The sequence below is a fragment of the Gorilla gorilla genome, chromosome 20 (assembly GCF_029281585.2).
Source record: "Gorilla gorilla gorilla isolate KB3781 chromosome 20, NHGRI_mGorGor1-v2.1_pri, whole genome shotgun sequence".
Lineage (NCBI taxonomy): Eukaryota > Metazoa > Chordata > Mammalia > Primates > Hominidae > Gorilla > Gorilla gorilla.
Window position 1 is genome coordinate 47,931,170 of NC_073244.2, and position 66,118 is coordinate 47,997,287.

A 66,118-nucleotide genomic window follows, 5' to 3' on the forward strand; every position below is an offset into this window, starting at 1 on the left:
GCTTGAGCCCGGGAGGCAGAGGTTGCAGTGAGCCAAGATCATGCCACTGCACTTCAGAGCCTGGGTGACAGAGTAACACTCCCCCCACTACCACCCCCCAAAAAAGAACATAATACATAAAGAATACATGTATATTATAGACATTAGAGCAAATCCTAAAAAATATAAAAACAAAGAGGTATAACTAATAAACCATAGTAGAGATAAAATGGAATCATAAAAAACAATTGTAAAGAAGAAAGGAAAAGGCCAGGCATGGTGGCTCACACCTGTAATCCCGGCACTTTGAGAGGCTGAGGCAGGCAGATCATGAGGTCAGGAGATCGAGACCATCCTGGCCAACATGGTGAAACCCCATCCCTACTAAAAATACAAAAAATTAGCTGGCCATGGTGGCGTGCACCTGTAATCCCATCTTGGGAGGCTGAGGCAGGAGAATCGCTTGAACCCAGGAGTTGGAGGTTGAAGTGAGGCGAGATCACCCCACTGCACTCCAGCCTGGTGACAAAGCAAGATTCCACCTCAAAAAAAAAAAAAAAAAAAGAAGGAACAAACAACAGTTAGGACAAAACAAATGGCAAGCTAGTGGAACTAAATCTAACCATACTGATACTTACTTGAGATGTTAATAATCTAAACCCCAGGGATCAGAAAACTTTATCAATAAAGGGCCAGAGTGTAAATACAGGTTTTCTGGACCCACAGAGTCTCTGTCAAGTCATTCAACCCCTTAGTTGTAGCAGAAAAGCAATTTAAAACATGTAAACAAATGAGCTTTTGTTGTATTCCAACAAAGCTTTATATATAAAACAGGTGACAGGCTGGATTTATCCTGGGAACCATAGTTTGCCATTCCCTGACCTAAACACTCCAACTAAAGACAGAGATTGTCAGATTGTATAAAAATGTAAGAACACAGCCAGGCCTCATGGCACGTGCCGTAGTGCTAGCTACTGGGGAGGCTGAGGCACAAGGATTGCTTGAGCCCAGGAGGTTGAGGCAGCAGTGAGTTGTGACTGCACCACTGCTGTCCAGCCTTGGTGACAGAGCAAAACTGTGTCTCAAAACAACAACAATAACAGCAAAAGACCAAACTAAAACCATACATTGTCTACAAGACACCCACTTTAAATTTAAACACCTAGATAGTTTAAAAGTAAAAAAAATGATGGGAAGAGCTATACCATGCAACCACCAATCATGGCTATATTAATATCAGACAAAGTAGACTTCAGAATAAGGACTGTTACAAGGAACAAAGAGGGAATTTTATAATGATAAATGGGAAAAACAATCCTGAATGTGTAAGTACATAATAACAGAGCTCCAAAATGCACAGATTAAAAACAGATAAAACTGAAAAAGATATAGAGAAATACACAATTATAGTTAGATATTTCAACACTCCCCTATCACTGATAGAACAAGTAGACACAAAACTAATTTTAAAAGGAGAAATATTCTGTGATTCCACTTTTGTGAGGTACTTACAGCATTCACATTTATACATACAGGAAATAGAACAGTAGTCACCAGAGGTTAGGAGATTGGGGAAATGGGAAGTGTTGTTAGAAAGGTTTACAGTTTCACTTTTACAAAATGAAAAGGGTTCTGGAGATGGACGTTGGTTGTACATTATGAATGTACTTAGTACTGACTGTACACTTAAAAATAGTTAAGATGGTTAATTTTATATGTATTTTACAATAAAAAATTTGAACAAAATATTAATTGGTTTTTTGAAAAGATCAATAAAATTGATAAACCGCTAAGCAGACTGATCGAAAGAGAGAGAGAACACACAAATTGCCAATGTCAGAAGTGAAAGTGTGGACATCAAACCTACAGGCTGGGTGCAGTGGCTCATGCCTGTAATCCTAGCACTTTGGAGGGCCGAGGCGGGTGGATCACCTGAGGTCAGGAGTTCGAGACCAGCCTGGCCAACATGGTGAAACCCCGTCTCTAAAGTACAAAATTAGCTGGGCATGGTGGCACTTACTTGTAATCCCAGCTACTTGGGAGGCTGAGGCAGGAGAATCGCTTGAAACCAGGAGGCAGAGGTTGCAGTAAGCCGAGATTGCGCCATTGCACTCCAGCCTGGAAAACAAGAGTGAAACTCCGCCTCAAAAACAAAAACAAAACCTACAGTTATAAAAAGCAGATCTGGCTGGGCGTGGCGGCTCACGCTTGTAATCCCAGCACTTTCAGAGGCCAAAGCAGGCAGATCACCTGAGGTTGGGAGTTCCAGACCAGCCTGACCAACATGGAGAAAACCCATCTCTGTTAAAAATACAAAATTAGCCAGGTGTGGTGGCGCATGCCTGTAATCCCAGCTACTTGGGAGGCTGAGGCAGGAGAATCACTTGAACCTGGGAGGCGGAGGTTGCGGTAAGCCAAGTTCGCGCCATTGCACTCCAGCCTGGGCAACAAGACCAAAACTCCATCTCAAAAAAAAACAAAAAAAAAAGAAGCAGATCTGCAGTTGAAGCAAGCTGTGAATAAGCAGGGAGGGAAGGACCGACTGCAAAGGGACATGAGGGGACTTTTTGGGATGATGGAAACATCTATGATTGTGATGGTAGCTAAACAAATACTGATATCAACATTAATCAAGTTGTTCATTTCAAAGTATGAATTGTAATCTATGTAAATTATACCTCAACCAACTTAATAAAAATATAACAAGTCTTGAGGTCTTGTCTTTGAATAGTGGAAGATACAATCTCTGGCTAAATATAGGCCCAAGTGGTTTTATTTATAGCTTGACATAGTTCCTTTATTAAAATTTTTGTTGTTTGAGACAGTCTTGCTCTGTCACCCAGGCTGGAGTGCAGTGGCGAGATCTTGGTTCACTGCAACCTCCACCTCCCGGGTTCAAGCAATTCTCCTGCCTCAGCATCCCAAGTAGCTGGGATTACAGGCGCCCACCACCATGTCTGGCTAATTTTTGTATTTTTAGTAGAGGTGGGGTTTCACCATGGTGGCCAGACTGTTCTTGAACTCCTGATCTCAAATGATCCACCCAGCTCGGCTTCCCAAAGTGCTGGGATTACAGGTGTGAGCCACCATGTCCAGCTAAAAATTGTTTTAATTTACAAAACCATAAACCTACAGCAATCATCCTTAATGGCGAACATTAAAAATATTTCCTTGGCCAGGAACGATGGCTCACACCTGTAATCCCAGCACTTCGGGAGGCCAAGGAGGGCAGATGGCTTGAGCCCAGAAGTTCGATAGTGGCCTCGACAACACGGCAAAACCCCATCTCTGCAAATACAAAAATGAGCCGGGCATGGTGGTGCACACCTGTAGTCCCAGGTACTTGGGAGGCTGAGGTGGAAGGACTGATTGAGCCTGGGAGGTTGGGGCTACAGTGAGCAGTGATCATGCCACTGCCCTCAAGCCTGATGACAGAGTGAGACCCTGTCTCAAAAAAAAAAAAAAAAAAAAAACACCAAAAAAAAAAAACCTCACTTAAAGAAAGGGTCAAGTGAGGAAACTAGTTAGTGCTGTAGACATTCATATTATACATATGATCCAAGCTACAAGTATAAATTAAGAAATAAGGCATATAGAAAGGAATAGGCAAATACTTTTATTTACAAATAATACCAACATCTCTTTAGACAATTCAATCTCATGAAGAAACCATTTCATCTACTAAAGTAGTTCATCAATGTTACAATCCTTAGACAAAAACCAACAGTTTAGTACATAGTAATAGTAATCAATTACATAACAGAAAAAATATCCCAATCATATTATAAACAAAAACCATTAAGTATCTAGAAATAAGTAAAACAAGAAATGTGTACACTTTTATGCTAAAAATATAAAGACTTACTAAAGCACATAAAAGAATACCTACTGAAATAAAGACATACACCAGGTACAAGAGAAAAACTCAGTGTCGTAAAGATGTCAATAATGATTCTTTTCTTTCTAATAATACTATGGCAGAGTAGAAATATTGAAACTCCTCTATTAAAAGGATTTACCGGCCGGGCACGTGGCTCCTGCCTGTAATCCCAGCACTTTGGGAGGCCGAGGCGGGCAGATCACCTGAGGTCTGGAGTTCGAGCCCAGCCTCAACATGGAGAAACCCTGTCTCTATTAAAAATACAAAATTAGCCAGGCGTGGTGGTGCATGCCTGTAATCCCAGCTACTCGGGAGGCTGAGGCAGGAGAATTGTTTAAATCTGGGAGGCAGAGGTTGCAGTAAGCCGAGATCGTGCCATTGCACTCCAGCCTGGGCAACAATAGCAAAACTCCGTCTCAAAAAAAAAAAAAAAAAGAATTTACCCCGAATAGATCATCTTTGGTCAATAAGAATATACAGGTGATCTTTCTGTCTTCATTGTGCTTTTCTCTGCTCTTTAAAAAATTCTACTTTTTTCATAAAAAGAGTTAATTTTTAAAAGTGAAAAGTAAAAATGATAAGAGTATTGGCTGAACACAGCGGCTCACACCTGTAATCCCAGCACTTAGGAGGCTGAGGTGCTAGGACTAATTGAGCCCAAGAGTTCAAGACCAGCCTGGACAACATGGTGAAACCCTGTCTCTACAAAAGATACAAAAATTAGCTAGGTGTGGTGGTGTGCGCCTGTAGTCCTTGCTACTCGGGAGGCTGAGGTGGGGGATCGATTGAGCCTGGGAAGTTGAGGCTGCAGTGAGCCAAGATTGTGGCATTGCACTCCAGCCTGGGCAACACAGCAAAAACCTGTCACACATGAAAAAGACAACTGTGAACTGTAAAAAGCACTCCTCCATCTTCACCCTCTCTGTATATATTTATGTTTAAATATCTCCAAGGAAGCAGTTACAAAAATATGGAGAATAATAAATGACAGAGTAAGAATTTGAGAACAAACATTTGATTTGTTTCCATAAATTGAGACAAACCTCAACTGACTACAAATTGAGACAAAAGAATCAATTGAGCCGGGCGGGGTGGCTCACGCCTGTAATCCCAGCACTTTGGGAGGCCGAGGTGGGCGGATCATGAGGTCAGGAGATCGAGACCATCCTGGCTAACATGGTGAAATTCCGTCTCCACTACAAATACAAAAAATTAGCCGGGCGTGGTAGCGGGCACCTGTAGTCCCAGCTACTAGGGAGGCTGAGGCAGGAGAATGGCGTGAACCTGGGAGGTGGAGCTTGCAGTGAGTCGACTGCACTACATGCCACTGCACTCCAGCCTGGGCGACAGAACGAGACTGTCTCAAAAAAAATCAATTGAGACAAAGCCTCAATTGATTAACCTTAAAATAACCTTCTTAAAAGATATGTGTGTGTGTGTGTATATATATAAATCATCCATAAGCATATTAGTAAAAGTACAAATCAACAGATATGTTTTAGAGAAGTGTTAAATTTTTAAAACGCAAGTGTAATTTAAATAGAATGAAATACAACAATCCGAAGTGCATAGACGATGAGGTAAGATTTTTTTCATCAACTTTATTGAAGTGTAATTTACATATAATAAAATGCAACCATATGTCTACATTCATGCAAATACCACCTTGTAAGAAATGCCTTTCCTGACTACCTTATCTAAATTAGCCCTGCCCAGAGTTCAGAGACCAGCCTGACCAACATGGAGAAACCCCGTCTCTACTAAATAATACAAAAATTAGCTGGGCATGGTGAAGCATGCCTGTAATCCCAGTTACTCAGGAGGCTGAGGCAAGAGAATCGCTTGAACCCGGGAGGCGGAGGTTGCAGTGAGCCGAGATCGTGCCATTGCACTCCAGCCTGGGCAACAAGAGCAAAACTCCATCTCAAAAAAAAAAAAGAAAAAGAAAAAAGAAAAAGAAAGTGCCAGGTGCAGTGGCTCATGATTGTAATCCCAGCACTTTGAGAGGCCAAGGTGGGCCATTCTTTATATTCATAAGGTGGGAAGATTGCTTGAAGACAGGAATTCAAGACCAGCCTGGGTAACAAAGCAAGACTCCAACTCTACTGAAATAAAAAATAAAAACCTAGCTGGGTGTCATGGTGCTGCTGGGAGTATAGCAGTGAGGACGACCAGAGGTCACTCTTTTCACCATCTTGGATTTGGCCGACTTCTTTACTGCAAGATGTTTTCTCAGCAAGGTCTTTATGACCTGTATCTTATGCTGACCTCATATCTCATCTTGTGACTTAGAATGCCTTAACTGTCTAGGAATGCAGTCCAGTAGGTTTCAATGTTACTTTACACAGCTCCTATTCAAGAAGAAGTTGCTCTGGTTTACACGCCTCTGACATAACCATGCAGTGAACAAGTCTATTGGCTCCATTTATTCACCAGCATGTGCTCACTTTGTATCTGTGTCATATTTGGATGATCCCAACAATATTTCAACTTTCTCATTGTCATTATATCTGTTATGGTGGCCTATGATTATCTTTGGCACCACTACTTGTTTTAGGGCATCACAAACTGTGTCCATATAAGACAGCAAACTTAATTGATAAACATGGTGTGTGTTCTGACTACAAACTTAATTGATAAACACTGTGTGTGTTCTGACTGCTCCACTGACTGGCTCACTGCAACATCCGCCTCCCAGGTTCAAGCGATTCTCCAGCCTTGCCTCCTGAATAGCTGGGATTACAGGCATACGCCACCACGTCTGGCTAATTTTGTATTTTTAGTAGAGATGGGGTTTCAACATGTTGGCCAGGCTGGTCTTGAACTCTTAACCTCAGGTGATCCACCCACCTCAGCCTCCGAAAGTGCTGGCATTTACAGGCGTGAGCCACCATGCCTGGCTTGGAATTTCTAATATAAATTGCCCACTGGATCCAAAGGAGAAGGTGCGCACAGACTTTAGTTTTGCTTGCTTTCTTTCCAGCAAGGACTTTCTTAGCCACCTTTGCAGTTATGGGCTAAAGTAGACAGGGAAATAGACAGGGAAGGTGAAGCTTAAAACAAAGTCAGTAGTCAAACATGAAAAATATAGTCACACTTATTTATTATAAAAAAACTATTACTAGCCAGGCGCAGTGGCTCACACCTGTAATCCCAGCACTTTGGGAGGCCGAGGTAGGGGGATCACGAGGTCAAGAGTTTGAGACCACCCTGACCAACACAGTGAAACCCCGTCTCTACTAAAAATACAAAAATTAGCCAAGGATGGTGGTGCATGCCTGTAATCTCAGCTACTCAGGAGGCAGAGGCAGGAGAATCACTTGAACCCGGGAGGCAGAGGTTGCAGTGAGCCAAGATAGCACCACTGCACTCCAGCCTGGGCAACAGAGCAAGACTCTGTCTCAAAACAAAACAAACAAACAAAAAATATACAAAAACAACTATTGCCATCAACATTTTATCAATTAGTAATTTTGGCACAGAGAATTTACATAACTAGCCTAATGTCACGTAGGTAGTAAATGGTTGTCTTTTGTCATTGACCACATTCTCTAATATGAATTTGTATAACTTCAATAAGCTTTGAATCATGATAGAAAACTCATCTACATTCATTATCAATTTCTTTCAGTATTAAATGTCCTAATTTTGGTGGGTGGATCACCAGGTCAGGAGATCGAGACCATCCTGGCTAACACAGTGAAACCCTGTCTCTACTAAAAATACAAAAAACAAAAAAATTAGCCAGGCGTGGTGGCAGGTACCTGTAGTCCCAGCTACTAGGGAGGCTGAGGCAGGAGAATGGCATGAACCCAGGAGGCAGAGCTTGCAGTGAGCCGAGATAGCACCACTGCACTCCAGCCTGGGCGACAGAGCAAGACTCCGTCTCAAAAAAAAAAAAAAAAAAAAAAGTCTTAATTCTGGAAAAAGTGAATATGAAGTAATACACATCCATTGTATTTGACCCACATATGGAATCTGCTGATGATCCATGACAAATGGCATGAGAACAGTTTCCTACATTAATTATGTTAGGTCATGAATTCTCTGATGTCGAGTAAGCTGTGTAAGCTGTTTAAAGGCCTTCCCACATGTCTTACATTCATAGGGTTTCTCGCCAGTGTGAACACTCTGATGTCGGCTGAGTCCTGAGGCATAGAAAAAGGCTTTCCCACATTCCGGACATTGATAAGTTTTCTCACCAGTATGGATTCGTTTATGTTGACTAAGTTGTGAAGGACATCTAAAGGCCTTCCCACATTCCTTACAATCATAAGGTTTCTCACCAGTGTGAGTTCGCTGATGTCGAATTAGTTCTGAGCCGCAAGTAAAAGATTTCCCACATTCTTTACATTCATAAGGTCTGTCACCGGTATGAATTCTCTGATGTAGAGTAAGGTGTGTACGCTGTCTGAAGGACTTCCCACATGTCTTACATTCATAGGGTTTCTCGCCAGTGTGAATACTGTGATGTTTGGTGAGTCCTGAGAAACGGACAAAGGCTTTTCCACATTCATGACATCGATAAGGTTTCTCACCAGTATGGATTCGTTGATGTTGAGTAAGTTTTGAACGACGTCTAAAGGCCTTGCCACATTCCTTACAATCATAGGGTTTCTCACCAGTGTGAATTCGCCGATGTTGGATTATTGCTGAGCGAAAAGCAAAAGATTTTCCACATTCCTTACAATGATAGGGTTTCTCACCAGTGTGAATTCGCTGATGTTCAATTAGTGTTGAGCGAGAAGTAAAAGATTTCCCACATTCTTTACAACTGTAGCGTTTCTCACCAGTGTGAACTGGCCGATGTTGAATTAGTGCTGAGCGAAGAGTAAAAGATTTCCCACATTCCTTGCAATGATAAGGTTTCTCACCAGTGTGAATTGGCTGATGTTGAATTAGTGTTGAATGAGAAGTAAAAGATTTCCCACATTCCTTACAATCATAGAGCTTCTCACCAGTGTGTATTTGCTGATGTTGAATTAGTGTTGAGTGAGAAGTAAAAGATTTCCCACATTCCTTACAATCATAGGGTTTCTCACCAGTGTGAATTTGCTGATGTTGAATTAGTGTTGAGTGAGAAGTAAAAGATTTCCCACATTCCTTACCATCATAGGGTTTCTCACCGGTGTGATTTTGCTGATGTTGAATTAGTCCTGAGCAGAAAGTAAAAGATTTCCCACATTCTTTACATTCATAAGGTTTCTCACCAGTATGAATTCTCCGATGTTGATTAAGGTATGTACGCTGTCTAAAGGCCTTCCCACAGTCCGGACATTCATAGGGTTTCTCACCAGTGTGAATTCTGTGATGTTGGGTGAGTCCTGAGACACTGACAAAGGCTTTCCCACATTCCTGACATTGATAAGGTTTCTCACCAGTATGGATTTGTTGATGTTGAGTAAGTCGTAAACGAAGTCTAAAGGCCTTCCCACATTCCTTACAATCATAAGGTTTCTCACCAGTGTGAATTTGCTGATGTTGAAGTAGTGTTGAGCCAACAGTAAAAGATTTTCCACATTCCTTACAGTGATAGGGTTTCTCACCAGTGTGAATTCGCTGATGTTGAATTAGTGCTGAGCGAGAAGTAAAAGATTTTCCACATTCTTTACAATCATAGGGTTTCTCACCAGTGTGAACTGCCTGATGTCCAATTAGCCCTGAGCGAAAAGTAAAAGATTTTCCACATTCCTTACAATGATAGGGTTTCTCACCAGTGTGAATTCGCTGATGCTGAAGTAGTGCTGAGCCAGAAGCAAAAGATTTTCCACATTCTTTACAATTATAGGGTTTCTCACCAGTGTGAATTCGCTGGTGTCGATTGCGTGTTGAGCGAAAAGTAAAAGATTTTCCACATTCCTTACAACAATAGGGTTTCTCACCAGTGTGAATTCGCTGATGTTGAAGTAGTGCTGAGCCCGAAGCAAAAGATTTCCCACATTCCTTACAATCATAGGGTTTCTCACCAGTGTGAATTCGCTGATGTTGAATTAGTGTTGAGCCAGTAGTAAAAGATTTTCCACATTCTTTACAATCATAGGGTTTCTCACCAGTGTGAATTGCCTGGTGTCCAATTAACCCTGAGCGAAAAGTAAAAGATTTCCCACATTCCTTACAATCATAGGGTTTCTCACCAGTGTGAATTCGCTGATGTCGAATTAGTGCTGAGTGAAAAGTAAAAGATTTTCCACATTCCTTACAGTCATAGGGTTTCTCACCAGTGTGAATTCGCTGATGTCGAATTAGTGCTGAGCCTGAAGCAAAAGATTTTCCACATTCCTTACAATCATACGGTTTCTCACCAGTGTGAATTTGCTGGTGTCGAATTAGTGTTGAGCCAACAGTAAAAGATTTTCCACATTGCTTACAATGATAGGGTTTCTCACCAGTGTGAATTTGCTGATGTTGATTTAGTGTTGAGCCAGAAGTAAAAGATTTCCCACATTCTTTACATTCATAAGGTTTGTCACCAGTATGAATTCTCCGATGTTGAATAAGGTGTGCAGACGGTCTAAAGGCCTTCACGGATTCCTGACACTCATGAGGTTTCTCATCTGTATACATTTTCTGGTGTTGAATAAGATGTGAGCCAGAAATAAAAGCTTTTCCATATTCTTTACATGCACAGGGCTTTTCCCCAGTATGAATTCTCTGATGTTTAACAAGATAGGAAAAGTGATGAAAGGCCTTCCCACACTCCTTACATTTATAGAGTTTTTCACCAGTATGGGTTTCTTGCTGTTGTGTAAGTTCTGAGCCATACTTAAAAGCCATACATTCTGCGGATTTATACAGTTTCTCTCCAGGATGAATCCAATGATGCAGAGTGAGAGATGTCTGTAGGCAGAAAGTTGGTGTTTTTTCATAAGTCATTATTGCTTTTTCCAAATATCGCTCCTGATTTATATCTTGGTGCTGAAACTGGCCTTTGCATTCCCAGTCATCTCTGACACTGGAGCCCACAAGGCTATGACATTTTTCCATTCTCACCCACTGAGGTGATGTTACTTCATAGATTTCTTTTGGCAAACATGAATCTTTGGTCTTACATCTAAACTCCGAGTCTGAAAAATAACCAGAAAGCAAAAACATAGCATTTCCTTGTTGAGTAGAAATAAAAACATCTATGGTAGAAAGGGGAGACAAACTGAAAATAATGTCCTTAAGAATTAAAGATGTGTTGGGCATGGTGGCTCATGCCTGTAATCCCAGCACTTTGGGAGTCTGAGACAGGAGGATTGCTTGAGCCCAGGAGTTCAAGGCTGCAGTGAGCTGTGATTGTGCCACTACACTCCAGCCTGGGCCACAGAGCAAGACCCTGTCTTAAAAAAAAAAAAAAAAAAAAGATGGTGTACATACATGGTATACGTGGTGATAGTATGTACCCTTATATGATGTGATGAGAACAGTATTTTATCTCTGTGATCTTCCTTCTAAAAATACTGAACTCCAGTCTAATCACTGGAAAAACACCAGACAGATCCCAAAATGAGAGACAATCTATGAAATACCTGGCCAGTACTCTCCAAAACTATTGAGATAATCACAAACAAGGAAAGCCTGAAAAGCTGTCAAAGCAAAGAGGAGCCAAGGGAAACATAATGACTCAATGCAATGTGTTATCCTAGCCAAGATCCTAGAATAGGAAAAAAGGACATTAGGTAAAAGCTAAGGAGGCTAGGCACAGTGGCTCACACCTGTAATCCCAGCACTTTGGGAGGCTGAAGTGGGAGGACCACGAGGTCAGGAGTTCAAGACCAGCCTGGCCAACATGGTGAAACCCCGTCTCTATTAAAAATACAAAAATGAGCGAGACGTGTGGCCCATGCCTGTAATCTCAGCTACTTGGGAGGCTGAGACAGGAGAATCACTTGAGCCCGGGAGGCTGAGGTTGCAGTGAGCCAAGATCGTACCATTGCACTCCAGCCTAGGCAACAAAAGCCAGACTCCATCTCAAAAAAAAAAAAAAAAAAAAGCTAAGGAAATCTGAGTAAAGTAGGGGTTTCCATTAATAATAATAGATCTCAGCACCATAGGAAAGGTAAATAATAATAACAACATTGCTTCAACAATGTTATTATTGAATAGGATCAACATTCATTCATTAATTATGACAAATGTACAAATATAAAATGTTAATGGGAAACTACATGTGATGTATATGGGAAGTCTCTGTACTAACCTCACAACTTTTCTGTAAGTCTAAAACTATCCTGAAACCTAAAGTTTACTTTTTTAAAGTGAGAAAGTAACATCTCATTAGCAAAAAGGCCAAGCAAATTTTTGTAAAAGACACAAATGGGGTATCAGTATCTAAAAATTAAAAAATGAATCATTGAAACTTAAAATTCAATGAATGAATTTGAATTGGCAGTATAAGAGTGCAATCATGATTTTTAAAAAATACTTTCCATCTTCATCCATTGAAGCTTTAGAAACAACCAGTCTGGCAGCAATGAACACGCTAATGACAGATTACTGTCTCTAAATACCATTTCTTACTACACAGAACCTAGGCTCCTTGGAGCATCTTGGGATTAGAACAGAAAGTGTGCATTATGAGCATGGAAAAAGCTGGCATATTAGAAAAGCAAAGAAGCTTATTCAAGACTCCTAGGGTCATGTCAAAAAGACTCAGGAACAATTGTGAAGAGGGTCCCATTGGCCAAAGATGGGACAAGTTGAGCATGAATTCAAGAATAATAACTGTAATCATTGTAATGTAATTACAATAAATCACATCAAATATTTTTTAAATCTGTGTGTTCATAAGGACAATTTTAAAATTACCTAGTAATTTTTAGGGGATGAGATGAGGAATGGCTGCTAACATCACAAAAACAGAAACAACCAGATATGTGCTTCTTGATGAAATACACAATACTAATATCACATAGTCTGTTTATAGGAAAGAAAGGAGTAGAGGGAGGGGAGCTAAATGTTAAATGACAGATGATCCAGTTTCTTCAACATACAAATTTCAAGGAGAAAAAGAGAAAGAAATCAACAACAAAACCTCACTGGAATGGTTAAATAATTGGAAATGCAAAAGCAAGGTTAAAAGTCATAAAGAAAAGTCAAAGAATTCATTTGTCTTCCTGAAAGTAATACTGAAAGAACAGGGAGCAAACTATATTCAAGATGGAACAGCTAAAATTTATTCAGAAGTGATGAGGTTTTCTAAAAAAAATCTGAGGTGCCATGAGTGCCATGGATGGTAAATTTTAAAAGTTCTACGGGGCCAGGTGCGGTGGCACACGCCTGTAGTCTCATCACTTTGGGAGTCTGAGGCAGGTGGATCACCTGAGGTCAGGAATTCAAGACCAGCCTGGTCAACATGACAAAACCCTGACTTTACTAAAAATACAAAATAAGCCAGGCATGGTGGTGCACGCCTGAATTCTCAGCTACTCGGGGGGCTGAGGCAGAAGAATTGCTTAAACCCAGGAGACAGAGTTTGCAGTGAGCCAAAATTGTGCCACTGCATTCCAGCCTGGGCGACAGAGCGAGACTTCATCTCAGGAAAAAAAAAAAAAAAAAAAGTTCTATAAGCCAGGCATGGTGGTTCACGGCTCTAATCCCAACACTTTGGGACGCCAAGACTGCAAGATTACCAGAGCCCAGGAGTTCAAGACCAGTCTGGGCAACAGCCTGGGACACTGTCTCAAAAAAAAAAAAAAAAAAAAAAAGCCGGGTGTGGTGGCATATGCCTGTAGCCTCAGGTACTCGGGAGGCTAAGGCGGGAGGATCACCTGAGCCTGGAAAGTCAATGCTGCAATGAGCTGTGGTCAAGCCACTGCACTCCAGCCTGGGTGACCATGGGAGAACCTGTCTCTTAAAAAAAAATTATGCATGATGAAATCCCAATAATAAGAACAAAATGAACAGGAAAAAAAAAATAGCTTACACACCATGCTTGCTATATGCCAGGCACTATTTTCACTGCTTTACACATTTACTATATAAGCTCATTTAATCCTCAGAAGAATCCTGTGAATAGCATATATATTTGCAAATGAGGACCAGAGAGGTTAAGTAAATTGCCAAAAGTCATAGAGGTATTAAATAGCAGAGCTAGGATTTGAATGGAGGCAATCTGGCTCGAGTCCATGCTTTCAACTTCCAAATCAGTGGAATCGAACTAAGTATGGGCATCAGATTTTTTTAAAACCTCAAATCTAAAACAGTGTAAAATAAAACAGGCAACAGAAGACAGGAAAAGTGAGACAAATAGAATAAGCTGGTTAAAAAAATTCAAACAGGCCAAGAGAGGTGGATCGTGCCTGTATTTTCAGCTACTCGGGAGGCTGAGGTATACAGATTGCTTGAGCCTAGGGGGTTGAGGCTGTGGTGAGCTGTGATTGCTCCACTGCACTCAGCCCAGGCAACAGAGAGAGAGAGACCCTGTCTCAAAAAAAAAAAAAAAAAAAATCCAAATACATCAGTAATTATAAGGAATGTAAACAAAGAAAAAGTAAATTTCAACCCTTTTAAAATAAAAAATGACTAAAAACATGAGGACACAAAAAAGTTGAAGTAAAAACTAAGAAAATGAAAATCAGGCAAGTATTCATGAATAGAAAGCTAGGGTCTTAGCACTGGAAAAAAATAGACTTTAAGGTGAAAACATTCTTGGGAATAAAGAGGATTACTACATAATAAAACGTTCATTCACCAAAAAGATATAACAATTCTAAATTTGTAAGCATCCAGTAAAATAAACTCTAAATATGCGAAGTAAAAATTGAGAAAATACAAAAAGTTTAGGCTTCATCTTGATTGTGGGAGATTTCTTTTTTTTAGTTATTTTTTTTGAGACGGAGTCTCACTCTGTAACCCAGGCTGGAGTGCAGTGGCACGATCTCAGCTCACTGCAACCTCTGCCCTCCGAGTTCAAGCGATTCTCCTGCCTCAGCCTCCCAAGTAGCTGGGATTACAGGCACCTGCCACCACGCCCGGCTAATTTTTTGTATTTTTAGTAGAGATGGGGTTTCACCATCTTGACCAGCCTGGTCTTGAGCTCCTGACCTTGTGATCCACCCACCTCGGCCTCCCAAAGTGCTGGGATTACAGGCGTGAGCCACCACGCCCGGCTGATTGTGGGAGATTTCAATACACCTCTTTTAATAACTGAGAGGTCAAGCACCCAGAAAATATAAAAGGATACAGAGGATCTTTACATCAAATTAACAAGCATGATATGTTGAACATGTGAGAATTCTACACGCAGCAATTAAAAGAAAGCACAGGAACACGTGAATCCCCACCCCCACAAAAACACTGAGAATTCAGCAGTGCGTGAAGTAAGTCTGAACACACTTCCAGAAACTGGTCTCATACTGACCGTGTAAATATTGACTATAGTGCAATTAAGGTTGAATTCAGGAATAAAAAATGGGAAAAGAATTTAAATGCAAAACATTTACAAAAGCTTATGGGTTAAAAATGGCATCATGCAAATTAAAAAATTCTTTTTCGGTTTTTTTGAGACAGAGTCTCGCTCTGTCATCCGTGCCGGAATGCAGTGGTGCAATCTCGGCTCACTGCAACCTCTACCTCCCAGGTTCAATCAGTTCTGTGCCTCAGCCATTTGAGTAGCTGGGATTACAGGCATGCAACACCACACCCAGCTAATTTTTGTATTTTTAGTACAGAAAGGGTTTCGCTATGTTGGCCAGGCTGGTCTCAAACTCCTGGCCTCAAGTGATCCACCCACCTCGGCCTCCCAAAGTGTTGGGATTACAGGCATGAGCCACCGCGCCTGGCCTAAAAATTACTTTGATGCTAAGTGATGACAATAAAAATTGTATCATGGGCCGGGCTGTGTCTTAGGCAACAGGCAAAAAGCAAACACAAAACCTCTGTGGACAAAATCAACCTCAACTCAACCCTCAAAATATTCTCACAAAGTTTCAAGGAAAGAGAGAGCACTTCGCAATAAAAAACAAAAAAACAAAAAAACAAAAAAAACTAACATGTACAGGGAAATGAGAAATCACATGAAGAAAAAAAACAGCAGAAACAGAACCAAAAGGCTTCAAATACTAATATTAAAGAGAATTATTATGTTTAATAATGCTTAAAGAAGTTAGAAAGTCTTGACACCACTAGTAAATAAAGTAACTACATAGTTTTTTTATATATCTAGTTTTTAGCTTTTTTTTTTTTTTTTTTTTATGGAGTCTCACTCTGTTGCCAGGCTGGAGTGCAGTGGTGTGTTCTTGGCTCACTGCAACCTCCGCTTCCTGGTTTCATGCGATTCTCCTTCCTCAACATCCCTAGTAGCTGGGATTACAGGTGCCCGCCATGACACCCAGCTAATGTTTGTGTTTTTAGTAGAGACGGGGTTTTACCATTGTTGGCCAGGATAGTCTCAATCTCCTGACCTTGTGATCCACCCGCCTTGGCCTCCCAAAGTGCTGGGATTACAGGCATGAGCCACCGCACCTGGCCTTGAGCCAATGTTTTAAGTGCCACATCACCTACTTGTTCACTAAGATCTCAACTATACTTTCAGCACACTACATAACCTTATTTCCAGGAAGATGTGTATTTGCAAATGTTTACTTCTATTTGGAACACATGATTTTCTACCCCCAGAGGAATGCATTCTTGTCTGGAGTGTTTCTTTTCCCAAGTTGATGCACATCCACATATTCACCCATTCATATATGATGTATGTGTATCTATGTGTGCATTTTCTTCTTTTTATAAAAATAGAATTGTCCTATACATATTGATGTGCAACTTTTCCCCCCAGATAACAACAGATAAAGGATAGTTATAAAGTTACTATTTATAGATTTACTTCATTTCCTTGAATAGCTGCATAATATCCCATTATGTGGATATACCATAATGTCACATTTTTTTCCCCCTCAAGACAGAGTCTTGCTCTGTTGCCTAGGCTGGAGTACAATGGCATGATCTTGGCTCACTGCAACCTCCGCCTCCTAGGTTCAACCAATTTGCCTGCCTCAGCCTCCCAAGTAGCTGGGACTACAGGTGTGCGCCACCACGCCTGGCTAATTTTTTGTATTTTTAGTAGAGATGGGGTTTTCACCATGTTGACCAGGCTGGTGTCAAACTCCTGACCTCGTGATCCACCTGCCTTGGCCTCCCAAGGTGCTGGGATTACAGGCGTGAGCCACCGAGCCTGGCCTGTAACAGTTTTTGTTAATGCCCATTTAGATTGTTACTGCTGTTCCAGGAAATGTGTTTCTGTATATATCAGAATTAGCTACTTCTTTTATTTCTGTAGCAGACAGTCCAAAAAGTGAGATTACTCATTCCAAATGTAGGCACATTTTCATCTGACTGGCTAGTTTGATGCTTCCTGGCAGTGTCAGAGATGGTCTGTTCCTAGCCAGCAATGAATATTCCCATGCTATATAGTGTTGAATTTTTGTTTATCCCAGGGGCAAACTTTGGCAGGGGTCCATTGGGATATGCTAACAATAAGATAACTAGTAAATAGAAGCTTTTCTTAACCCAAATGGGTAGATCCGTTGTGATTATGTTGGAATTTCAGGAGTTCTAGAAATGAATGTGCAGATGGTTGCACAATATGAATACAATTAAAGATGGTTAAAATAGTAATACATTTATGTTATGTATGTTTTACCATAATTATAAATAAATGAAAAAATGAATGAATGAGTCACTCCTAAAAATTAGTAAGAAAATAAAACCAAATAATGAAGTAGAAAAGATGAAACATAAAAAGGAAGCACAAACAGGAAATATAGTTTCTTTTTTTTTTTTTTTTTGAGACAGAGTCTTGCTCTGTTGCCCAGGCTGGAGTGCAGTGGTGTGATCTTGGCTCACTGCAACCTCCGCCTCCTGGGTTCAAGCGATTCTCCATCCTCAGCCTCATGAGTAGCTGGGATTACAGGTGACTGCCACCACACCCGGCTAATTTTTTGTGTGTTTGTTTTAGTAGAGATGTTGTTTCACTATGTTGATTAGGCTGGTCACCATGTTGACCAGACCACTCCTGACCTCAAGTGATCTGCACACCTCAGCCTCCCAAAGTGCTGGGATTTACAGGTGTGAGCCACTGCGCCCAGCCTCTTTTTCTTTTTGAGACAGGGTCTTGCTCTGCCACCCGGGCTGGAATGCAGTGGTGTAATCACAGCTCACTGCAGCCTTGAACTCCTGGACTCAAGCGATCCTCCTGCCTCAGCCTCCCAAAGCCCCGGAGTTACAGGTGTTAGTCACTGTGCCTGGCCAAGAAGTGAATTTTTCATTTTAATTTCAATTACTTTACAGTTAAATCTAATTAGCCCCATGTAGCTAGTGGCTACTGTATGGAACAGCACAGCTTTCATGAACCATCTGTTGAAACTTGATTGCAAGAACCTTTGTGTTGTCCCTTCACATAAAAAACTAAAACCTTAAATGACGACTCATGCCTTACAGGTGTAGTATGTATACAAAATGAGGCAGAACTCCTAGTAGGGTGCCCATTTTCAAACAAAATGCTTTGCCCTGCTATCAGAGACTAGTAAGTAAGTAAATAAATAAATAAATAAATTCAGTAATAAAAACAACTATTAAAAATGGGAAAAAATTAAAGGCAAAACATTTACAAAAGCTCATGGATTAAAAATTGTATCATGAAAATTAAAAAGTTCTTTTTTTGTTTTCTTGAGACAGAGTCTCACTCTGTCACCCACACTGCAGTGCAGTGGTGTGATCTCGGCTCACTGCCTCCTCCTCCTCCTCCTGGATTCAATCAATTCCGTGCCTCAGTCATTCAAGTAGCTGGGATTACAGGCATGCAGCACCACACCAGGCTAATTTTTGTATTTTTAGTACAGAGGGGATTTCGCCACATTTGCCAGGCTGGTCTCAAGTGATCCACCCATCTCTGATTAAATGCTGTCATCTAAAATCACATGGTTGTGGCATATCAGATCTTTTCACTTTAAACTTTTAAATTAACTAACCAGCTACAAATACTTGTCTGAACTGAGTTGGATGAGGCAGCTCCAGTGAATCATGCATTTCTGTCCTAGACTGTCACGAGCTTTAAAAAGTTAAAACCAGGCCGGGTGTAGTGGCTCACGTCTGTAATCCCAGCATTTTGGGAGGCCAAGGCGGGCAGATCACGAGGTCAGGAGATCAAGACCATCCTGGCCAATGTGGTGAAACGCCATCTCAACTAAAAATACAAAAAAAAATTAGCTGGGTGTGGTGGTGCATGCCTGTAATCCCAGCTACTCAGGAGGCTAAGGCAGGAGAATCACTTGAACCAGGAAGTCGGAGGTTGCAGCCAGCCAAGATCGTGCCACAGCACTCCAGCCTGGCAACAGAGCAAGACTCCGTCTAAAAAAAAAAATATATTGGCCCAGGAATCTCACATCTGAAAGATTAAATATGAAAATGTCCATTTAAATAAAGATACATCAGAGCAGTCATTTTAAATAGAAGAAAGAGCTGGGCACAGTTGCTCATGCCTGTAATCCCAGCAGTTTGGGAAAGTGAGGCAGTGCGAGGACTGCCTGAGCCCAGAAGTTCCAGACCAGCCCGTGGCACACAGGGAGAACCCATCTCTACAAAAAAATTAGAAATTGACTGGGTGTGGTGGTGTGTGCTTGTAGTCTGAGCTACTCAGGAGGCAGAGGTGGGAGGATCACTTGAGTCCTGGAGGTCAAGGCTGCAATGAGCTGTGATTGTGCCACCGTACTCCAGCATGGGCAACAGAGAGACCCTGTCACAAAAACAAAAAAAGAAGAAACACTGAAAAGCTACCTATACGTTTAACAGTATTGAACTCATGATATCCAGGACTTGCTTTAACATAGTTAAGGGAAGGTGCAGAGGTCAACAGGCATAGATCAAGTAAGATTGGAAACATGGAAACTCATTGATAACTACTGCAGCTAGGAAATGGATTCGGGGGATGTCCATTACACCATCCTTTCTACTTTTGTGTATGTTCAAAGACCTCCGTAATCAAGTTAATAATTAAAAAAAAATTTTTTTGTAATGTTCTATGGATAAACGGAAATAAAGTCATCTATATCCTACAGTTAAAACGCTTTTTAAAATGGATAGTTTGCATTACTTAAAAGCACATTTTGAAAAACAAAATGCCTTATCTTTTCTACTTCAAAAGAAAAATCCCTCAGTCTATGCTACTTACAGCCCAATTTTTGTCCATGTTAACATTGTCACCAACTTATTGAAAATGGATCACTCCCTTTTCCTTGACACTTAAGTCTTCTATATTTAACTTATTGTCCTCTTTTATACACAATCATTTCTGTGTACCTTTTCCTCCTAAAAGTAGGCATATCCTATTCCTTCACATTTATATCTACAGTTCTTTCTTCTAAGCACCATATTAGAAATCTCCTGGTTGAGTCTACTTTTTAGAAAGTGATTTATACACATGATTTAGACCCTTTATTAGGCTGGGTGTGGTGGCTCATGCCGGTAATCCTAGCACTTTGGGAGGCTGAGGTGGGCAGATTGCCTTAGCTCAGGAGTTCAAGACCAGCCTAGGCTATGTGGCAAAACCCTGTCTCTACTAAAAATACAAAAAATTAGCCAGGTGTGGTGGCGCGTGCCTGTAATCTTAGCTACTCCGGAGGCTGTGGCACGAGAATTGCTTGAATTCAGGATGCAGGGGATGCAGTGAGCCGAGATCACTCCACTGCACTCCAGCCTGGGCAACACAGCGAGATATTGTCTCAAAATAAATAAATAAATAAACCCTTTATTAGACTGTAATTCTGATAGCTTATATCTTCCATAACTGTCACCCACCAAGAAAAGAAGGCTTTATGATTTTTTTTTAAGTCAATAAATGTTGACTAAAAGTGAATGAGGTCAGACGTGGTGGCTCACACCTGTAATCCTGGCACTTTGGGAGACCGAGGCAGGTGGATCACCTGAGGTCAGGAGTTCAGGACCAGCCTGGCCAACATGGTGAAACCCTGTCTCTACTGAAAATACAAAAAGTAGCCAGTTGTGGTAGTACATGCCTATAGTCCCAGCTACTCAAGAGGCTGAGGCAGGAGAATTACTTGAACCCGGGAAGTGGAGGTTGCAGTGAGCCAATATTGCACCACTGCACTCCAGCCTGGGTGACAGAGTGAGACTCTGTTTCAAAAAAATAAAGTGAATGAATATCCATTGATGCATGAAATGCCTGCATCAAAGGAAAACTAGACAAGACAAGACAACACACACAAAAAAGTTAAGGATCAGTATGAAAAATAAATATATTTTGAAAAAAAAATTTTTTAAAGCAAGAACACAGGTTTAAATTTCAAAGGGAAAGAAGTAGCTTGAAGACAGAGGAAACAGGATGGCTCCCGAAGAAGGGAACTTTATTCTTTGAAATGGGAAGAAATTATGACAAGAGGGTAGCACAGACTGAAGAGGTGGAAGTAAAAGGGGATTCTTGGCCAGGCGCAGTGGCTCACACCTGTAATCCCAGCACTTTCAGAGGCCGAGGCAGGTGGATCACTTGAGGTCAGGAGTTCGAGGCCAGCCTAGCCCACATGATAAAACCCCGTCTCTACTGAAAATATAAAAATTAGCTGGGCATGGTGGTGGACGCCTATAATGCCAGTTCCTTCAAAGGCTGAGGCAGGAGAGTCGCTTCAACCTGGGGACGGAGGTTGCAGTGAGCCGAGATCGTGCCACTGCACTCCAGCCTGGGCGACAGAGCAAGACTCCATCTCAAAATAAATAAATAAATAAATAATAAAATTTTAAAAAGTGTGTGTGGGGGTGTATCGTGACTTCTCTTCATGTGTCTTAGGCCACCACCCTTACATGGGACCTTGAAGAAGAGACCCCTCAACCAATACCTGTACGGTGCTGCCTCCCTGACAGGCTGGCTTCTAAACAGCAGTGTCTTCCCCATGTGCTCAGTCCTTACTCACCTCGGCACCATCCTCCCAGCACGTCCCTTGAAACCATCCAGGGCTCTTTCCCTTGCTCCAGTAAGGAAATCACATCAGGCTTTGGGATAGAGAGACCTGTTTATAAGAAAAGAAGTAAGATGGCCAGGCATGGTGGCTCACTCCTGTAATCCCAGCACTTTGGGAGACCAAAACAGGTGGATTGCTTGAGGTCAGGAGTTCAAGACCAGCCTGACCAACATGGTGAAACCCTGTCTCTACTAAAAATACAAAAATTGGCTGGGCGTGGTGGCGGGTGCCTGTAATCCCAGCTACTCAGAAGGCTGAGGCAGGAGAATCGCTTGAACCCAAGAGACGGAGGTTGGAGTGAACCGAGATCATGCCATTGCACTCCAGCCTGGGCGACAGAGTGAGACTTTGTCTCAAAAAAAAAAAAAGAAAAGAAGTAAGACACACTCCTGCTGTTCTTGAATTCAAAGTTAGTCCCTTAGTCCTCATGAAGGACTAGAGGAAGGTGTAAAGGTCTGAAGCATGGAGAACATGGAGTGACCCCAAAGAGCTGCCCATCTATTAATCTACAAAACACAAAACAATTCCCTAGGCAACAGGTGAAAAGTCACCCAGACAATTGAAAGCTACACCCAAAATTCATGAGTTATTTGCGGATAGACATCCTCACCTAGTGAGACCAGGCTGCTGTAGTTCTCCATCATTACATCTCTGTATAAGTCCTTCTGAGCAGCGTCCAGGCACTCCCATTCCTCCTGAGAGAAGTCTATAGACAGATCCTGGAACATGACCAACCCCTGAAATGACAAACCCATGCAGCGCTGTTGAAATTAAAGGAAAGGTTTTTAAGATGAAGGAAGAGATGGAAGGGTGCTGAAGGATGGAGAGAATACAGTGAGCAGACCAGCTAGGATGAGAGTGGGGAAGAATAAAAAAATTAGTGTAACTTCAACAAAGTACCTCCATGTTCATGAATATTCCTGTTGCAGCCAGCAAACCTCCTTCACAGAATGGGACATTCCAAATATTCCATGGTTAGAGCTGGGAATGAATAAAACACATTGATATATTATTTCCCAAATAAATGAACTAGAGTACAAAAGCACACAGCAAGCTGTAGGCCTAGCAAAGCTGAAAGAATATCACAGTAAACATCTGATATGCAAATTACTATTTACAACAAAAGCTTAATAAACAGGCACTCCTCCCTTACCACTTTCTTTCTTGTTATTTTTTTTCCTCTTGTTTCATTTTTTTGTTTTTGTTTTCGTTTTGAGACAGGGTCTCGTTCTGTTGCCCAGGCTGGAGTGCAGTGGCATGATCACAGCTCACTGCAGCCTCAACCTCCTAGGCTCAGGTGATCCTCTCACCTCAGCCTTTGTGTTAGCTGTGACTATAGGCGTGCACCACCATGTCCAGCTAATTTTTTGTATTTTTAGTAGAAACGAGGTTTTGCCATTTGGTCAGGCTGCTCTCAAACTCCTGGGCTCACGCAATCCACCTGCTTTGGCCTCCCAAAGTGCTGGGATTACAGGCATGAGCCACCACACCCAGCCTTTCCTCATTTCTTAAAGGAAGACAGGATCTTTCAAAAATATCTACAAAAAGTTTAAAAACCTCTATTGGCTGGGCGCGGTGGCTCACACCTGTAATCCCAACATTTTGGGAGGCCAAGGCAGATGGATCACCTGAGGTCGGGAGTTTGAGACCAGCCTGACCAACATGGAGAGACCATTTTAGTCTCTACTAAAAATACAAAATTAGCTGGGGGTGGTGGCGCATGCCTGTAATCCCAGCTACTTGGGAGGCTGAGGCAGGAGAATTGCTTGAACCTGGGAGGCAGAGGTTGCGGTGAGCCGAAATCGCACCATTACACTCCAGACTGGGCAATAAGAGCGAAACTCTGTCTCAAAACAAACACAACAACAACAACAAAAAATCTCTAATGCACTTCACTAATTAGTACTTCCATAGAATAGTATAGATAGCACTTCGATAATTAAATGTACATTGGCTGGGTGTGGTAACCCACACCTGTAATAACAGCACTTTGGGAGACCAAGGCAGATGAATTGCTTGAGCTCAGGAGTTCAAGACCAATTCTGGGCAACATGGCAAAACCCCATCTCTACAAAAATATATATCATATACAAATTAGCCAGATGTGGTGGGACATGCCTGTAGTCCCAGCTACTTGGGAGGCTGAGGTGGGAGGATTGCTTGAGCCCAGGAGGTCGAGGATGCAGTGAGCTGTGATCCCGCCACTGCACTCCAGCCTAGGCACCAGAGCAAGATCCTGCCTCAAAAAAACAAACAAACAAAGGCCAGGTGCGATGGCTCATGCCTGTAATCCCAGCACTTTGGGAGGCTGAGTTGGGCGGATCATGAGGTCAAGAGATAGAGACCATCCTGGCCAACATGGTGAAACCCTGTCTCCACTAAAAATACAAAAATTAGCTGGGCGTGGTGGCACGCGCCTATAGTCCCAGCTACTCGGGAGGCTGAGGCAGGAGAATTGCTTGAACCCAGAAGGTGGAGGTTGCAGTGAGCCAAGGTCATGCCACTGCATTCCAGCCTGGTGATGGATCAAGACTCCGTCTCAAAAAATAAAATAAATAAAATAAAATAAAATAAATAAAATAAAATAAAATAAAATAGTGAGTATCATGGTATGAATAAACTGCACACAGGTCAGACAAAAGTTACAGGGGCATCTGCCAGTATAAGCAAGTTTCCTGTGAGACACCTGGTCATGGGTCAGACACTTGAGCATTAGGCTGTGGGCCAGGAAAAACAAATGTCTGGTGAAAGGCTACTGTAAAGACCGACAAGCCCCTCCCCTAGAGCCCCATTAGGGTGAGGCTAGAATTTATTATAGCCATTCTCCTGAGAGACCTCAAGACCCAATTAGAAGAAAACTACAACATTTGTTACACAGAAGGCATTTTTCCAAAGAGTAATTCAAAGATAGTCTTCCTTTGGATATAAAACAAAATCTCAAGATACACCAAAACTGTTTTGTTTTTACTGAATAATTTTTGTGCATGTGTGTTGTTGCTTTAGCTGCAAGTGGCTAACAAGCTGTGATTTTCTTTTCTTTCCTTTCCCATTTTTTTTTTTTTGAGGCAGTCTCACTCTGTCGCCCAGGCTGAAGTGCCTGATCTCAGCTCACTGCAACCTCAGCCTCCTTTAGCTGGGATTACAGGCGCCTGCCACCATGCCAAACTAATTTTTGTATTTTTAGTAGAGACGGGGTTTCACTGTGTTGCTGAGGCTGGTCTCGAACTCCTGGCCTCAAGTGATCCACCCACCTTGGCTCCCAAAGTACTGGGATTACAGGCGTGAGCCACCATGCCCGGGCAACTCTGATTTTCTAACTTGCCCCATGTATTAGGGTCATACTAGGAAAAAAACAAGTCAGAACCATTGGAGCCACGTGTACAGATGTGCAGTAGCCCTGCTAGCACACTGCTGCTTGCTTTGGCTCTTAGGAGAGATGAGTTCAGCACATGTCTGCCCTTGCTCTAGCTGTCTCTGATTCCCCCCAACAGATGCACAATCATTTCACTCCATTAGTTTCACTTTGGATATCCCATCATTAGATTAAAGCCAGCAGGCCAAAAAGCTAACTTGAAGAAATGCTTTCACATCCACAGCGTTCTCATAGGGTCAGTATCATTTAGACATGACAGGACCGTGGTTGCAGGGGACAGAATGAAGTGTCATCCTTAACTGGCCATCCAATGTCATCAGCATGAACAGGAGGACTTTATATGATATTATCTGATGTTTTCTGAATATTACCTTACAAATACTGCTTTATTTATAACTAAAGAATAGGGACCCTGTCTTTTAAAGCTTTATATATCCTCAAGTAAATGTTTTTCATATTAAATCCATTAATAATATCTAGTGGCTGACCTGGAAATTCCATTTCTAAGTACTTATCCAAAGTAAAGATTTTTTTTTTTTTTTTTTTTGAGACGGAGTTTTACTCTTGTTGCCCAGGCTGGAGTGCAATGGTGCGATCTCGGCTCACTGCAACCTCCTCCTCCTGGGTTCAAGCGATTCTCCTGCCTCAGCCTCCCGAGTAGCTGGGATTACAGGCATGTGCCACCACGCCTGGCTAATTTGGTATTTTTAGTAGAGATGGGGTTTCTCCATGTTGGTCAGGCTGGTCTCAAACTCCTGACCTCAGGTGATCGGTCCTCCTTGGCCTCCCAAAGTGCTGGGATTACAGGCGTGAGCCACCATGCCCGGCCAATAATTTTTTATTTTTATTTTTTGAGACAAGTCTCAATCTGTTGCCCAGGCTAGCGTGCAGTGAGGTGATCACAGCTCACTGCAACCTCTGCCTCCTGGGTTCAAGTGAGTCTTGTGCCTCAGCCATCAAAGTAGCTGGGAATACAGGCACACACCACCACACCTGGCTATTTTTTTTGGTATTTTTGGTAGAGACCGGGTTTCACCATGTTGGCCAGGCTGGTCTCGAACTCCTGGCCTCAAGCAATCCACCCAACTCGGCCTCCCAAAGTGCTGGGATTACAGGCATGAGCCACTGAGCCAGGCCAGAGAATTTTGAAAGTATGAAGTTGTATGCGGAAGAATGTTCCTTGAAGACAAAACCAAAAAATCTGAAACAAATGTCTTGTTAGTAGATATATAATACAATACTTTTTAATGGGAAAGATATGCAATATTGAGGGAGACAGGGAAAAGAGAAAGCAGAAAAAAGAAAAGAGAGAAAAAGAAAATTACTATTAGGACTTAAAGCTATTTCTCCCCAGTCTGTTTTCCATACACAGAACAATACAGATGTGACCGCAGTACACATATAATTTTGTATTCTCCTTTACACTTTGATTTTTTCTTATCAAAAACACTTTATACATGGCATTTAAATGGCTTATAACTTTCCTAAATGGCTACTGCACTGTGTACTTAACCATTCTGTTTCCTTCTACTTATGATTTTTGCTGCAAACCTTTCCCCTCCAATCTGTCCACATTTAAATTCCTTTAAGGAAGGGGGCTGTATAGAAATTTTAATTTATGTGCATTTTACTGAAGGCTACCTTTTTCTTTATGGTTTCTTTTCTTATTTCTAAAGGCTAATCTATTTGAATGTGGTCAACCATTCCTTAAAATGAACACAAACACACAGGAAAACATTGGGGAACTATGTCCTTCAAAATATAAGTATTTTGGCCACGTGTGGTGGCTTATGCCTGTAGTCCCAGCACTTTGGGAGGCCAAGACGGGTAGATCATTTGAGGTCAGGAGTTCGAGACTAGCCTGACCAACATAGTGAAACCTGGTCTCTACTTAAAATACGAAAAAGGCCAGGCGCAGTGGCTCAAGCCTGTAATCCCAGCACTTTGGGAGGCCAAGGTGGGTGGATCACCAGAGGTCAGGAGTTCGAGACCAGCATGGCCAACATGGTGAAACCCTGTCTCAAATTAAAATACAAAAAGTAGCCAGGCGTGGTGGCAGGTGCCTGTAATCCCAGCTACTCGGGAGGCAGAGGCAGGAGAATCGCTTAAGCATGGGAGGCAGAGGTTGCAGTGAGCCAAGACCATGGCACTGCACTGCAGCCTGGGCAACAGAGCGAGACTCCGTATCAAAATATAAATAAATAAATAAATAAATAAATAAATAAATAAATAAATAAATATAAAAATACAAAAAAGCCGGGCACAGTGGCTCATGCCTGCAATCCCAGCACTTTGGGAGGCTGAGGCGGGCAGATGACTTGAGGTCAGGAGTTCCAGACCAGCCTGGCCAACATGGCAAAACCCTGTCTCTAGTAAAAATACAAAAATTAGCCGGGTTTGGTGACTCACACCTATAATCCCAGCTACTCGGGAGGCTGAGGCAGGAGAATCGCTTGAACCCAGGAGGCAAAGGTTGCAGTGAGCAGAGATTGTGCCATTGCACTCCAGCCTGGGCAACACGAGTGAAACTCCATCTCAAAAAAAAAAAGAATACAAAAAATTAGCAGGCTGAGGTGGTGCATGCCTGTAATCTAGGCTACTCGGGAGGCTGAGGCAGGAGAATCGCTTGAACCTGAAAGGTGAAGATTACAGTGAGCTGAGATCACACCACTGCACTCCAGCCTGGGTGACAAGAGCGAGAATCTGTCTCAAAAAAAAAAAAAAAAAAGAAAAAAGAAAATAAAAAAGAACTTTTATTTGGGAAAAAAAAAAAAGAACTCCAAAAAGACAAAAATGGAGTGAAAGGGATTTAAGGAAATTGAAAGTCAACAGGCTAATAATGCCAATAAATAATGATGGAGCAAAGAAATCCATGTTGGCCAAAGAACACCAACGTGTTTTTAAATAGTTTTTCAAAATTTAGACAGTTTTCCAGTACACTGAGACACTTCTACTATCAAGACTATAATAGTGGCTGAGCACAGTGGCTTACGCCTATAATCCCAGCCTTTGGGATGCCAAGGCAGGAGGATGGCTTGAGCCCAGAAGTTCAAGTCAAGCCTGCGAAATATAGGGAGACCCCCGTCTCTGCAAAAATAAAATAAAATAAAATAATAAGCCAGGCATGGTGGTGTACATCTGTGAACTGTGACCACCCCACTGCACTCTAGCCTGGGTGACAGAGCAAGACCCTGTCTCAAAAAGAAAAAAAAAAAACACTATAATATAGAGTAAATGACATTCAGGTAAGTGGAATATTAGGTGTTCAATAAACTTAGGTTATTCCCTCCCTATCTCCATAGAATCATCAATTTTTTTAAAAGAGAAGTTTTGATTAGAATCTTTAAAAATATCAATACTTCTCTTTCCAAAAAAGGAGGGAAGATTTAAATATAACAATTTCTCGAGTATTTCTATTTATTTTCATTGTTGCTTAATATTACTCATAATAATGAAAATGCATTTGCTGTTTTCAAACATAGTTTTAATTAGTTGCACAAAATGCCACCTTATAGTCTGATGTACTTCAAATTTCCCTATCTATGAAAGCTAAATTCGGATATTTTCATCTCAAGTATATTGTAATCTCTGTCTTTAAATCTATCTGGGGTTCTACCTTTTCTGTAATCCTTAGTGAATCTGACTATAGTCCTCCTTCCCTTTAAAAATGCAGTGATAGGCCAGGTGTGGTGGCTCTTCCCTGTAATCCCAGCACTTTGGGAGGCTCAGGTTGGAAGATTGCTGGAGCTCAGGAGTTCGAGACCAGACTGGGCAACATGGCAAAACCCCGTCTGTGCAAAAAATACAAATATTAGCCCAGCATGGTGCCATATGCCTGTAACCCAGCTCCTTGGGAGGCTGAAGTGGGAGGATCCCTTCAGCCCTGGAGGTCAAGGCTGCAGTATGCCATGATCCTGCCACTGCACTCCAGTCTGGGTAACAGAGTGAGACCCTGTCTTTAAAAAAAAAAAAAAGGCCGGGTGTGGTGGCTCACACCTGTAATCCCAGCACTTTGGGAGGCAGAGGTGGATGAATCACCTGAGATCAGGAGTTCATGACCAGCCTGGCCAACATGGTGAAACCCTGTCTCTACTACAAATACAAAAATTGGTTGGGTGTGGTTGCGGGCACCTGTAATCCCAGCTACTCAGGAGGCTGAGACAGGAAGACTCACTTGAACCCGGCAGGCGGAGGCTGCAGTGAGCTGAGACTGTGCCACTGCAGTCCAGCCTGGGCAAGGCAGAGTAAGACTGTCTCAAAAAAAAAAAAAAAAAGAAAGAAAGAAAGAAAGAAAGAAAAAGAAAATCAGTGATAAGTGAGGCAGCTCAGGCCTGTAATCCTAGCACTTTGGAGGCAGAGGTAGGAGGATCACTTGAACTCAGGAGTTCAAGACCAGCCTAGGCAACCTAGTGAGTCTTTCCTAGTGAAAATTATTTGTAATTATGCCAGAGTGCTGGTGTGTGCCTCTGGTTTCAGCTTACTTGGCAGGCTGAGGTAGGAGGATCACTTGAGCACAGGAAATCAAGGCTGCAATGAGCCGAGATCGTGCCACTGCACTCCAGCCTGGGAGACAGAGTGAGACCCTACCTCAAAAATAAAAATAAATAAATAAATAAAAATTCAGCGATGGAGTTGATGGATTCGAGGTTGAGAACCCCCAATGTGAACCCGTTTGGAAAAAACTCAAACTATGTTCTTCCTCTGCTTCACAACAAAACCACAACAATCAAACCAGAAGACTTCTGTGGCCTCAAAATCCAAGAAGATTCCTCCCCATCAGCAAGCAAGGAATCAGTTCTGCAGCAGACACCAGCTGGGTGTCCACCAATTCGATTCTGACACTATCTACCATGAGATACTGTCATCCCACAGGCTGAGGGCTCAGCCCCCAAAACTGGTCCCCTTTCAGACACCAGTCACAAGTCCCAGCCTCTACAACTTCTGACTGACGGGTTCAATTTGGGGTTCCTACGACCCCCTCTTTGGGTTCGATTAATTTGCTAAAATAAAATGGCTCACAGACCTCAGGGAAACACATTTACTGGCTGATTATAAGGATATTCCAAAGGATACAGATGAAGAGATGCCTAGGGCGAGGTATGGGGCAAGGGGCACAGAGCCTCCATGCCCTCCCTAGGCACGACCCTCCAGGAACGCCATGAGTTCAGCTCTCTGGAAGCTCTCCGAATCCACTCCTTTTGGGTTTGTAAGGAGGCTTCATTACATAGGCATGATTGATTAAACCATTGGCTACTTGCCATCAACTTAATCCTCAGTCCCCTCCACTCCCCAGGGGTGGGAGGGTAGGGGCTCATAGTCTCAACCCTCTAATCCTGCCTTGGTCTTTCTGATGACCAGCCCCCATCCTGAAGCTTTCGGTCAATCGCTAACATACAAAAAGCCAAAGGCTGGGTGCAGTGGCTCACGCCGGTAATCCCAACACTTTGGGAGGCCGAGGCAGGCAGATCACCTGAGGTCAGGAGTTCGCGACCAGACTGGCCAGCATGGTGAAACCCCGTCTCTACTAAAAAAACAAATACAAAAATTAGCCGGGCGTGGTGGCGCGTGCCTGTAGTCCCAGCTACTCGGGAGGCTGCGGCAGAAGAACTGCTTGAACCCGGGAGGCAGAGGTTGCAGTGACTGGAGATTGCGCCACTGCACTTCAGTCTGGGCGACAGAGAGAGACTCCATTAAAAAAAAAAAAAAAAAAAAAAGCCAGCACTTAGGAGATTCCAAGGACTTTAGGAGTTGTATGCGAGGAAATAGGGACAAAGACCAAATCTGTATTTGAGAAAATCACAGAACCGTATGAATATTTAATTCAATACAGACATGGAAACTGGCCCAAGCATTTACTCACAGATGACTGGGCAAATCCCTGGTCTTATTGGTACAAACTATTGATCAAGCCCCCAATCTCATTCCTACCCCTAAAATACAGCAAAGTGAAAGATCTTATCACTTATTTGGACTGAGATTAACACCATCCCATAAACTGCATGGCTTTCAATCCCAGGGCTATGGCGTGTGATGCCACATAGAATATGCACTAATCTCTCCAGCAATTGAGTTGTTAGGGTAAAGGCTCTTGTTTTTGCCTTCTTTCTCTCACGGCCAAGAAAATTAAGGAACAGGGACACAAAGGATGAGGTCGGAGCGGAAGTTTAATAAGCAAAAGAAGAAAGCTCTCCCCAGCGGAGGGACCCAAAAGAGGGTTGCCAACTAGGAGGCTGAATCTGGGGGTTTTATTAACTGGGAAGGGGAGGAACGTGGGCTGTCTTGGAGAAAGCACTACCCAGCTTGGCCCTCGGACCTTAGCCCGGGACCAATCAGGGGCTGAAGTGAAAGTTTGGCCCGGGACCAATCAGGGGCTGAAGTGAAAGTTTGGCCCGGGACCAATCAGGGGCTGAAGTGAAAGTTTGGCCCGGGACCAATCAGGGGCTGAAGTGAAAGTTTGGCCCGGGACCAATCAGGGGCTGAAGTGAAAGTTTGGCCTGGGACCAATCAGGGGCTGAAGTGAAAGCTTGGCTCGGGACCAATCAGGGGCTGAAGTTATGATTCAAAGAGGCCGGGCTCACAGTCTAAAGCATGTCCAAAAAAGGAAAGTGGCCGCCGGAACCTGTTAGTCCAAGCTGCACCGTTTTGTAAGCCGCCACCATTTCACAGACCCTGGTCAGAAAGAAACATTCCACTCGGGTTTGGGCTGTGCGAAACATCCTTCCCAACCGCCTGACTTCCTTATCACATCCTGCTGGGCAAAGGCCCAAGAAACATCCTTATCAACTTTCTCCCAGGCAACAAGCCATACCGCCCAGACCCCTCCTGCCCAGGCCTGTAATTACCCCAGCCTGTAAGCGGCAGTGGGCTCTGGCATTTAGTTGGTCCCCGCCAAGAGCCGCCAACTCTCTCTCTTTCTTTAACCCTCGCCTTCCCTTCAAAATCTAACAGAGCCCACCGTGTACATGCCCACAAAAGAAGCGACTATTTCGTGGAAGCCCGCTGGTCACAAAAAGGAGAAAGGCGTTTCTATGTTGGGCCTCGGTCCCTTATCAGTGCAGCTGAGGAATGTCTTCAGGACAACCTCCCTGTGGAGTTTTCCTTATGTATGCCTGCAGCCTGATTTTTCAGGCTGTTTCTCTGTTTAAAGGACTTTTACCAAGGTCCCACCCTAACTGCCTAAAGAGTTTTTTCTCTCAAGGGGACACACAAAGTCCCAGTCGCACACATGCCTCCCCATATCCACTTACCCACTGCCTCACAGCCAATCACACTCTCCTCTCTCACATACACCAAGGGGCCACACAAGTTGCACTTGCACAGCCACAGACCTGCAACTCACGCACACACGGTACTGCACAGACACGCAAAGTCACACACCCACCCCGGGACACGCAGTCCAACCACACAGTCACCGGTTCTTCATATCCGCACGCACAACGAGGCTCGCCCAGGACACACACACCCACTCCGGGCGCGCACAGTCACAAGCGCCCACCTGATCACCCAGAGTCAGCACCACACAGCCACAGTCACAGACCACGGAGACCCACGGCAACCATCGCGATCACACACGCAAACTCCTCTCCTCAGCCCTCCACACACAAAAGGACCGGAGCCGGATTCCTCACCCTCAGCATTCTCTGGTTCCGCTCGGGGCCAGCCTAGCCAAGTTGCTCAGGACTCCAAGGTGCCGCGGCAGCTAAATCGGCACAGCAAACGGTCCCGCCACCTGGCTAAGAGGAAGCCAAAATCTCGCGAGACGTGGCGTCGGCCTGCGGGATCCTCTGGGAAATGTAGTCCAGAGCCCGACTGCGCGCTTCCCTATGCCTCTCATTTCTAAGCCTGGCTTGTTTCCATTTACCGCTCCTCTCCAACGAGGATCGCAGAGCCCTCACGCCGAGCGGCTCGCTATGGCGCCAGCTCGCCCGCTAGAGTGGTCAGGCCTGATTATCCCTGGCAGCTTTGTTATCTGGGGTAAGACACAGGAAAACGTGCTTCCGGTTCTCGGCGGAAGTAGCTCCGAACGGTAGAACCGATGGGAAATGTAGTCCAGGGCAGAAACGCGGTCAACCCAGCCACGATGCGAGCCAAAGGATTCTTGGCTCCAAGCCTGGTCCTGGCTGTTAGTTTGGAACTCATGCACCCAGATGCTAACTCGCCCTCAGAATGCAGAGGGGATGAAACACTGACCGGACAGTTCAATCTGTATATGGGTGAGTCCAGGGCTCAGTCTGCATTGCGCGGAAAATGAAGGTGAAGGTGGAGGTGGGACCTGATGGTCTCGTCCCAGATCGGGTTGAAGAAGTGGGAGAAAAGGAATCAAAATCGTGGATGGGATGAGATTGTGCGCGAATGCTCTCTGGGAGCGGATCGTGGCCGACGAGGGCCCGAAGATGCTGCCTTGTGATCGCAGGTGTGAGTGGAAGCTATGTGAGTGTCAATGTGAGTTACCTGTTTGGGAGACCAGCATTGTATTTTTGTATCAGGTAGTAACCTTGGAGCCAGGTATTTGTAAAATTATGATAAGAGGGCATCATTCTGGAGCATCGATTTTATTTGGAGGTTGACAGGAGAGGGAAAAAAAACCCTAATATCTGATAAACAACATAAATAGATTTTTATGTTAAAGTAGTTATATTTATTACGGTCTAGAATGCAAATCCAACATGGCTTTTAAAGCAAGAAAGATTTCTTTTTTTATATACAAAGTCAAAAGGTATTATTTTTATACACTTACTACAAAACATACAAATAGTATACCAAGCCTCAGAATATAAAGAGTCTAGCTTTAATTAATTGAATGTAAATTTAAAAACAAGCATCTAATAAGTAGTCCTTTTCACACATCGAAAAGCCAATTTCGGAATTTTTTAAAAAACTCAAATTACAAAGTAACAAATATCTGGTGTCTTAGTAACTTGAAGATCAGTACTAATGATTAAGCCAGCTTATATGCTAATATGATACATGAAAAAGCCTGTATTTCACAAATAGCAAACCACTAAAACTTTAATTTTCCACAGAAGCCATTGTTTTACACCAATAATTATGTTAAAGATCAAGACAGGCTAAAAGTTTTTAATGAGCACTGAATCCATTAAAACTTGGCAAATTTTTCCACGAAGGTAGAATTTTAATTTCTGTTTAAACCATGGGTAGATGGTACACCCTTGTGAGGGTGTACTGTAAGTACTTCTGAGGAGCTTTATCAGACTTCATCCCAAATTATTTACCTAGTAAAAGAATGTACCAATGTCTACTTTGGCCTAAGAAATTATTCCTTGTTTGAGCAAGGATTAAGCAGAAACTGAAAGAAGTGTAGTTTATACCTTCTTAAAGTAGATGGGCACCCCTCAAAAACAAACCAATATCCTGGCTCCTTAAATATCAACATTAATCTAAATAATGTATAGCATGCTCCTGTCCAATCTTTCCCGCTCATTTTTAGTCTTCTCAGATCGATGCTTCATTTTAGTCACACATTTCTATCCTGCAAGACTGGGTACCTGGGTTTTTTGTCTGGTTTTGTAACACTAGGCAGGTTTGGCCTTACTCAAAATATAAGACTGCAAAAGGCCTATGTTTTACCTCAACCATACGGCTTCAGGAAATGGTCTGTATTTCCAACAGAAAAGTGGTATCTAACTCTCAGGATGGTTTCTAGCAACTGGATAGATACCTGGGTCTTTGCGGCCTGTGATGCAGCCTAACAATACGGGACCTTGTGTGATCAGCTAGGTCTGCTAAATCAAGGGGACATCCATGTTCTAGATTTTTTTTTTTTTTTTTTTTTTTTTTTTTGAGACGGAGCTGGAGTGCAGTGGCGCGATCTCGGCTCACTGCAAGCTCCGCCTCACGGGTTCAAGCCATTCTCCTGCCTCAGCCTCCTGAGTAGCTGGGACTACAGGCGCCCGCCACCACGCCCGGCCAATTTTTTGTATTTTTCGTACAGACGGGGTTTCACCGTATTAGCCAAGATGGTCTCGATCTCCTGACTTCGTGATCCGCCCGCCTTGGCCTCCCAAAGTGCTGGGATTACAGGCGTGAGCCACCTCGCCCGGCCCATGTTCTAGATTTTTTATTCTGGTTTAGCAGGATCCAAACTGCCTGTCCTGAAGAGACTCTCTTTCTCTTCCATACAACGGGTGGCCTCTACCAAGTTAACTGCTTCGTGGGGGGAAAAATATTGCCTTTCCTTTGGTCTGCATGTTTTAAGGGAAATACCAAATACACCTACAGGAGCTTATCAATAATAGACAAGGCTGATTTCAGACTCTTTCAGGAGATAAACTGGAGGGGAAGACGAATGGCAGGAGGGTGAAGAGGAAGCTGAATTACTGTGGAAACACCCGCAACTCAAATCCGGGTGGTTACTGCAGAGTGAATAACGATAGGTACTATTTCGTGTAAGGCAAAGTCCTTTGAAAGGGCTCCTGGCGCGTCAAGGCCTCCACCTGATGAATGAATGAGTCAGGCAGGCCCAGCTCCACTTCACGGATGGGAAAACTGAGGTACGAGGCCTCGCTGAAAGATGCGAGGCCGAGCGGGGAACCAGAAGCACCGCTTCTCTCAGGCTGATGCTCTAATCTCGGCTCCCCCCGCCCCTACGATGGCGTAGACGGCCTCCGCCGTCCGACTCACACACACCCTCCCCCGGGAACGGCAAGTCTCCTCGGGTTCCAAAGACAGGGTCAAAAGACAAGAGGCCCGAGGCGCTCCCGCCGTGATTTGCAGCCAGAAACCGTTGGGAGCGCAGCCAGAGACCGTTGGGAGCCTGCGTGCCTCCAGCCCAACATGGCGGCGGCAGCGGCCGCCCCCGACCCCAAGCCCTCCCTCAGGGCCTTCCGGTGGGCGGGAAGACAGCGCAACCCCGCCAGGCCTTTCTCGTCGCTGCGCCTGCTCGCTGAAGGAGTCACCTACCCGACGAGACTAACGGCTGCGGCGCGGAAGCCCCACAGCCCGCCGAGAACCAGGAATACGAGAGCCAGGCGGCGCGGCGGCGGGAGCTGTAGTGAGCAAGAAAGAAGATTTCAAAGTAATTTATTATTATGAGATCCGTGCTTTTATCTTGTCTCAGACTCCCAGTGATAGGCACGTACTCTCCTCTGTACATTTAATGAAACTACTAAAATATTTCGATTTAAATCTTCCACCTATTTGTTTTCTGTGTATCCTATCTGTTCCCGACCTTGACATTTTCAAAGAATACAGGTTGCTTTTTTTGTTTTTGGTGGTGGTGAGTTTTTTGGGGGTTTTGTTTTTTGGTTTTTGGTTTTATTTTTGGAGACAGGGCTTTGCTGTATCGCCCAGGCTGGAATACAGTGGCGCGATGATAGCTCACTGCAGCCTCGAACTCCTGGGCTCAAGGGACCCTCCTGCTTCAGCCTCCCGAGTAGCTGGGACTACAGGCCTGTACCACCACGCCCGGCTAATTTTTTATTTTTTGTAGAGATGGGGTGTTCCTATGTTGCCCAGTGTGGTCTCAAACTCTTGGGCTCGAGAGATCCTCCCACTTCTGCTGCCCAAAGTGCTAGGATTACAGGCATGAGCCACCGCGCAGGGACAGTTATTTTGTAGAGTGTTCTTTAATTTGGATGTACCTCATCTTTTATGTATCTTTGGGAGGAATACCAGATAACTAATGCGGTTTATCCCATCAAGAGACACACAGTGTCAATGTGTTCCATGCTTGGTGATGTTAACTTTTATTACTTAGTGAAAATAATTCTAAGAGATTTCACCACTGTAGAGTGAAGAAATGAATATGTGGGATTCATCAATGAATAAGTAAAAGGAAGCCACCTGGCAAAAGAACTGAGTTGGGAGGATGGCTTGAGCCTGGGAGGTCGAGGCTGCAGTGAGCCGTGATGGCACCACTGCCCTCCAGCCTGGGTGACAAAGCAAGAGCCCGTCTCAGAAAAAAATAAATAAATAAATACCCAGCACCTGAACATCTCGGGCATTTCCTGTGCCTCTTATATTGGGTCCCTGGTTTCTTGGAGCTTATGTCTTTTTTTTTTTTTTTTCTTGGTTTAGCTTCTCATTTTTGTAAAAAACACGTTCTTATTTTGTTTACCATTTTGACAAAGGCGAATTTGGGTTAAAACTTTGGGACCCTTATAAGCTTGACAGTGTCTGTATTCTGCCTCTTTTGGATGACACCTTAACTAGGTTTGAAATTTTAGGTTGAATGTGGTTTTCACTTAGAATTTTGAATTATATAACATTGTCTGCTAGCTTACAGTGTTTATCTTAAAATATGACAATTTGATTTGTGTTCTGTTACTGTTCTTTGTCTTTCAAAGCATTTAAAGGCCAGGCTCAGTGATTCATGCCTGTAATCCCAGAATTTTGGGAGTACGAGGCAGGAGGATTGCCTGAGCTCAGGAGTTCAAAACCAGCCTGGATGACATAAGGAGACCCTGTTTTCATAAAAGTAAAAATAGGCCTGGCGTGGTGGCTCACACCTGTAATCCCAGCACTTTGGGAGGTCGAGGTGGGCAGATCACCTGAAGTCAAGAGTTTGAGACCAGCCTGGCCAACATGGTGAAACCCCGTCTCTACTAAAAACACAAAATATTAGTTGGGTGAGGTGGCATGCACCTGTAGTCACAGGTACTCGGGAGGCTGAGGCAGGAGAATTGCTTGAACCCAAGAGGGGGTGGTTGCAGTTGAGCCAAGATCGCGACACTGGACTCCAGCCTGGGCAACGGAGTGAGACCCTGTCGCAATAATAATAATAATAATAATAATAATAATAATAATTTTAAAAAACATTTAAAATTGTCTCTTCATACTAGTTTTCTGAAATTTCACAGAAAGGTGTTTTGGTGTGGTTCTTGTTTCTTTCGTTGTACAAGGTACTCAGTGGACCTTTGTATTAATGTTTTGAAGACTCATGATCTGTGTTTCTAGAAATAGCCTTTTGTTTGTTCTGTGAAGTTTTCTTCCATTCATTTTTCTTCTCTCTTTCTGAAATTCCTTTTAGTTGGATGTTATAATTTCTGATTTCATCTGGTAGTTTTGTCATCTTTCATCCCTTTTATTTTTATTTATTTTTATTTTTTGAGATGGAGTCTCATTCTGTTGCCAGGCTGGAGTACTGCGGCGCGATCTCGGCTCACTGCAACCTCTGACTCCCTGGTTCAAGCAATTCTCCTGCCTTAGCCTCCTGAGTAGCTGGGATTACAGACACCTGCCACCACACCTGGCTAATTTTTGTATTTTTAATAGAGACGGAGTTTCACCATGTTGGCCAGGATGGTCTCGATCTCTTGACCTCGTAATCCGCCCGCCTCAGCCTCCCAAAGTGCTGGGATTACAGGCGTGAGCCACCAAGCCCAGCTACGCATTGTCTATTTTCTCATTATTTATAGCATCATTTTGCAGCATACTTGTTGGAGTCAAACATTTGTTACTATCCAATTATTATTATTGTTATTTGAGATGGCCTTTTGCTCTATCGCCCAGGCTGGAGTGCAATGCTGCACTCCTAGCTCACTGCAGCCTCAACCTCCTGGGCTCAGGTGATCCTCCCACCTCAGCCTCTCAAGTAGCTAGGACCACAGGTATGTGCCACCACACCCAGCTAATTTTTTTATTTTTTATAGAGACAGGGTTTGACCGTCTCCAGGTTGGTGTCGAACTCCTAGGCTCAAGCAATCTGACTCCATCAGCCTCCCAAAGTGCTGGGATTACAGGTGTGAGCCACTGTGCCCAGCCCAACTATCATCATCTTTATTTTTATTATTATTATTTTTTGAGACAGAGTCTCACTCTGTCACCCAGGCTGGAGTGCAATGGTATAATCTCAGCTAACTGCAACCTCCGCCCCCGCCCAGTTCAAGCGATTCTCCTGACTCAGCCTCCCAAGTAGCTGGGATTACAGGTGCTTGCCACCGCGCCCAGCTAATTTTTGTATTTTTAGTAGAGATGGGGTTTCACAATCTTGGCCAGGCTGGTGTTGAACTCCTGACCTTGTGATCTATCCGCCTCGGCTTCCCAACGTGCTGGGATTACAGGTCTGAGATTACAGCCACCGCGCCTGGCCACTATCTTATTATTAAATAATGTTACATGCAGTGTCTTTGGGGAGAGAATTCAGTTTTTCAGAGACAGACTTTGCTCATTTCCTGATTTGTTCATTTTAATTCAAATAGTAAAAGCTTTAGAAAGGCATGAGGATTGCTTGACTCCAAGAGTTCAAGACCAGCCTGGGTAACAAAGCAAGGCCCCATCTCTACAAAAAACACTTTTTAAATTAGCCAGGCCTTGTGGTATGTACCTGTAGTCTCGGCTACTGGGAAAGCTGAGTTGCCAGGATCTCTTGGGGCCAGGAGTTGAAGGCTGCAGTGAGCTATGATTGCACCACTTCGCTCTATCCTATGCAACAGAGCAAGACTCTGCCTCTATCAATCAATCAGTAAAGATACTTATCAAAAGTATCTTTACAGATCAGGCAGATCACCTGAGGTCAGGAGTTCGAGACCATCCTGTCCAGCATAGTGAAACCCCATCTCTACTAAAAATACAAAAATTAGCCGGGTGTGATGGTGGGCGCCTGTAATCTCAGCTGCTCCGGAGGCTGGGGCAGGAGAATCACTTGAACCTGGGAGACGGAGGTTGCAGTGAGCTGAGATCGCACCATTGCACTCCAGCCTGGGTGACAGAGCAAAACTCCGTCTCAAAAAAAAAAGTAAGCAGACATGTCTGCTGCCTACGTGAGGTTTACATTCTAGTCTGGGAGAAAAAAAAGATTTTAAAGTAAAAGGGGAAAATGAGGTAATTTTATATCGTGATCAAGACTATGAAATAAATCAATAGGTGGTATAAGCAGTAACTTGAGGGATACTTCCCGTAGCATTGATAGGACAGGTGTCTGAGAGATAACCCTTGAGCTTTGGTGGTGAGGAGTCAGCAGTGTGGAAGGGTATTCCAAGCAGAGGCACAGTTACACTAAAGACGCTGAAAAATCAGAGAGCACTTGGAGCATTCCAGAAACAGAAAGCACCCTGGTGTGACTGAAGCTTAGCAAGTGAGTGGGAAATTAGTTTAGATTTAGGATGCAGAGGTCAGCATTTTCCATATCATATGAGGAAATGATAGTGCTGAGATTACAGGCATGAGCCACTGCACCCAGCCCCAAACCAAGTTTTTACAGTGGTAAGAATAGATGTTCTGCTATGGTCAGTGTCTAAAGATTTTACAAACAATATCTCTTCTTCTAGTTTGCAGTCATTATTGAAATAACAAACACGTCCTATTGTCAGGCCTTACTATCACTAACTGGTTTCATTGATCTGAATAGGAAACTTACTTGATTAATCAGCTACTCTTTGGTATTACCTGACATCTCATTAATGCATCTATGAATTGAATTATTGCTCAATAGGAGTGATTGTTAAATAGTGGCAATGTGATACATCACTATTGAAGTTATGGCCTCTAATGTGGGTCCTATGACAGTTTTGGCAACTCTGTAAGCACTACGGGGTTTTACAATGATTTCTGCAATTTTTTTTTTGTTTTTTTTTTTTGAGACGGAGTCTCGCTCTGTCAGCCAGGCTGCAGTGCAGTGGCACGATCTCAGCTCACTGCAACCTCCGTCTCCCTGGCTCAAGCGATTCTCCTTGCCTCAGCCTCCCGAGTAGCTGGGATTACAGGTGTGTGCCACCACGCCCGTCTAATTTTTGTATTTTTAGTAGAGACGGGGTTTCACCATGTTGGCCAGGCTGGTCTCGAACTCCCGACCTCAGGTGATCCACCTGCCTCGGCCTCCCAAAGTGCTGGGATTACAGGTGTGAGCCACCGCGCCTGGCCGATTTCTGCAATTTTATAAGGCAATAATTTCATCATAATTTGTTTGCTTATCCTTTTTTTTTTTTTTTTTTGAGACCGAATGTCACTCTATCGTCCAGGCTGGAGTGTGGTGCTGCAGTCTCAGCTCGCTGCAACCTCTGCCTCTCAGGTTCAAGCGAGTCTCTTGCCTCAGCCTCCCGAGTACCTGGAATTACAGGTGCACACACCATGCCCGGCTAGTTTTTGTGTTTTTAGTAGAGACAAGGTTTCACCATATTGCCCAGGCTAGTCTCCAATTCCTGGGCTCAAGGGATCCACCCGCCTCAGCCTCCCAAACTGTTGGGATTACAGGTGTGAGCCACCTCACCTGGTCGCTTGTCCTTCTTAAATAAGGAAGTAACAGTGTTACAGTTCAAAAATCTGTTTTAAACTTTTTAAATATTCTGCTTCTTGACTTTATCAGGATGTTTCTTTTTTCGATGATCCACAAATCTTGATGGTTTCATAGCCCTGTTTGTAAAAAAAAAAACAAAAACAAAAAAACCCAAAAAACGATTATTCATAAGAAACAAGCTGTTTTGAGTTAAATGGGGTTTGCAATAAAACCGTAAGCTAGGTCGGGCGTGGTGGCTCACGCCTGTAATCCTAACACTTTGGGAGGCTGAGGTAGGTGGATTGCCTGAACTCATGAGTGACACAGAGTGAGACTCTGTCTCAAAAAACAAAAACAAACAAAACAAAACCCGTAAGCCAGATATTCATTCATTCAGATGTAGTCAACATTTTTCATTTTCAACACTTAACACAATATTTTCATAATATAAACTATTTTACATAATTCCCAAAGCACTGAGGATCAATCATAAATACTATCCACAAGGCAGCCAATAGACACATACAGACCACCTCTCATGTAACTTTGGGATAGAGCATTCAATCAAGAAAAAGTCTTTTGATTATAGCCATCAATTTGCCATCATTTTGTAGCACTGATCTTGCATAGTTTTTTTTTTTTTTTTTTAAGATGGAGGCTCCTTCTGTTGCCCAGGATGAAGTGCAGTGGCATGATCAGCTCGCTGCAACCTCCGCCTGTTGGGTTCAAGCAATTCTCCTGCTTCAGCCTCCCATGTAGCTGGGATTACAGGCACGTGCCACCACTTCCGGGTAATTTTGTATTTTTAGTTGACACGAGGTTTTACCATGTTGGACAGGCTGGTCTTGAACTCCTGCCTTCAGTGATCTGCCTTCCTCGGCCTCCCAAAGTGCTGGGATTAGAGATGTGAGCCACTGTGCATGGCCTGATCTTGCGTGGATTTTTTATCTTCCATAAAATGTTCAATGCTGCCCATAAGACTTGAGAGAAATTAAATGCCAAGGAGTAAAATTTTGTGCAATAGGCCAGGTGCGTGGTGGCTCACACCTGCAATCCCAGCACTTTGGGAGGCCAAGGCAGGCGGATCACTTGAGGTCAGGAGTTCTAGACCAATCTGGCCAACATGCTGAAACTCCATCTCTACTAAAAATACAAAAATTAGCCGAACGTGGTAGTGCATGTCTATAATCCCAGCTACTTGGGAGGCTGAGGCAGGAGAATCTCTTGAACCCAGGAGGCAGAGGTTGCAGTGAGCCAAGATTGCACCACCGCACTCCAGCCTAGGTGACAGAGTGAGCCTCCAACTCAAAAAAAAAAAAAAAAAAAAAAAATTGTGGAAGGCCACAAACCATTGCAACAACTATAATTCATTTTACCTTCAATAACCAATGTTCACCCTCTTAGGGGTAATATCACACCCATTAAGAATGCTTGGCCAGGCACAGAGGCTCATGCCTGTAATTCCAGAACTTTGGGAGGCCAAGGGGGGCAGATCCACTGAGGTCAGGAGTTCCAGACCAGCCTGGCCAACATGGTGAAACCCCGTCTCTACTAAAAATACAAAAATTAGCCAGGCATGGTGGCAGGCACCTATCGTCCCAACTACTCAGGAGGCTGAGGCAGGAGAATCACTTGAATCTGGGAGGTGGAGGTTGCATTGAGCTGAGATTATGCCACTGCACTCTAGCCTACGTGACAGAGTGAGACCCTGTCTCAAAAAAAAAAAATACAGTAAGGCTAAATAAATATACAAATTAGGTGTGTGTGTTAGTATACATACATTTCCTAGTTCTGCCCACTAAGAGGGCCTAGAAGCAATGACACAGCAGTAGCAATGAGCACACTTGTCACCCTGATCTTGGTGATTTTGTTTTTGTTTTGTTTTTAAAAATAGAGATGGGGTCTCACTGTGTTGCCCAAGCTGGTCTCAAACTCTTGGCCTCAAGGGATCCTCCTGCCTCAGCCTCCCAAAGTGTTGAGATTACAGGCCTGAGCCACCTCATCCAGCCCAAGATTTTGGTGCTTTGTAAATAAAACTCTTCAATAAAAGAAACCAAGGATCTTTAAATAAATGGTTTATACCACGTCTGGGTCAGGGAAAATATCAGATGAATCAAAACATTTTATGGTGCCAGAAAGTTGGGAATTAGTCCCGTACCCCAACCCCCTGATAAAGGCATGCTATAAATGGAATACAGGAGCCAACCTAAAGAAACTCCCAAGGCCAATGTTCTTTTTTTTTTTTTTTTTTTTAATTAAGATGGAGTTTCACTCTTGTCGCCCAGGCTGGAGTGCGGTGGTGTGAGGTGTGATCTTGGCTCACTACAACCTCCGCCTCCCAGGTTGAAGCGATTCTCCTGCCTCAGCCTCCCGAGTAGGTGGGATTACAGGTGCCCACCACCACACTCAACTAATTTTTTGTACTTTTAGTAGAGACAGGGTTTCACCATGTTGGGCAGGCCGGTCTCAAACTTGTGACCTCAGGTGATCTCCAAGCCTCGGCCTTCCAAAGTGCTGGGATTACAGGTGTCAGCCACTGCGCCCGGCCTACTTTCTTATTGTTTTCAGTATCATAACCATGTACATGTTCAATTGCGCATATACTATGTTCTCTACAAAGGTGCAGTTTGGACCTGACTCATCTCTATCTCCAGCTCCTAGGAACATAGGAGGTACGCAGTTACATGCTTGAAAACTGCTGGGGAACAGAAATATAAGTCCAAGGACCATGAGTAACATTCATTTTCATCTACCACAAACAGATATACAACTCATCTGAGCCTTGGTTTGATTCATTGATTCATATGTTCATTCTTTAATTTGTGAAGTACTTATAAATGTCAGTACACACTTGATAATGTAGTGGATGCTGGAAATTCAGGAGTATCCATTCAACTTCCTTACGAGATCTATGGAATGAAGTATGTACTATGCTCAAGGTCAGCACATGGTTCTAGAAAAAGCCAGAGGAAAAGTAGCTCGTTTCTGGAAAAGGTGATATCTGAGCTGAAAAAATGTTTTCACGTAGAAGTGAACAAGGTTACTAAAATAAGTACTACTCAGGAGTATGATAATGAGCACGGATATCTGAGTAGAATAGAGGTAAAGGTCACTGGGATTAATAAATCAAGGTGTGGCCAAGGCGGGCGGATTACCTGAGGTCAGGAGTTCGAGACCAGCCTGACCAACATGGAGAAATCCCGTCTCTACTAAAAATACAAAATTAGCCCGGTGTGGTGGCGCATGCCTGTAATCCCAGCTACTTGGGAAGCTGACGCAGGAGAATCGCTTGAACCCAGGAGGTGGAGGTTGCAGTGAGCCGAGATCACACCATTGCACTCCAGCCTGGGCAACAGGAGCAGAACTCTGTCTCAAAAAAAATAAAATAAAATAAAAAATAAAGCAAGGCACACGGCCTGATCTTGCCTAGATTTTTTATCTTCTATGAAATGATTAATGCTGCTCATAAGACTTGAGAGAAATTAAATACCAAAGAGTAAAATTTTATGCAATTGGTCAGGCACGGTGCCTCACACCTGTAATCACAGCACTTTGGGAGGCTGAGGTGGGCAGATCACTGGAGGTAAGGAGTTCTAGACCAGCCTGGCCAACATGGTGAAACCCTCTCTACTAAAAATACAAAAATTAGCTGTGGTGGCTTTCCTCTAGAGGAGCTGGGCGCAGTGGCTCATGCCTGTAATCCCAGCACTTTGGGAGGCCAAGGCAGGTGAATCACTTGAGCCCAGGAGTTTGAGACCAGCCTGGGCAACCTAGGGAGACCTGTCTCCCCAAAATTATTGGGGCATGGTGGCACATGCCTGTGGTCCCAGCTACTTGTGAGTTTCAGGTGGGAGGGTCACTTGGACCCAGGAGGTCAAGGCTGCAGTGAGCTGTGATCACGCAACTGCACTTCAGTTCGGGTGATGGAGGTGAGACCCTGCCTCAAAAATATAAAGTATTGGTACTCTACGACAAGAGCATTGCATTGTCACCCATGTAGACAATGAATTGACTCAGAATCACAAATACTTGTATTGGGGACCTGTATGGAGATGTCAAGCCCTAGGAAGAGTGCCAGGTCATCATCTGGGAAAGGAAATATTAGGAGTATTGGGGTGTGAATAGTACTGCATAGAATTCCAATTCATTTCAAAATATATTTCACAGATTATCACAAACCAGGAAATGAGTTGTGTGTAATTTTCTTTGTTTGTTTTTGAGACAAAGTTTTACTCTTGTTGTCCAGGCTGGAGTGCAATGGCACGATCTCGGCTCACCTCAACCTCCACCTCCCCGAAACCTCTGCCTCCCAGGTTCAAGTGATTCTCTTGCCTCAGCCTCCCGAGTAGCTGAGATTATAGGCATGTGCCACCACACCTGGCTAATTTTGTATTTTTAGTAGAGACGGGGAGTCACCATCTTGGCCAGGCTGGTCTTGAACTCCTGACCTCGTGATCCACCTGCCTCAGCCTCCCAAAGTGCTGGGATTACAGGCGTGAGCCACCGCGCCCGGCCCCATTTCCTTTATTTTATTTTATTATGTTCAGACGGAGTTTCACTCTTGCTGTCCAAGCTGGAATGCAGTGGCGCGATCTCGGCTCACCGCAACCTCTACCTCCCGGGTTCAAGCGATTCTCCTGCATCAACCTCCGGAGTAGCTGGGATTACAGGCGCACGCCACCACGCCCGACTACATTTCCTTTATTTTGTTTTTATACTTTACTAGCCTGTTTGTTGATCACAAGACTGGCGGTGCACAAGGTTGGGTCTCGGTGTTCACCGGGCGGTGGGCATGGGCGAGGTGGGAGGGTCTCCAGTGCCTGGTGCTAATTTCCAAGAAAGTGCAGGAAACAGCACCAAACGTGATTGCAAAGTTTTGGTTTGGCGCGGCGGGTAGGCATTCCAGCGCAGAAATGCGCAGGAAAGTTTCTGCTGTGCTTGTAGGAAGGTCGGCCCCAAGCACTTCTTTCGTTTTTTGAAACAGAGTTTCGCTCTGTCGCCCAGGCTGGAGTGCAGTGGCGTGATATCCGCTCACTGCAAGCTCCGCCTCCCGGGTTCACGCCATTCTGCGGCCTCAGCTTCCCGAGTAGCTGGGACTATAGGCGCCCGCCACCACGCCTGGCTAATTTTTCGTATTTTTAGTAGAGACGGGGTTTCACCGTGTTAGCCAGGATGGTCTCGATCTTCTGACCTCGTGATCCGCCCGCCTCCGCCTCCCAAAGTGCTGGGATTACAGGCGTGAGCCGCCGCGCCCGGCCGGCCCCAAACACTTCTTATTGGCTAATCTCGAGCAAACCTGCATATCCATTGGCTGAAAGCTCCGTCTATTTGAGGGTGACTGAGAGCGTCCCTTCCTTCTGTGTTGCCTGGAAACGGACGGTCCGCCTAGTAACATCTGATCACGTTTCCCATTGGTCACCGTTTCCGGAAGCTCGCTCTCCCGTTTCCGGAAGCCCGGCACGCGCTGGGTCTGCCCAGTGGCGAGTGTGATTCCGCAGTCTTGGGCTGTTTGGCCAAGCGCCCGCTGGACATGGTACGCCGAAGGGTCATCGGCGTGGAGTCCTCGCTTTCAGCGTCCGCGGCTGGGAAATCGGCCATCGCTACGGCGGGAACTGGGACTCGGGCTGCGTCCCGGCCCTTCCCCATCGGTCCACCGCACTCGTGGGCGCCCGCATTGGTGCTGACATAATTTCCTGACCTCTGACCCGTATTGTCTCGCGATTAAAGGTAAAAAACGGGGCTTTTTCATCCCACTGGGGTAAAACGCCCTTTTATTTCTAGCCAGGTGTTTTGTTGCAGAACGCCTCGACGGGAGGGAGTGACCGGCAGGTTGAGGTTTATTAAATAAAATACATTCCAGGTTTATATTATGTTTATAATAAAGCACCCCAGCCTTTAAAAAATCTCACTTTTTGTCAGTTGTATTATTTAGTGGACTGTCTCTGATAAGGACAGCCAGTTAAAATGGCATTTTGTTGTTGTTGCTAATTAAACCAGTTTTTAGTTTTGGTGGTTTTCCTAACAGCAGCAACTTCTCAGGCTTTATAAAATCATATTTCTTGTGAGAAATTTCTGTGAAAGGCACAGCGAGTTAGTTTGGAATTGTTTTAAAGGAAGTAAGTTCCTGGTTTTGATATCTTAGTAGTAGTATTTTCCCCAATGTCTTTGAAATCTTATTTTTGGAGCACGTATGTAGAGTAACTTTTGTGAAAGAAACAACTTTGATTTTTTTTTTTTTTTTTTTTTTGAGACGGAATTTCGCTCTCGTTGCCCAGGCTGGAGTGCAGTGGTGCAATCTCTGCACACTGCAACCTCCGCCTCCCGGGTTCAAGCGATTCTCCTGCCTCAGCCTCACGAGTAGCTGGGATTATAGGCATGTGCCACCACGTCCAGCTAATTTTGTATTTTTAGTAGAGATGGGGTTTCTTTATGTTGGTCAAGCTGGTCTCGAACTCCCAACCTCGGGTGATTTGCCCGCCTCGGCCTCCCAAAGTACTGGGATTACAGGTGTGATCCACCGCACCTGGCTGATTTCATATATATATCTTCCTAAATCCTTTAAAACGTTAGTGGATCTCTTACTTTTGTAGGATTTATTTCATAGTGTGAATGAGACACCTGTAGGCTCCAGGTCTCTGTCTTCATGAGGTGTGAAGATTCAGTGCTTTATAAAACAGTCCCCACATTCTTCATAGGCCTTGTTCTTAATTCTCAGCACGCTTGTGCTTCTGACATTGTTACTAAAATTAAGCTAAGTTTTTGTGGTTATGTGAGAGCTGTGGAAATGTCCAGCATTAGCCACTAATGTTTCTCCTTGATATTTCTCCGTATCTTAATACTGACTCTCAATCCATTACTCAGATGGGTGTCCTTTTCCTGGATGTCTGGAAACTTAAGCCTGGCTATCCCTCTGACCTCCCTGCCGAGCTACCATTTTTTTCCTCTCTCTCTTTTCTTGTCTACACTTGAGTTGGTAACCTCAGCTCTTTCATGAGCAACCTTGATGCCTTTGACTCCCTCTGAGTTTATTACCCACAGTTCCATCAGCCAAGTTTAGGGGCCCATGAGAAGGGCTCGTGTAAATTTTCACATTCCTCTAACCAAAATGTAGTGTTTCCTTCCATCTTGAATATAGGCTGTAGACCCCTCGGGTATGGGGTATTGTTGGCAGTGAGACCACAGCAGTTTTTATGTCATCTGACAGCATCTACAAATAGCCTTCATGGTTGTCACTGCTTTCCAAGACATTTCCAAGTAACAGTTCCCAGTGATGACTTACTACTCGCTATTGTTACTTAATGTGTTAAGGTGGTTGTCATAGGCACTATTACTATGTCAGAAATTACACCAAAATTTAGTGGCTCAAACAATCATTATGTTATGTGGATTCTCATGCTCACAGTCAGGATTTCAGATATGGCACAAGGGTAGCCCACTTGTTTCTGTTCCATGATGTCTGGCCTCAGCACGGAAGACTCAACGGCTGGGGTCTGCAACCATTTGGAGGCTTGTTCCCTTGTGGGGAAAAGAAAGAGAGATCAGACTGTTAATGTGTCTATGTAGAAAGAAGTAGACATAAGAGACTCCATTTTGTTCTGTACTAAGAAAAATTCTTCGGCCTTGAGATGCTGTTAATCTGTAACCCTAGCCCCAACCCTGTGCTCCCAAGAGACTTGTGCTGTGTTGACTGAAGGTTTAATGGATTTAGGGCTATGCAGGATGTGCTTTGTTAAAAAAAAGTGCTTGAAGGCAGTATGCTTGTTAAAAGTCATCACTGTTCTCTAATCTCAAGTACCCAGGGACACAATACACTGCGGAAGGCAGCAGGGACCTCTGCCTAGGAAAGCCAGGTATTGTCCAGGGTTTCTCCTCATGTGATAGCCTGAGATATGGCCTCCTGGGAAGGGAAAGACCTGACCATCCCCCAGCCTGACACCCGTAAAGGGTCTGTGCTGAGGAGGATTAGTAAGAGGAAGGCCTCTTTGTATCTTTGCAGTTGAGATAAGAGGAAGGCATCTGTCTCCTGCTGGTCCCTGGGAATAGAATGTCTCAGTGTAAAACCTGATTGTATGTTCCATTTACTGAGATAGGAGAAAACCACCTTAGGGCTGGAGGTGAGACTTGCTGGCGGCAATAGTGCTCTTTAATGCACCGAGATGTTTGTATACGTGCACATCAAGGCACAGCACCTTTTCTTAACCTTGTTTATGACACGGAGACCTTTGTTCACATGTTTTCCTGCTGACCCTCTCCCCACTATTACCCTATTGTTCTGCCACATCTCCCTGTCTGAGATGGTAGAGATAATGATCAATAAATACTGAGGGAACTCAGAGACCGGTGCCCCTGCAGGTCCCCTGGGCCCACTTTTCTTTGTCTATCCTTTTTTTTTTTTTTTTTTTTTTTGAGACGGAGTCTCACCCTGTTGCCCAGGCTGGAATGCAGTGGTGCAATCTCGGCTCACTGCAACCTCCGCCTCCCGGGTTCAAGCGATTCTCCTGCCCCAGCCTCCCAAGTAGCTGGGATTACAGGCGCGCACCACTATGCCCAGCTAATTTTTATATTTTTAGTAGAGACGGGGTTTCACTATGTTGGTCAGTCTGGTCTCAAACTCTTGACCTCGTGATCCGCTCGCCTCCCAAAGTGCTGGGATTACAGGCGTGAGCCACCATGCCCAGCCTTCTTTGTCTATACTTTGTCTCTGTGTCTTTTTCATAGTCTCGTCCCACCTGACGAGAAATACCCATAGGTGTGGAGGGGGCAGGCACCCCTTCAGTTGGGCAAATGGTCTAATATTTCTTTTTTTTTTTTTTTTGAAACAGAGTCTTAGTCTGTCTCCCATGCTGGAGTTCTGTGGCACCGTGTCAGCTCACTGCAATCTCCGTCTCCTGGGTTCAAGCAATTCTCTTGCCTCAGCCTCCAGAGTAGCTGGGATTACAGGTGCCCACCACGCCCGGCTAACTTTTTAATATTTTTAGTAGAGACGGTTTCACCATGTTGGCCAGGCTGGTCTCGAACTCCTGACCTCAGGTGATCTGCCCGCCTAGGCCTCCCAAAGTGCTGGAATTACAGGTGGGCGCTTGGCCAAGGGGCTGATATTTCTTAAGGGCTTCCCCTGAGAAAGAAGCAGCCAAACCTACTCAGGCAAATCTTGTTTATTTATTCTTCTAGGTCCAGATTTGGAAGAAATCTCTCTAGAGATTGAACAGGTAAGGCTCACCTTTCAACAATTACACCAAGAAAGGCGTAGCTGATGACTTAAGCTATGGTTTTGGGCAGCACGAGAGTGGTCAGGTGGACAGTAGGGAAGTCTATACAACCCAAACGGAAAAGAGAAAAGGCCCCTGAGAAATCAGGGCAAATTGCCACAGTGTGTTTTTCTTGATGGTGTCACTGAAATGTGGGTTACCTTCCCACTGTGTCCCCCAAAGGACATGAGGCCACAGACTGCAGTGCCCGTGAGCAGAGGAGCTGTGGGGATGGTGGTTTGATCGCTCCATTCAAATGCGCACCCCGGTGCGTGTGCGTCTCTTCTGATGCAGCGCCCCAGTGGGTAAGCTCTGTGCTTCTCCACACAGTGGATCAGGAGTGGAAACATTCTGTCTGTTTAGCGCTTGATGGTTTGGTGGTGACCTCCTGTCATGGTGATTAGAGCCAGTGATCCTAACAGTTTAAAATTGTTGAGCTTGTGGGTAGGTATTTGGGAGATAATATATGTGTTACCTAGTGTTTGTCATCTGCAGTGGTTTTGTTACTTTTTGCATAAACTGTGGAGAATGTTTACTAACTGCAGAGGATAGAGAAATCACCAGTCACTCTAAAATCCTCCCATTTCTTGGTCTAGAGCTGCGCCTGGATCCCGCCGCACTGAGGAGACCTGAAGACCAGAGGAAACACAGCAAGTAGGCCCTTTAAACCACTCGCCTGTGTTGTCTTCCAATTTATTCTGTTTTATTTTGTTTCCATCATTTTAAGGGGTTAAAATAATCTCATTGAGACCTCAGCATATAAAATGACCCATCTGTAGACTTCAGGCTCCAACCATACCCCAAGAGTTGTCTGGTTTTGTTTAAATTACTGCCAGGTTTCAACTGCAGATATCCCTGGAAGGAATATTCCAGATTCCCTGAGTAGTTTCCAGGTTAAAGTCCTGTAGGGTTCTTCTGTTTTGAGGAGGAGTTCCTGTCAGAGAAAAGCCTGATTTGGATTTTTAACTTTAATGCTTGTGAAATGCTATAAAAAATAATTTTCTACCCCTAACATTAAAGTACTGTTAGTGAGAAATTAAAATTCCCTCAGGAGGATTAAACTGCCATTTCAGTTACCCTAATTCCAAATGTTTTGGTGGTTAGAATTTTCTTTAATGTTCATGAAGAAGTGTTTTATATTTTCCATCAAGATTAATTCTCTCTCTTTTTTTTTTTTTTTTAGATGGAGCCTTGCTCTGTTGCCCAGGCTGGTGTGTAGTGATCTTGGCTCACTGCAAGCTCTACCTTCCAGGTTCATACCATTCTCCCACCTCAACCCCCGGAGTAGCTGGAACTACAGCCTCCTGCCACCATGCCTGGCTAATTTTTTTTTTATATTTTTAGTAGAGACGGGGTTTCACCATGTTACCTAGGATGGTCTCGATCTGCTGACCTCGTGATCCACCCGCCTCGGCCTCTCAAAGTGCTGGGATTACAGGCGTAAGCCACTGCGCCTGGCTGTTTTTTCATTTCTATTATGATTTGTTCTGTGGAATGTCAGTGACTTAGCGGTATTTTTATCACATGTTTATAAAGCTGAATAGTTTTGTATGTCAGCCCAGCACCCTTAGTGTCAGCCATGCTAGCCTCCTGCTGTGCATAGATCGAGGCCTGTCCACACCCGAATCTCCTGGGTTCCCACTGTCAGCACCTGAAGGTACCCACCAGATGTGTCTGTCACTTCCCTACATCCACCTCTCTTGTGGTTCTCATGTTTCTGCCTCCCTAGAGACCATTTCTCTGTAGAGCAGCGCTTTCGAATAGAAATACAATGCCAGACACATAAGTTGTTTTAGATTTTCTAGTAGTCACTTTAGAAAAGTTAAAAAGAAACAGGTGAAATTAATGTTTTATTTCACCTAAAATGTTAACATTATCCAAAATATCACTTCAACATCTTATCAAAATAAAATTATTAATGAGATTGTTTACAGTTCTGATAAATAGGTGAACTGAGAGCATACACAGTAGTATTCTGTTCTAATTTCTGCTTCACTGTGAGTGTCTTGACATAGTCTTAAAAGATTATTGCTGTGAAATATTATACATGTAACTCATAACCTCTACAATTCTGCAATTGTAATTGGTTGTCTTACCTAATAATCAGTTGCTTTGCTTCATAATATTTAAATTGGCATCTCTATTTTCCAAAAGGCATAAATACTAGTATAGTTTTTTACTTAAGCCAGGAGAAAGTTCACTTTATTTACTAACATAACTTATACGTAAAAATTTAATAAATCTCCCTGTGCATCATAACAACCACTGAAAATAATATTTCTATGGCAGTTGGGGGTAAGTGGACAATAGCTTTTGTGACCAGAGGTGAATGGCCCAGGGGCTCCAACACTCCAGGTCCCACTGAGCCTGCCCCACAGCTGAGGGCATCGGTATTTCCACACACCTATAATGTACAGTGCCCCCAAACAGAGATCAGATGCTTTCCTTTATTCAAATGGGGTGTTGAGAGTATTGTCATTGTAATTGAATTAGTAAGTAAGTATTTATACACTGTTAAAATCTGGTTGGATTTGTGTCCCTTCACAAAACAAATTGCTTAAATGAAACCACAGCATTAACATAATTGACTACCTCTGCTTCTATGAGATGCTGTTCTAACATTTAATTAGAATCTAATTTGAAATGTCAATAAAAAGTTTATTCAACTGAATTATATTTAGACTTTTTGTTGTTGTTGTTGTTTTGAGATGGAGTTTTGCTCTTGTAGCCCAGGCTGGAGTGCAATGGCGCGATCTTGGCTCACTGCAACCTCCTTCGCCCGGGTTCAAGCGATTCTCCTGCCTCAACCTCCCGAGTAGGTGGGATTACTGGTGCGTGCCACCACGCCCAGCGTGAACCACTGCACCCGGCCTTTATAGATTATTTTACTTTATTTTAGTTACTTATTTTTATGACTTTATTGTTATAAAAACGCTTGTTTTTCTAAAAAAAAAATCAATATAACAACAAAGAAGATAATCAACAAGCATTCCCACCTCCATGATTTAGAAATAACTGTCATCAATACAGGAAAATACCATGCCATTCTTTCTCCTCTGGGCACATGGACAGACAGATAGAAGGATGGGAAAATAGATAGATGGTCCAGGCGCAATGGCTCACGCTTGTAATCCCAGCACTTTGGGAGGCCAAGGCGTGTGGATTACCTGAGGTCAGGAGTTTGAGACCAGCCTAGCCAACATGGTGAAACCCCATTTCTACTTATAATACCAAAAAAAAAAAAAAAATGGCCAGGAATGGTGGTGGGCTCCTGTAATCCCAGCTACTCAGGAGGCTGAGGCAGGAGAATCACTTGAACCCAGGAGGTGGAGGTTGCAGTGAGCCGAGATTATGCCATTGCACTCCATCCTGGACAACAGAGTGAGACTCCTTCTCAAAAAAAAAAAAAAAAAAAGAAAGAAAAAAACAGTTGATGAAGGATGGATAGACTAAAACAATTCTGCATTAATGAGGCTACGATAGTGCGTATTTGTATAAAAAGCATTAATTTGCATTTGTTGGCATTTTGAAGCTCTGTTGTTGGATGCATACACATTTAGTATCTATATGTCTTTATGATTTGTAAATCATGTAATGTGTCTCTTTACATAATGATTTTTAAATTATTTTGTAATGTCTCTCATTACATTATGTAATGCCCTTATTAACTTTCCTTGGAAATCTTTTTTACCCGTTATCCATACAACCACTCTTGCTTTCTTAATACTGATGTTAGCATGATATACCTTTTTTCTTTTGTTCGTTTTTTATTTTAACTGTCAACTTACCTATGCTGTGTTTGAAGTGAGGTTCTTGTACGTGGCATGTAGTTGGGTTATGTTTTATTTTATTTAAACTGCCATCTCTGTCCTTTACATCAAAGGTAAATTGATGTACTTAGACCACGTACCTTTAAAGTAATTCTTGATGTGTTAAAGCTTAATTCTGTCATTTTCTTATTTGTTTTCTGTTTCCCTGTTCTAGTCTTCCACTGGATACTTGATCACTTTTAAAATTCCATCTTGTTTAATTTATACTGTATTTGAGTATATCACTTACATAGTTCTTTTGGTGGTTGCTCTAGGTATTACAGTATATATCGATAACTTAGCCTATTGCTATCCACGTTTAAGTACTTGCAGTGGAGCATTGAAAACTTACCTTCATTTAGGTCTTTACCCTCTCTACCTTTTAGATATAATTGTTTCCAATGTTTCCTTTTTCATATTGAGCATTCCAACATATGCTTTTATAATTTTTGCTTGAATCATCAAATATGATTTCAGAAATTCATAAGAAGGAGATTCTTACGGCTTTGTGGCCCTAGATACTGCCTGTAGTATACTGACCAGTGGCTCCAGACCTCTTTTCTTTGGTAGGAGAGGGTCTGGCACTTGGGTGGGCCTTGCCAAAATTTTCTTTCTCTGTTGTTGACCATCATCTCCCTCTGAAGTTTACTGCCTCATCTGTTTCTGTGTCTGGTTACTCCAGGTGAACTTGTGCTATTTCTGTTGTCTTTAGGTTGAGAGTGGTAGAGCTTGTTATTTAACTTCATTCTATCATCTTTACCCCAAAGTCTTACATTTTTAATAAAATTAAAAGCCATCATTTTTGGTCCTTTGTCAGTGACAGCTATCTAAAGAAAGACATTAGCAGCTTTTTAGATATTTAAGGGAGTTTCTGTCATTCTTTGGTTGTCATATCTTTAGGAAACATTTTTTTCCCTAAATTACTCCAAATTAACTTAATCCTACAGTTGGTCTAATTTAATTTTTTTTTTTTTTTTTGAGACAGGGTCTCATTCTGTAACCCAGGCTGAAGTGTAGGGGTGGAATCATAGGTTACTGCAGCCTCAAACTCCTAGGCTCAAGAGATGCTCCCACCTCAGCCTCCCAAGTAACTGGAACTGCAGGTGTGCACCGCCATGCCTAGCTAATTTAAAAATTTTTTTGCAGAGGTGGGGTTGGGTCTCACTATGTTGCCCAAGCTGGTCTCAAATACTTGAGCACGAGTGATTCTGTTACCTTGGCTTCCCAAAGTGCTGGGATGACAGGTATGAGCCACCACGCCTGGCCCAGTTACTTGCTTTTTAAATAGCTCAAAAGTTTTTCATCCTTTTAACCAAAGTTGCCAAATCTAAAGCATTATTCCTTTTGGTCATCAAGTAGAGGAATGGATGAATATATTTCAGTTTGCTTATTACTAAAATATGTTAGTAATAGCATATTTTATTCAAATCACTGCATATTAGCTCTGTCTTATTTTCCATTTTCATGACAAACACACCCAAAGCTCAGCTCACTGTATTTACTTTCTTTTCATGATACTGTTTGCTAAGTTTTTTCTGTTTGCTTCACCATATTTTGAACAATTTTCTATTAAACTAGGATATTTTAAAAGTTTGCCTTTTCAGGCCGGGTGTGGTGGCTCACGCCTGTAATCCCAGCACTTTGGGAGGCCGAGGCAGGGGGATCACGAGGTCAGGAGATCGAGACCATCCTGGCTAACACGGTGAAACCTCGTCTCTACTAAAATAATACAAAAAATTAGCCGGGCGTGGTGGCAGGTGCCTGTAGTCCCAGCTACTCGGGAGGCTGAGGCAGGAGAATGGCGTGAACCCTGGAGGCGGAGCTTGCAGTGAGCCGAGATGGTGCCACTGCACTCCAGCCTGGGCAACAGAGCAAGACTGTGTCTCAAGGAAAAAAAAAGATAGTTTGTGTTTTCAATTGTCTTATTTAGACAAACTCTATAGTTTCAAAGTTATCTTTTTCTGCTTGATGCCTTTGATGTTTGATGATGTTAATAATATATTATTTTCAAAGCCAATTTCTTATTTCTACACTGATATTGGGAAAAGAATAAAGTGATGAAGTCAACAGGTGTTATTAAAAATGTGAATAACAGGAAAATGTTTTGTTGTTTGTTTTGTTTTGTCTTTGAAGTCTTTCACAGACTAGATTTGAAGGTTTATGAAGAATGGGGCAAAATTATCTAAGGAAAGTTGCATCCTATGACCTCAGGCTGACTTCAAGTAAGAGTGGATTTGATAAAGGCATTGTCTTTCTTAGAGTATGTGCATCTTGGCAGAGGAGCCTGGAGAGGCAGTATAGAAGGATTGTTTTAGATGTTGGATCTCTGTAACCTGCATTTACATTTTGTTGAGCCGTTGTCATTTGGGGGAAAACGCGAAAAAGAAAAGATCATTATCATGCTACTATAATGCACATCACATAGAATTGCAGTGATTTGTTGGTTGTTCATTCCAGTCCAAGAACTGTGAGTTTCTCCAGCCAAAGGTCTTGTATTTATTGATCTTTCTGTCCCACAGGCCTAAAACAGCGGTTGGCCCATGGACAGTTTAATAAGTGTTTGCTGATTAATAGGTAGCATATCTAAAACCTTTTCCATGGCCTTGTCTCTGGAGATTAAAATTTTACAACACTTGTATATAAAAGATGTCTATGCGTAACTTTAGGGAAGACATTGTAATTTCTGAAGAGGAGGAGCAAACCTACAAGGTTATTGTAGCATTGATTATAATGCATGGTAGCAGTCTATTCTCAGAGCTTTAGATGCCTATTTACCTGATGCACTGGCACCAATGCCCCCATTTTGGTGTGCCATCTTCCCTTCACCACTTGGGACAACACAGATAATAAAATCAGCTCCAAAAGCTAACCCATGGTGGATCCCTTCACACCAGTTCACAGTAGAAAGTAACCCCCTTGCTTGTAGAAAACATTATTATTATCATTATTATTCTTGAGATGGAGTTTTGCTCTGGTAGCCTAGGCTGGAGTGCAATGGCGCGATCTCGGCTCACTGCAACCTCTGCCTGACGGGTTCAAATGATTCTCCTGCCTCAGCCTTCCAAGCAGCTGGGATTACAGGCACGCATCACCATGCCCAGCAAATTTTTTGTATTTTTAGTAGAGATAGGGTTTCACTATGTTGGCCAGGCTGGTCTCGAACTCCTGACCTCAGGTGATCCGCTCGCCTCAGCCTCCCAAAGTCCTGGGATTACAGGCATGAGCCACTGCACCCGGCCTAGAAAACATTATTAAATAGCAAACAGTAACAGTGTGCTTGGGGGTTTTAGGATTGATTATTTTCAAATCTCTAGAAAAGCTCAAAATATTACCTTAGGCTATAATCCCTGGGCAGAGTCTCATCTGTTAATGGGGGCTGGTCTAAGGGTCCTTCCAGCTCTCAGATTGATGATTTCCCAGGTTGATCTGCTCCCTGCCACCCACCCATCCTCGGTTTTGTTTGTTTTTACAGAGATAATGTCTCACTATGTTGCCCAGGCTGGTCTTGAACTCCTGGCCTCAAGTGATCCTCCTGCCTTGGCCTCCCAAAGTGCTGGAGTTCCTGATGTGAGCCACTGTGCTCAGCCCATCCTTGGCTGTTAAAGTGTGGAGGTAAACAGTAGATGCCAAGTTTATCTCCAGGTCAGAAGTGGCAGATGCCCCAGTACAGAATAATGTCCCTAACCAGGCCTCCCACTGCATGAAGCCCTTATTTTCTGAAGCTTAAACCTGGACACAGGTCTGACCAGTAGCACTATGTTCATGAATATCAGGTCAAAAATTTAAAACTGGGACTATCCAGAAGAACCTGGTAGCTGCAAGTGCAGTCTGCAGTCCAATGGTCAGCTACAAAAACAGGCTACTTGCACTTTCTCTTTGTCATGGAGTCTGATGTAAAAATTGATGACACTTTCTAACTTCTGGTGTGCTTCCCTTCCTTGTTCATTTTCCATAAGTAGCTTCCTCCATCCCTCCTCCCAACAGGCCACAGTCAATTCAGGACATTTTAACCATGAAAATGAGTCTCCGTAAGAGCAATTTAGAGGCCAGGCATGGTGGCACACACCTGTTATCCCAGCACTTCAGGAGGTTGAGGCCAGCAGATCACCTGAGGTCAGGAGTTCTAGACCAGACTGACCAACATGGTGAAACCCTGTCTCTACTAAACATACAAAATTAGCCGGGCATGGTGACAGGGGTCTGTAGTCCCAGCTACTTGGGAGGCTGAGGCAGGAGAATCACTTGAACCCGGGAGGCGGAGGTTGCAGTGAGCTGAGATTACGCCTGGGCAAGAAGAGCAAAACTCCATCTCAAAAAAAAAATAAGGAATTTAAAAATTAACATAGAGGAAGGAATAAAGGGGCCAGCCCCTTAAAAATACTCCAAACCTCTTTAACAGGAGTTTAGGTTATAATATAAATGTGTTGAGGATACTTTTTGCCTTTGTTGATGAAGGACTCCAGCGAGATTGTGCTGATGATATTGCTGTACTTGGAATGGACTGGTCCTTTCATTTCCTGGATTTGTCCCTTTATTCTTTTGAGTTCAGGCATAACTTATGTTACTACACTTTGCAGATACTGTGTTTTTGACAAATCGAAGGTTTTGGCAACCATGCGTGGAGCGTCCATCTGTGCCATGTTTCTATCATCATGTGGTCAGTTGGTGACTCTGTCACATTTTGCTAATTCTTACAATACTTCAAATTTTCCATTATTATTACTCTGTTATGGTGATCTGTGATAGGTGGTCTTTGAGGTAACTGTTGTAACTATTTTGGAAGGTCATGAACCAGGACCCTATATGATGGCAAAATCAATTGATAAACATTGTGTGTGTTCTGACTGCGCCCCTGACCAGCTATTTCTCCATCTCTCTCTCCTTTGCCCTCCTTATTCCTTGAGACTCAACAATATTAAAATTATGTCAACGAATAATCCTCCAATGCCCTCTTAGTGTGCAAATTAAAGGAAGACACATGTCTTTCACTTTCAGTCAAAACCAAGAAACGATTAGGCTTAATGAGGAAGGCCATGTTGAAAACTGAGACAGGCTGAAAGCTATACTTCTTGTGGCAAAGTTAGCCAAGTTGTAAGTGCAAAGAAAAAGTTCTCAAAGGAAATTAGAAGTGCTATTCTGGTGAAAACATTCATGATAAGAAAACAAAGCCCTAATTACTATGGATATTGCCTAGGGTAGTACTCCACGCCCTCTGGGTACACAATAGATATTATCTGATGAATTGGAAAAGAGCAAACCAGAAGTGGCTTTATTTTCCCACTTGGACTCCCTTGGACTGCCTTGGACTGCCTTGGACTAATTTTTAAGTCTTGGTTGGAAATCACCGAGTAGGTTCATAAGGTGCATGACAGAAATAAGCTTTATAGTGGTTTACTTTCATTTAGTTCTGGAAGTTTACCTTTGCCTTAGTTTTAGAAGTAAATTCTAGTTTGTAGAACCATTTTCGTTGCTCTTTCTTCAGTCTTGATATTCCATTCTCTTCTGTCCTTCCTAATGGAATTTATGCATTCTTTTACAACAGGTCTGTTGGTTATAAATTCCCAGTTTTCCTTCATCTGAAAATGTCTATTTTATGTTCCTTCCTGAAAGATATTTTTACTGGCTATAGAATTCTGGGTTGAAAGTTTGTTTCTTTCAGCACTTTTCTCCTACACAGAAAAATGCACTACTCCCTTCTGGCCTTCATGGTTTCTGACTAGGAATCCACCAGCATTAGAATCATTGTTATGGTAAAGCGATGGTTCTCAACTGCGAACATTTCCACACCCAAACAAGCATTTGGCAATGTCTAGAGACATTTTGTGCTTGTCACAACTGGAAATTGCTACTGGCATCTAGTGAGAAGAGGCTAGGGGTGCTGCTAAACATCCTACAATGTACAGCAAAGCCCACCAGAGCAGAGAATTATTTGACACAAAATGTCACTAGTTCCGAAGCTGAGAAATAGTTACGTATGTGTCATTTCTCACTGAGTGCTCTCAAGAGTTTTGTCTTTAATTCTCTGAAATTTGGATTTGATATTCTAGACATGGATTTCATTGCATTTATTCTATTTGGGTTTCATTCATCTTGAATGTGTAGGTTTACATCTTTTGCCAAAGTTGGGTAGTTTTAAGGCCTTCTTTCTTCAAATATATTTTTAGCTCTGCTCCTTTTCTCTTTCTGGGACTCTGATATGAATGTTTGATCTTTTGTTATTATCCCTATGGCCCATGGGCTTCCATTCTTTTTTTTCCCCCAGTTGATTTTATTTCTTGTTTAGAATGGATAATTTCTATTGATGAATGTTCAAGTTTATTATTTCCTCTGCCATCTCCATTCTGCTATTGAGCCAATCCAGTAATTTTTAAAAATTTACTTGTTGAATTTTTCATTTCCATTTTTTTCTATTTGGTTCTTTGTTATATCTTCTATTTCTTTACTTAGTGCCCCCTCCTTTAATTTGATTTAAGAGTGTTTGCAATTGCTTGGTGCATTTTAATGATAGGTCTCTTAAACTCATTGTCAGTGAATTATTAATGGCAAAAACTGAAATTACTTTTGCACCAACCAAATACAGTATCAGTGTAATCTTGGTGTTGGTATCTGTTCTCTTTTTCTATTAGGTTTAGATTTGCCTGGTTTTGGTATAATGAATATTTTTAATTGTATCCTTGATATTTTGAGTATTAGGTTATGAGGCCCAGGTTTCTATTCATTTTGTGTTTAACTTTTTAAGAAACTGCCACACTGTTTCCCAAAGTAATTGTACCATTTTAATTTCCACCAGCAGTATGAGCTTCACCTGCTTCTTATCTTCACTAACACTTGCTATACTTAGCTTTTTAAGTGCTAGCCATTATATTAAGCACATAGTGTTAACTTATTGTGTTTTAATTTGCATTTCACTTGTGACTAATCATATGTTTATTTGACATCTGTATATCTTCTTTGGGTTGTTGAATTTTAAGGTCTTTTTATATTCAAGTCTTTGTCAGATATATATAAGATTAGAAAATATTTTCTCCCAGTCTGTGGCTAATCTTTTCCTTCTCTTCACAAAGTCGGTTAAGAGCAAAAGCTTTCAATTTTGATGACTAATTAATTTATTTGTTAAGTACTTGCAGTTTCAGTAACATATATAAGAAATTTTTGCCTACTCCAAGTTTCTGAAAGTTTTATAGTTTTAAACATATGATACATTTTTAGTTAACTCTTTTTTTTTCGAGATAGAATCTCACTCTGTCACCCAGGCTGGAGTGCAGTGGCGCGACCTCTGCTCACTGCAACCTCTGCCTTCCAGGTTCAAGAGATTCTCCTGCCTTGGCCTCCCAAGTAGCGGGGACTACAAGCTTGCACCACCATGTCCAGCTAATTTTTCTTTTTTTGTATTTTCAGTAGAGATGAAGTTTCACCATGTTGGCCAGGCTGGTCACAAACCAGCCAGCCTCAGCTGATCCGCCAGCCTCAGCCCCCCAAAATGCTGGAATTACAGGCGTGTGCCACCATTCCCAGCATTTAGTTAACTTTTTTTGTAGGTGCTTTGAGCTATAAATCAATGTAAATTTTTAAACATATATATAACAAGTTCTTCTAGCATTGTTTGTTAAAAAGATTACCTCTTCTTTACTAAATTTCTTTTGCACCACTGTCACAAATCAGTTGTCCATGTATGTGTATTTCTCAACTCTCTATTTTATTCCATGAATACCACACAGTCTTGATTACTGTAGTTTTATAATAAGTCTTAAATTCAGGTAACATATGTTCTCCAACTTTCTTTCTTTTTTTTTTTTTGAGTCGGAGTCTCCCTCTGTCATCCAGACTAGAGTGCAATGGCGTGATCTCGACTCACTTCAACCTCCGACTCCCAGGTTCAAGCAATTCTTCCTGCCTCAGCTTCCCAAGTAGCTGGAATTTCAGGTGCCTGCCACCACACCTGGCTATTTTTGTATTTTTTAGTAGAGATGGGTTTTGCCATGTTGGCTGGTCTTGAACTCCTGACCTCAGGTGATCTGCCCACCTCAGCCTACCAAAGTGCTGGGATTACAGGCATGAGCCATCGCGCCCAGCCTATTTTCCAACTTTCAGAATTATTTTTAAAAGTTGTTTTCGCTAATCTAGGTCCTTTGCATGTCCATATGTATTTTAGAATTGAGTTCCCAATTTCTACAAAACAAAAAGCCTCCCGAATATTCAAAATGGGGTTTCACTGAATCTATAGGTCAGTTTGGAAAGAATTGACATATTAATGGTATTGAGTCTTGTAATCTCTGAACATAGTCTATCTCTATTTAGGTCTTTTTTAAAGTTCTCCCAGAAGTGTTTTTAATTTTTATACTATACATCTTGCACTTCTTTTGCCAGATGCATCACTATGTATTTCATATTGTTTATGGTGTTATAAATGGCATTTAAGGTTTTAAGGTTCAGATTGTTCATGGCTAGTTCATGCAAAATCATCTGCTTTATATATATTGATCTTTATTTTGCAGTCTCACTAAGCTCATTTAGTTCTAATAGTGTTGTAGATACCTTCAGATTTTTTTTATATAGACAATCATATAATCTGTTAATAAAGATGATTTTACTTCCTTTCCAATCTGGATACTTTGTATTCTTTCATTTATTGCACTAGCTAGAACTTCCAGTATAATGCTTAGTAGAAGTGTTTAGACCAGATATCCTCTTTTTGCTGATCTTTGGACTTTTACCATTAAGTATGGTGTTAGCAGTAGGTTTCTCACACATACTCTTTATTGGTTAAGGAAATTCCCAGAATCCCAGAATTCTTTTCCTCCTTAACTGAATTATTCTCCTTAATGAATGCTGGATGCCTAGTAAATTTTTTATTTTATTTTATTTTTTAATTTTTATTAATTTTTTTGAGATGGAGTCTCGCTCTGTCGCCCAGGCTGGAGTGCAGTGGTGCGATCTCAGCTCACTGCAACCTCTGTCTCCCGGGTTCAAGTGATTCTCCTGCCTCAGCCTCCTGAGTAGCTGGGATTACAGACCTTGCGGGTTTTTTTTTTTTTTGTATTTTTAGTAGAGACGGGGTTTCACCATGTTGATCAGGCTGGTCTCAAACTCCTGACCTCAGGTGATCCACCTGCCTCAGCCTCCTGAAGTGCTGGAATTACAGGCTCAAGCCACTGCACCCAGCTGATGCCTAGTAATTTTTTATTTTCCACTTTGGCTGTTGGGAAAAGGAATTATTCCTGGACGTTTTTGAGCTCTGTGGATTCTTCCCTCTAATCCTTTAAGGTAATTGTTTTTCCCTGGCTTCAGGTAGTTTTCACACACGCACGTGTTTATGAATATTTAGCTGAACTTAAAGGAAGATCCTCTGGAGATTTCCGTGCAGTTCTCTCCTCTTCAGTGTTTTGCCTTGTCAACTCGGGCCACTTTGGCCTCATCAGACTCCTCATTCTGTCTCAACACTAGGAGACCACCAGGCTCTGCCTGAGTTACTCCTCCCAGCAGTAATCTGGAAAAACTAGGAAAAATTTATTTCTGTTTTTTTCAGGGATCACTGTTCTTCATTGGAAATTGACATTTTAGTATATTCAATGTCTTAAAAACCATTGTTTCACCTATTTCATTTAGCTTTTTAGTATTTACAGATATAAGGGTAAATCTGGTCTGTTTCTCCATTTGATCAGAAGCAGACATCTGTTCATTCTGTTAATGGTGACTTTCAGTTAACAGAATAATAAAATTAATATGAATATGCCACACTTTTCTAGTTAAAATGTTTTGTCTAGGAAATATTCTTTACTGTGAGGTTATAAAATGATTCTCAGATAAAAACAAGGTAAAATCAAAGGTGACTACTTTCCAACCTTGCTCTCTCCCACCTATAGTTTGTATTTTAATTTTTCTTAAGAGACAGGGGTCTTGCTATGTTGCCCAGGTTGGACTTGAACTCCTATGCTCGAGGGATCCTCCTACCATGTCCTCCCAAGTAGCTGGGATTACAGGCGTGCACCACCACACCCCACTCCCACCTATTATTTCATCATTTTGATTAGGTCTTGGCTTATCCTTCCACTGTTTTTGAAAGTATAAACATAGCTGGGTGCGGTGGTTCACGCCTGTAATCCCAGCACTTTGGGAGGCTGAGACGGGCAGATCACGAGGTCAAGAGATCGAGATCATCCTGGCCAACATGGGGAAACCCCATCTCTACTAAAAATACAACAACTAGCTGGGCATGGTGGCGCATGCCTGTAGTCCCAGCCACTCGGGAGGCTGAGGCAGGAGAATCTATTGAACCCGGGAGGCGGAGGTTGCAGTGAGCCAAGATTGTGGAAGTGCACTCCAGCCTGGCAACAGAGTGAAACTCCATCTCAGTGTACTTGTCACCTTAAAAAAGATCTAGTCAACATGAATGAAAATGGCTTATTACAATACAGTTTCATAACAAAAAATTATTTTTCACACAAATTGTGAAATTCCATAGATGACAATAATTTAGGAGGGAACTACCTGTTAAAGGTGTGACTTACAAATGTGCTAAATATGTGTACATATAGTCACCATTTCTTAACTCATGTAACACTAAAAGATACCAAGAACTTCACTTAGAAGAAATTGATAAAGTAACGTTTCATCATTCAGAATTATCCATCCAGGCTGGGCACGGTGGCTCACGCCTGTAATCCTGGCACTTTGGGAGGCTGAGGTGGGTGGATCACCTGAGGTTGGGAGCTCGAGACCAGCCTGGCCAACATGGTGAAACCCCATCTCTATTGAAAATACAAAAATTAGCCAGGCATGGTGGAGGGTGCCTGTAATCCCAGGTACTCGGGAGGCTGATGCAGGAGAATCATTTGAACCTGGCAGGCAGAGATTGTAATGAGCCAAGATCACCCCACTGCACTCCAGCCTGGGCAACTAGAGTGAGACTCCACCTCAAAAATAAAAATTATCCATCCTGCTCAGAGCTTAAACATTATAAGCAATTATCTACTATATTATTCTTTGATTAAATATTGGGTTCATCTATGTTAGTTTTTTTCATGTATCTTCATGAGTGAAATTTTTCTGGAATTTGATGTTCAAGAGCTATCCCATCTACTTTTATTATAAAAATGTTAGTCTTTTAGCATGCCCTGGCAAATTTTCCATAGGATTTTCTATTCTTCAGGGTGTAGCCTGTACAGTTTTCTAGTCTTAACATGTTTGTTTTGTTTTGTTTTAGACAGGGTCTTGCTCCATCACCGACTGCAGTGCAGTGGGGTGATCGCAGCTTACTGCAGCCTCAAACTCCTGGGCCCAAGCAGTCCTCTCACCTCAGCCTCCTGAGTAGCTGGGACCAGAGGCATGTGCCACCACACCTGGCTAATTTATTTTTTGCAGAGATGGGGGTCTCCCTATGTTGTCCAGGCAAGTCTGGAACTCCTGGGTTCAAGTGATACTCCTGTCTCAACCTCCCAGAGTGTTCGGATTACAGGCATGAGCCACTGTGCTCAGCCTCATCTTACATGATATTTTTTTCTATTTTTTGAACTGTTTTGGTTGTTTTTTGAAACTTAATCATATTTAATAATGTTTTCCTAGAAAAAAACCATACACATATAAAAATCATGTCTAACAGAGTTCACATACTTAATACTAAAAAATATCCCCAAACATATAGTTATATTCCATTTCTCCTTATAATATAGTAGAGGCACTGACAAAGCCTAGTAAATAATAGTTTTCT

General features: G+C 42.9%; 1 protein-coding gene across 1 annotated transcript; it reads right to left on the reverse strand.

Annotated features, from left to right (window-relative positions):
• Positions 1 to 3,576: 3,576 nt before the first annotated feature.
• ZNF850 (zinc finger protein 850) lies at positions 3,577 to 32,923 on the reverse strand. Its single transcript, XM_031004549.3, has 5 exons — positions 32,812 to 32,923; positions 22,711 to 22,791; positions 22,421 to 22,547; positions 21,763 to 21,858; positions 3,577 to 10,923 (listed from the first exon to the last, which is right to left on the reverse strand). Exons 2-5 carry the CDS (start codon positions 22,720 to 22,722, stop codon positions 7,886 to 7,888), a joined length of 3,273 nt encoding a protein of 1,090 aa, XP_030860409.1. The 5' UTR covers positions 22,723 to 22,791; positions 32,812 to 32,923; the 3' UTR covers positions 3,577 to 7,885.
• Positions 32,924 to 66,118: the final 33,195 nt, after the last annotated feature.

Excerpts from the sequence above, each read along its gene's own strand:
- ZNF850 (XM_031004549.3), bottom strand. Across the intron at positions 21,859-22,420 it reads CAGCAGCCTGGTCTCACTAG|GTCTCTCTATCCCAAAGCCT; the intron begins GTGAGGATGTCT and ends TCTTATAAACAG. Across the intron at positions 10,924-21,762 it reads GCTGGGAGGATGGTGCCGAG|ACTCGGAGTTTAGATGTAAG; the intron begins GTGAGTAAGGAC and ends GTTATTTTTCAG.